This window comes from Anoplophora glabripennis, unplaced genomic scaffold, assembly GCF_000390285.2.
Source record: "Anoplophora glabripennis isolate ALB-LARVAE unplaced genomic scaffold, Agla_2.0 scaffold243, whole genome shotgun sequence".
In the NCBI taxonomy this organism is placed as follows: domain Eukaryota; kingdom Metazoa; phylum Arthropoda; class Insecta; order Coleoptera; family Cerambycidae; genus Anoplophora; species Anoplophora glabripennis.
Window position 1 is genome coordinate 364,031 of NW_019416329.1, and position 72,089 is coordinate 436,119.

The 72,089-nt window shown below is 32.4% G+C and overlaps 2 protein-coding genes across 2 annotated transcripts in view; both read left to right on the forward strand.

Annotated features, from left to right (window-relative positions):
• Positions 1 to 3,635, forward strand: part of LOC108908002 (elongation of very long chain fatty acids protein AAEL008004-like) — a 65,093-nt gene extending 61,458 nt beyond the window's left edge. Inside the window, exons 7-8 of the mRNA XM_018711891.1 lie at positions 2,708 to 2,844; positions 3,133 to 3,635. Coding sequence (XP_018567407.1) covers positions 2,708 to 2,844; positions 3,133 to 3,378 — 383 coding nt within the window. The 3' untranslated portion in view covers positions 3,379 to 3,635. The remainder of the gene's footprint in view (positions 1 to 2,707; positions 2,845 to 3,132) is intronic.
• Positions 3,636 to 32,846: 29,211 nt separating this feature from the next.
• On the forward strand, positions 32,847 to 45,182 carry LOC108908003 (elongation of very long chain fatty acids protein 7-like). The gene is made up of 5 exons (XM_018711892.1): positions 32,847 to 33,096; positions 35,986 to 36,182; positions 38,041 to 38,175; positions 41,930 to 42,172; positions 44,378 to 45,182. The coding sequence occupies exons 1-5, from the start codon at positions 33,036 to 33,038 to the stop codon at positions 44,579 to 44,581; spliced, it is 840 nt and encodes a 279-aa protein (XP_018567408.1). The 5' UTR covers positions 32,847 to 33,035; the 3' UTR covers positions 44,582 to 45,182.
• The last annotated feature ends 26,907 nt before the right edge of the window (positions 45,183 to 72,089 follow it).

Consider the following 72,089-nt stretch of genomic DNA (forward strand, 5'->3'; position numbering starts at 1 on the left):
TTAGTTAAAAAATGAATCACTTTTTGCTTCTCCTTTCAATAAAGTGAAGCTGAGTTTTGAAATAACCTTCATAATAACGATCCTATTTTAATTTGGTTACAGCATTTTCCTTAGAATAAATGCTAATTGCCCAAATCCTATGTTTTGCTTCTAATAAACTTGCAGTGTAGGCTGTAAAGGGAACAAAATAAGCATCTCTCCTAGAAGGGGTGGATTGCTTTGACGGTTTTTATGAAATTTTTGTCGGAGAAATAATAATCTTGTAAAATGAAAACTAGAAAGTGCATGGTCAGAGTCATTAATCAGGTTATATTACAAGCCACCGTTTTACATTGACACACAACCTTTGGTTAAAGAGCTAGTTTTTTTTCCAAAGTAAGAATTAAACTTCCTGATGATTAAAATATAAATTTAAATTGATAAATTTAAAGAAGTATAAATATTTAGGTACTATACAAAGTGGTCACTTATAAGGTGTACACCGTTACTATCTCCTATTACTAGAAGATATACAGGGTTAGTTAAATTATAAGAAAAGAGCATACTTTTATGCCATATCAGGTTATGGATAGAAATTTGAGATAAGTTGCACCGTTTGTGAAATAAGATGAAAAAATTTAAAACTTGGCTTTTCTTATTTCTCCCATATATTTTTTATTATTGTAAGTACAGCAATAAAAATTGGTACGTATACGTAAAGCGATTGATAGATAGATTTTATTATGTTTTGAGACATTTACAAACTGTATAACAATAGTCACTTATGCGTATAGTAGATATTTAGAAAGCAAAAAACTCACACAAGGAATAAAAACATTTGGTCACTAAATATAATTTTAACTTTACTTTAAATTGATAAAAAAATACTTTATCTCATCTTAATTCAATAGGTAATCTATTAAAAATTTTAAGCCCCAAATAATTTGGTGACTTATTGGTAATTGACAATTTAGAAAAAGGTAACCGAATATTATTTTTATGCTTTCTATTTACATCATATACAGGGTCGGAAAGTACCGATGGTCCATCTGCCGTTACGTGAGAGCGAAAAAGTTAGTCATAGAAATCCGTGCGATAGAGAAAGATGGCTATAATGAAGGCGTCTAATAGTCACCGCCCATTTCGCCCTTCCACAAATAAGAAGTGGATCTTATTTGTGGAAGAGCGAAACGGGCGGTGACTATGAGACGCCTTCATTATAGCCATCCTTCTCTATCGCATGTATTTATATGTCTAACTTTATCGCTCTCACGTAACGGCAGATGGACCATCGGTACTTTCCGAACCTGTATGTCCCTACTTAAATAAAATTTTTGCCTATTTTTAAAAACATAAATACACATATCAAATATATATAACGAACTTAATGTTAAAATTTTGTACTATTTAAAAATATGTCTACAGATATGTTACTGGATACACTAGCAATTTGCGCAAAATACGCTTTTGTGAAATAAAAACAGAATGTGAGAGGGTGGAGTCGCCCCAGAAACAGACACCATATCGAAGACGCGATTCTACTTGAGCATAATATAAATTAACTGATTTTTGACTAAAATTGTTTTCATGTTTTTAAATAAAAAATTTACTGAACTCAAGGTGGAAACGAGAGGTTACAATGCAATCCAATTAAAGGTTTCGTCGAAATAAATTCCCAGAAATTTAACACTGCCTAAAGCGTCATTCTCAATGATATAGTTATTAATTTTTATTATTAGGTCGCCACATTTTCTTTGTCTGTTATGAAATCTTATCATTTGCGTTTTATTTACAATTAAATATAAATAGTTCTGATTAAACCATGCACATATATTTTCAATCATCTTATTAATATCGATGATAAGATTTTTTTATTCGAGTTACTTGAAATAATCAAAGATAAATCGTCGGCATACATGGTAAAACATTCGTTACCTATTATATTTTCTATTGAATTGACATATAAAATGAAAAACACAGGTCCCAGAACAGAGCCCTGCGATACTCCTATTTCAATTAAGATATAGTCAGAATTGACTCATTATTCAAAGTATCCGATTTAATATGTTGTATAGAAAGATATTGTTTCCGAAATTTTGAAAAAATACAGTAACCAGTTCAACGGAACATCTCTTATGCCATAATCATAAAGTTTGGTAAGTAAATTATCGTGATTAACGCATATACTTTATCTGTTGAAAGATTAGGACACCTTCTAGGCTTCCTAGATCCTTATGTTGTCATAACAAACTTTAGATTTTCTTATGGAAGCCATAGTGGATTTTTGCACCATTAGATGAAATATCAAATTTTGAATTCAAGGATTTGTAACACTTAGGTGAAGAGATTTTATTAAATGCCAAAAAACGTCAATGTTATGATTTATTCAACTTTATCGTAGTAGCCATGAAAAAAACAAATGAAAATTTTGACATTTCATTTATAGTTTGCAAACTCCATTCGATAAATCCGGAAATAAGTTATTCTATTTGGGAAAAAAGGAGTTGCGTCTGAGACAAATAAGGTGAGAAAATGGTGATAATCTCGAGATCGCTTAAGACTAGGCAACCATCACTGCAGTCGTGTTGTATAAACAGTAGCATTATACGAATTTTAGGGAGTAGTAATTGTTTTATCCATACTTTCACAATTGCTACTATTTTATCATATTTATCTTGAAACGCAACTAGTGCATGTAATCTTCAATAATCACCTTTGTTGTTTTCAGGAGGACATGGAACCTTATTGGGACTAATAAATTCCTTTATTCACGTCATAATGTATGCTTACTATTTCGTAGCAGCTCTCGGACCAGAATATCAGAAATATCTTTGGTGGAAGAAACATTTAACCGCTTTGCAAATGGTAAGTATTCAGAATATATAGGCATATGGCAGTGTAACTTAAAATCCATCTATTATAATACTATTTGAAAGAAATTTTTATAAAAGTTGTCAAAGAGAGAAGATTTAAAAAAGTATTATCCCTTTTGAAAGGCTTCTGGAAATTTCTGACATTAAAAAACAAATGAATTTCCAAATAGTTTAAAAATTACCATTCATTTCATTTGAATATATTTTATTAAAAATTTTACCTTAATCTAACCGTTCTTTGGTGTTAGACAACATATATTTGTAAATATCAAAATTTTAGGTCCAATTTTGCATGGTATTTGTCCACAACTTCCAAGTGATCTTCCGTGATTGCGATTATCCAAAGTTTCTCAACGTACTTTTGTCCATTCAAGCAGGATATTTCTTCTATTTGTTCGGAGCCTTTTATAACGCACAATACGTGAAAAGCCAAAGAAAGAAAAAGCACGAGGAGAATGGAATGATATCAAATGGTGTTGAAAATAGAACAAACAATGCAATGAATGAGAAAATAAAAGGCTACTAGCACCGTAACAGTGCGAAGTTTTTTTAAATTTATTACTGTTATAGAAACTGTTAAGGAATGATAATTTCTGTGATCTATAGGAAAATGTTTCTCTCCTGTTTGGAAATACATAATACTAATTCCGAAAATTTTCCGTAAATTCGACGCAAATTCTTTTAATGTTTTGGTCATAATAGTTGTGGATATATTTATATATTTATAATTTATAAAATGTTTATAAATGGGAATTTTTAATTTATTTATATATAAATCATCAAAATATACATAACAGAAAAAAAAAGAATATTGTAATAATTGCACATTTTGTTAAATTAGCATAACATTAAATTTAATACATAAGAATTGTATACATTGTCAAGGATTAGAATAAAACATTTGTTATTTATTTTTTAAAGGTTACTAAGAGATTTTATAGTGATTTAGGTAGATAGTTATAATATTTATCTAGAATAATATTCTAGATATTTTAATTTAAACATTAACAAAATAGATCAACTAATAATTAATAATTGAAATTTTGTTAATCTGTAACAATGTCAGTTAATACAATTGGAAATATTGGGAGATAGAAGTATTTGATACAATGTTTGTACGATATTTTGATATCGAATTCATAGATAATAACGTTCTTATAATATACAGCGTGGTAAAAAAGTTCTGTATAAAATTCATATTTTCGTTAAACAATTTTTTTTTGAAAAGCGGTGAGACCCGTCGATTTTTATTTGATCCAGGGCACCTTGTTATGTGGAAAAATTTGTTTTTCGATAATCCACTTACAGCAGCGATGACATATTTTTTTTTAAATGACAACGCATATTTTTTTCGTTCGAAATTGATGACAGTGATAATTATCTAAACAACGGTGTGAAAATTTCGATGTCTTACATAACAATTTTTTTTAGAAAAATGCACCTTAAGTTCTTATAAGTGATAATTGTCTACTTACACTATTAATGGCTCCGAAAAGGACAAAGTTGACAAAATTACATTTCAAACGAGTAAAATTACACTAATGTTTGTGTAAGTCTAGCGAAATTGTTCGAATTGCCCACCCTGTACCATTTGGCATTGTCCTAAGCGTGTGTAAACGCCGTCTACACTTCGTTCAAGCATTCCCGGGTCGATTTGATTTATTTCAAAACGAATACGGTTTTTAAGTTCTTCCAAATCACCTGGTCTGTTTGTGTACACACGCGATTTCAAATAGCCCCACAAAAAAAAGTCTAGAGGTGTTAAATCAGGCGAACGCGGAGGCCACTCGATTGTTCCGCGTCGCCCGATCCACCGGCCAGTAAACGTGTTATTCAAGTACTCCCGTACTTGCACTCCATAATGGGGCGGTGCACCATCCTGCTGAAACCAAATTCTTTCCTCAGGAATATCAGGATCCTCGTTGTTCGGGAATAACTCTGCTAAGCTTGGGACCAAATCGAACCGCAGGAAATCCAAATAGCGAGCAGCAGTTAAATTTTCCTCGAAAAAATACGGGCCTAAAATACGACGCCCTATTATTCCCGCCCAAACGTTCACCTTTCGGGGGTGCTGATGATCTACTTCTTGCACCCAGTGCGGGTTTTCCTGAGACCAATACCGGCAGTTATGTCGATGCACCGATCCATTAAGATAAAAAGTAGCCTCGTCAGAAAAAATTATGTTCTTGAGGAAGTCGGGGTCTCCGTTACATCGATGCATTAAATCTTCACAAAAGTGGAGACGGCGGTCTGGGTCGTCCTCAGTCAATGCATGTATCAAGTGACCCTTATAGGGGTGAAATTTCTCTTTTTTGAGAAAGTTCACCACAGTTACATGTGAAATATCATTGTTCAATGCAATCGACCTTGTACTAGAATGAGGGTTGTCCTGGAGCTCCACCAGGATATTCAATCTAGTTTCATCATCTACTCTAGGACGACCCGCACGAGGAGCATCTTTCACACTACCAGTTTCCTCAAACCTTGCCAGTACCCTACTAACCGTAGATTGCGTAATTGGTGGTCTGTCAGGGTACGTTGCATTAAATAATTGGCAAGCTTCTTGATGGGTTCGTAACTTATCGCCGAAACCAATCATCCTCAAAATATCAATTCTTTCGCGTTCACTAAGTTTTGCCATTTCGAATTAAACGATTTCACCAAAGAATGTTAAATCGGTACTGATTTTTAGTCTTCAATATTTCAGGTAATCTACTCCTTTCAAGTAAACATTTCTTTGGATCTTTTTTTTTTAGGAATTTATCGGCAAACTCGAAGACAAAAAGTCGACCTTAATTTGCTACATACTATTTGGATTTTGTGCGGTTGAACTTGGTTCTAAATTTTGCAGTTTAATCAGGATCCTGACAATATCTGATGAATAATTCCGCAAATATTACATAACACCAGTTGCAACTTAAGTTATCTGAAATGCTTTCTGCCGAATAAATTTTTTTCTAAGGCATTTGATCCGTAAACAGCAAATTATTGCATTCAAGAACTTAAGGTGCATTTTTCTAAAAAAAATTGTTATGTAAGACATCGAAATTTTCACACCGTTGTTTAGATAATTATCACTGTCATCAATTTCGAACGAAAAAAATATGCGTTGTCATTTAAAAAAAAATTATGTCATCGCTGCCGTAAGTGGATTATCGAAAAAAAAATTTTTCCACATAACAAGGTGCCCTGGATCAAATAAAAATCGACGGGTCTCACCGTTTTTCGAAAAAAAAATTGTTTAACGAAAATATGAATTTTATGCAGAACTTTTTTACCACGCTGTATAATATTTGTAATTAGAAAAGAAATGTCGCGTCATATTCCTATTTACGGAGGAACATCAATTTTATTAAGTAAAATTATCGAAACAATATAAACTAAAATATATTTAAAGATGCTAAATAATCAGTGTTACTGCACATGCCAGTATATTTTCGAATTTAACACACCGCACAGAATCGAATATCAAGTAATTTTATTAACTGTTTCTGATAGTCATACACATTCTCGTAAATGATGTATAATATAAATTTACAGCGATTTTATCACAGCAAGCTACACTAAATCACTAAAGTGATCAACTATTCCTCATCTTTCCAATAACTCTTTTTGTTTCCACTTTTAACTTTATAAAATAAACTAAAACATTATTCAAATCCAGTACAACTTTTAAGCCGGCTGCAGACGATACATTCACTTGCCGAATATTCGCCAAGCTTTTACAAAAAAACCACCTTTTGGACTATTTAACAAGTATGTTATTCTGTATGTGATAGTGGTGACGCTAAATAGATACATATAAAAGAAAATGAATCTGCCCAAATGTACAGACACCACTGTCAACCCCAAGCAAATTCCACTTTATATTGTTCTCTATATTTGTATAAAAAGTGACAAGTGTACACAATTGGTAAGTATATACATTACATATATGTGGAACCTATTGGTATATTTGTCATGTGCTCCTGTTAGATGTGTATGATATTGCTTGGCACTATAGGTTTTGGCCAAATGCAAATATTTGACACATTTCTGCTTGATGAACGTTTGGCAAGTGACCGTATCATCTGCAGCCGGTTTTATATGTTAATACACATATTTTATATCGTATAACTAACTTTTCAAAAAATTTTTGAGCATTTGTTTGAAAGTACTTAATGCAAGTTTTGCATATATCATCAATATTTGATTTTTTTATGTTGGTATATAATATACTTCATTTATTTATTTACATTCTTCTTCTTAAGCTGATATTAATGATTATATGTACTTTATTGTATAAGCACAAAAAGAACCAATCCTAATTTTAATAAAATCATTTATAAATTAAAAAAATAATAATATCCGTTGTACCACATTGACAAAACAGTTTCTAATAATTGTACCACTAATTATTTTAGTTGAGTTTTGGGAGGTACTTGGAGAAAATAAAAATTTAGAATATGTAAAATCTGTTAATAGTCAACTTGTAGTTATAATGGCATATTTTGAAAAGGTAAATGTATAGCAATAATTTTATATCGTAATGTAATATATTCATTTTATGACAGAATTGTTTACTTATTTCTTTCACCAAAACAAATTATGAAAAGCTGGCGGTGAAAGCAAGTTGCACCTAATTATCCTTTAATATCCTTTCTATAGTTGTTTCCAAATTCTGCCCGAAAGACAAATAATACTAATAATAAATCGGCTTTATTGTAACTACAAATATACAAAGAGAAATAGATATAAAAAAGAATAAGAAAAAAGAACAAAGGTAAACATATTGCGAAAAGCAATGGCACCTCATTCAGGCGAAGTCTAGCTAAGAGCTACTCATACTCAACAAAAATGAGGCACACTACATTTCAAAATAAAAGTATACAAACAGCTGTCTAACTATTACTATATAAAAAAAATAAAAAAGTAAGCAAAGTATAAGCTAATTAAAATTAAAAACAAAAATTATCACATTAAAAATGTCTAAAAGTGAGACGGGCAAGTGCGGATAATGTATAGGAAACTATAACCCTACTGTTTGCTAAATATATATTTTTTATATTTATTTATATTTAAATTTGTTAATATTAAAAACTTTAAATTGGTTAGGTATTGATTTGTAAATGGTAACTGCACTATATATAAAACTTCTCCTAAACATAGCATAGCAGTACGATGATGTGGAAGGGTAAAAGTACTTTTAAATCTAATATCTCTTTGGTGGATATTGGAACGTTTTATAAATTTGTTTTTGAGTAAAACTGATGAATTGGGGAATATCAGTATTTTATGAGCAAATGTAGTAAGATGATGAACTCTCCGATTATTCATGTTAAGCCAGTTACATTCCTTACATTTCCTGTGACAAATATGATCAGACTTTCTTAATCCAAAAATGGAACGACAACATGAATTCTGAACTTTTTGAATACGATTTTTATCAAATTCGTCAAGACAGTAGCCATATACAGGGTGTCTCATAATTAGCTGCCAACCCTGAACAGGCCGATTCTATGATCAAAACTAAGTAAAAATGTTCATATGAACATGGGTCCGGAAATGCTTCCTAAGGGCACAGGGACCCATTGAAGAGGGAGAAATGGAAATCATTTGTTTGCAATATCTCTCAATTGCGTTGTGATAAATGAATGAAATTTGGTATACACAGCTAAATTTTGATGAGCAATTTGATGGACTAATCCATTTATTTCCACAAGGTCCATTGGGGTGGGTACGGGGGGCCCTTGGTTCTTTGCGTGTGTAACTTTTTCATCTTTGACTTTTTTAACAAATGGGACAGCAAATTCCGTTTTCCCGAACTGTTTTACGTTAAAAAGGTACTCTTGTTTCAAATCGTTATCTTTAACGGTTTCTGAGAAAATCGCTCTTGAATTAATCCCACTTTGGTCAATTTCATAGTAATTTAAACAAAAAATAATAATAATAATTGTCCTTTCCTCTCTTTTCCATTTAAAGGATTAATTTTTATTTAATTTAATTTTTTATTATTATTTTTTTATTAAAATTAGATTAAATTTAAACAAAAAAATTTTTTTTGTTTAAATTACTATGAAATTGACCAAAGTGGGATTAATTCAAGAGCGATTTTCTCAGAAACCGTTAAAGATAACGATTTGAAACAAGAGTACCTTTTTAACGTAAAACAGTTCGGGAAAACGGAATTTGCTGTCCAATTTGTTAAAAAGTCAAAGATGAAAAAGTTACACACGCAAAGTACCAAGGGCCCCCCCGTACCCACCCCAATGGACCTTGTGGAAATAAATGGATTAGTCCATCAAATTGCTCATCAAAATTTAGCTGTGTATACCAAATTTCATTCATTTATCACAACGCGATTGAGAGATATTGCAAAAAAATGATTTCCATTCCTCCCTCTTCAATGGGTCCCTGTGCCATTAGGAAGCATTTCCGGACCCATGTTCATATGATCTTTTTTACTTAGTTTTGATCATAGAATCGGCCTGTTCAGGGTTGGCAGCTAATTATGAGACACCTTGTATAAAGTCACAGTAATTAAAATGACACAAAACAAGCGACTCGCACAAAATTTTACGTAAATTAAAGTTTAAAATATGACGACGCGAAAAAATTAGCTTTAAACTAGAATATGCCTTCTGCATATAAGTTTTTTTTACGTGTCCCTTAAATCTAAGATCAGAGTAAAAAATTATCCCAAGTCTCTTCGCCTCATCTACCATAGGCAAAATGACGCCATTCAAATTTTTACTTAAACTAGATTTCACAATATTAATCTTATTTTTACTACCAAACAACATTAACTTCGATTTATTAGGATTCAGCATCAAGTTATGCTCTGTTGACAATTGCATGATATTATTAAGTACAGAATTCATAAGGTCACCAGTCCTTGCTATATCTTCAACAAAAAAGTGTGAATAAAGAACCGTGTCATCTGCATAGGCCTGCACTTTACAATCAGAAACAGAATTTAAAATATCAGCGGTGTAAATTATAAAAAGTAATGGACCCAAAATTGATCCCTGTGGTACACCTGACTTTATATTTAAGTTTGAGGAAGAAGAATTGTTTACAACAATTTTTTGAGATCGATCACTTAAATAAGATGAGATAAGCTCTACAGCAGAATAATCAAAACCATAGTATTTCATTTTGGCACAAATTAATCCATTGTTTATACTGATGTAAATAATACCAAACTTTTAGAAAGGGGAATACGAAATAACTTCAACCCAGACGAGAGCTTAGAGTTACCTGAAATTTGGAAACGACAATCACAGAACAGTGACGTCAAACCTTACACCAAGTATGCCAGTGCAAACAGCAAATATAAAAATACCGGTCAGAGGACTTAATTTTCAGTTTCACAGCTTCTTTTGAAGAAAAATAAATTACAGAGACAACAAATAGAAGAGTTGTTTTGTACATTACAAACATAATTCTCAAAAAAAAAACTCATAATATGATGAGACACTGCTTTCGATTTATTACTTTAGTTCATCATACACATGATTTTTGAATAATAGGAAAATATATTTCTGGCAAATTTTAGAAAAGATATAAAAAGAGAATACCTACTGAGAAAATCTAAACATTTGGCACCCGGTCAAATTGAAAAATTTCTTAAAGAAGCTTCAAACAGTATATGTCACTATTATCGCAATTTTGAAGCTCATCGGAGAGAAGGACTATGCCAACCAACATTAAGTAAACGAAGATATGGAAAATACATTGACAGTGTAAGTATTGGACGCGTAAACCAATCCACTATACATTTTTACAATTGTTTGTCTCAAATTTGCAAACAATAAGATTAAGTATGTTTGTCATTTTTGCACAATTCCAGAATTTTAATTATTTGGACATTGTTATATCGATCATCAACTACAGACAGATTGACAGACGCTGGTACTAACGCCTTTAAGACGTGGTGGTTAAATATCTTCACAAATGGTAGAATATACAGGGTGCCCCAGAGCTATCTTGACAGGCATTATCTCGGAAACTATTCGAGATAGAAAGAAATGTTATATAGAAAAGTTTTTCTGCTTAAAACGATGCGTTTAATCATTTCATTTTCAAATAAACAAGTTCCCCAAAAAGATAGTATATTGCGGAACTTCAGTTTTTTAAATGGATCACCCTGTATATTTTTAAGTTTTTGGGTTCTCCTTTAAATATATGCCTATCATTAACCGTTTACGATATATGAACAGTTTAATCTTGATTCAGACCTTTTCCATACTCTTAAATAAATAAAGTAGATGTTGACTACACGTCAAAAATTCTTCAACGTAGCTTTGTGACAGTTTCATTGACTACTTAAATTTCATTTCTCTCCATTTAATTTTCAAATAAGTATTAGACAGATATGCCATTAATTTTGACTCCAAATGAATATGTTGATATGTTACTTATTTATGGCAAGTGTCAAAAGAATTCCAGAGCCGCGGAACAATTGTATGGGGCAAGATTTCCTAATAAACATGTGCCATCTAGACAAACATTTTCTAATGTAGAGCGAAAATTGCATACAGGTACATTTCCAATCACAAGAGGAGTTCAGCAAGATACGAAGAAAATACTATCCATATTCTTGCGATTACAGCAGTCAATCCACATGCGTCTGTTCGTAATATTGCGGAAGAGATTGATATAAGCAAATCTTCGGTTCACCGAATTCTAGCAAATAATGGACACCATCCTTACAAATTATCTTTGGTTAAAAATTTAAGACCTGATGATTACAGACTAACAGATAGATTAACAGACGTCTGGAGTAGATTGCCTACGTTATGGTTCAGTTACATGACGACCCTCAGATCCTCCATAAAATTATGTGGACCGATGAAGCACGTTTTCATAATAATGGTATGGTTAATCGGCATAATAGTCATTACTGGTCTGTCGAAAATCCTCACTGGGTCAGAGAAACCCATTTTCAATCCATTTGGGGAAGTAATGTGTAGTGCGGCTTATTTAATGGACTATTAATTGGACCATACTTTTGTCAAGGTACTCTGACTGGTGATAGATATTTGTCCTTTTTAAGAAATGTTGTTCCGGATCTTATTGAAGAAATTCCATTAAATGAGCGCCTCACTATTTGGTGGCAGCAAGACGAAGCACCACCTCATAACTCGCTTGCTGTAACGCATTTTTTGACTGAAAGATTTGGGTGGAACTGGACTGGTAATCAGGGACCTGTTAGGTGGTCTGCACGGTTACCTAATCTGAGTCCTCTCGATTTTTATCTGTGGGAACATTTAAAGCAAGTTGTGTACCAAATAACGTTGAAGATATACAGAATAAAATCACTCGTGCTTGCCGTCAAATATCTCCAGAAGTTATACTGCCTTCTTGTACACAAACACTTTTAAGTAGGTATGAATTGTGGCAAAATTAAAATGGCCGACAATTTGAGTACATTTTATAATAGCTATAATGTTTTTTATTTTGTATTATTCCTGAAAGTACTTATTAAAAAATGTTACTCCAAAAATGTTTTCTACGTTACCTCAAGAACGGTTAATGATAGGTATGGTTAAACAATTATGTTGAGAAATAAAAGGAGAACCCAAAAACTTAAAAATTTACAGGGTGTTCCATTTAAAAATTGAAGTTCTGCAATATACCATCTTTTTGGCGCACCCTGTTTATTTGTAAATAAAATGATTAAACGCATTTTATAAGCAGAAAACCTTTTCTATATAACATTTCTTTCTATGTCGACTGGTTTCCGAGATAATGTCTGTCCAGATAGCTATGTGACACCCTGTATAGAAACATTGCACACAGTCCCTGCAAATTCCATCAATGGCTTCTCCTACTGAGATGAAAACACTCCGAAATGGAACTTTTCAAAATATCATTTCATTTTTAATTGTTCAAAGTGTAAAATATACATTCAAATCAATTAAAAATAAACGGCGAAATATGTCCTTTAATTATAAATCAATAGTTACTAATGAAAACGTAACTATTCCCAAGTGAAGTGAAAGAAAAAGATCAGATCAATTTATCTGTCTAAATCTAAATTGATTAAACCACATATCATTTATTAATCAAGGATTATTTTACAGTTAGAGTTAGATCTGTGTTAGTTTTAACACTAAAATTTTAATTTCCTTGATTCTTGCATATTAATTTTGGATTAAATGGAATTTATTTATTTTTTTCTTGAAAAAAGAAATGGAGAATGCCAGGTAAAAGTGGAACGAGCAGATACCTTATATAAATTCTCACATTTTTTATTAATTGGAGCATAATCAGATACACCATTTCTAATCTATCATTGCCCTCTTTCAGTTTTTCTGAAATAGCATTTATTTATTCTGATTGTCCAATTATGCCTAAATTTATGTCTAATATAATAGTTAAAATAATTTATTTCAAACATGCACAGGTACCTAAATAGGTTATGAAGTCATAAACACAGAAATTGATTATATTCAAAGTTCAGCGGTGACGTCCTGGAATAAGTATAATAGTACATTGTGTAACGAGTGGGGAAAAGTTGCCAATAGCGCCACGTGGACGCAGTTGACGCACGAGCGAGCCCAAGTGGCGCTATGGCAACTTTTCAGAACGAGTTGCACATACTATTTTCTACCACAAGTGCGAGTCGTTATGGTACCTATAGCATAGGGGATTAGGTGCACGGAAAGTGCTAGATAGTACAACAGCGTGATATTATTTTCATAGCGCAACACTCCAGCATTGCGCTATGAAAATAACATCACGCTGTTGTACTATCTAGCACTTTCCGTGCACCTAACCCCCTACACTATAGGTCCCATAGCGAGCACGCGTGATAGAAAACATGGTCGTATAACAGCTAAATGCTGCGATATTTCTACCAGTCCATTTTGCATTATTCATATAATATACAAAATATTTCCGAAACACCACTGTCAAACAAATAATTTCTAATATGTTTAATAAGTACCTACATTATTTACATCTATTTCTTTTTATTTAAGGTGCATTAAGGACGGGATTTTGTACAAAAAATATCGCCCAGCGTGAGTCACGAAACGGGACCCGGCAGGTGCTGTTCTAGCGGCCAACGCTTCAAGTCTAATAATTTAAACTGCAGCCACATTCGCCCGATTTTTCAGGAACGGCTCCAATTTGTGTGCATACAATCTTATAAGGAAAGAGAGTAAATATTTTATTAATCAGTAATAGATTATCGAGGACAATAATATTTTTTTATTGAGTAGGCAATAATTTTTAGTTAATAAGCTTAAACAATCTTATAATTACTATTCCTTCATTATAAAAACAGAAATACGGTTTTTAAAATTACATGTAGTTTCTTCTTCAAAAGTGACGTTAAAACACGTATAACATGGAATAGTCAACAGTCTAATGTTTATATTTTCACATTAACAATCCGATAATGTAAATTAACTGCTATTTTCAGTAAAAAAAATATATACCTAACCTGAAATATTTTTTTACTTTGACGAGTCGTTTTAACTTAAAAACACTGCTTAATTACTAAAATATATAGAATCTTGCTACTAATTGCGTTTGGAGAATAATATGTATAGGCATAAAATATATAGATAATATTACTGTATGTATTTAGTCCATTGAAATGAAGGCTGAACCTCCATTTTTTCCTCTGTCGATCAAACCTGGGCGCAAATATGTTTTCGACCCTCAGGAATCCGAATCCGCAAACATTTTTGACCTAGGTGATCAGGCAAGGGGTCAAAAGGTCAAAAAACCCGTAAAAAATAAGGTTTTTCGCAAATATCTCGTAAACTACGGCAAGTAGCAAAAAAATAATTGCACCATCGTGTTCCCAGGGAAATTACGATTATAAACAATTAAAAAATTTATTTAAGAAAAATTTTTGTTTTTAAAAAACAGATTACCAAGACAATAAAATGGCAAAAAAAATGTTTCAAAAATATTAAACTTGTCCATTTGTTTATAACAAATTTATAAACAAATAACGTTAAAAAGTTTTTAGCTAAGCTAATAAACGCAATATATTAATAGAAAAACAACTAAAATCAAACATTTGGTAAAAAAAAAATTTATAACATTTCCCGGATTTTTCATTTTTTGTTAATTTTAAAAAATCATTATAAACAAATGAAAAAACTTTTATAAACTTTTACAACGGAATCTTGTTTATTATGTATATAAAAAGACCTCCCAGAAAGAAAAAAAATTTTAGATACATTATTTAAAGTTTTACAACAAGTTTTATGAAAGATTAGGACCACGAAAAATTAGTTCATTAACAATTGAATAACTTTAACATAAGTCAAGTTAAAAATTATTTTCCAACTGGGCTGTGTTCCTTCAAGTGTCTAGATGACACTATAATTTATTTAGATTTTTAAATTAATATTGAATACTATAAAAAAATTATTTTGTGTTGCACACTTTGCTTGGCGGCGACGCGACGACGCGGAAACCGCCGCCGCCGCGCGGAGCTATATTTTCAACGTCAAATTAAAATTATAAATAATGGAGCTACAATTCCTGACTTATTTTGCTGAAATTTTCTCCTCTTTCAGGATCTTTTTTGAAATTTCAGCTATCTTCAATATTTTTTTAGTTATAGTTAAAAAACGGAGACTCCCTTTTTTCTCTTCGTTTTTTGTTTATAACAATTGCTATTTTTAATTGCGGATAAATTTAAAAATACTTCTTTCTCTGAATTTAATTCCGAATCCAATGTACTAACAACCATATTTTTAGGATTACAATAACTATTTTTCGCAAAAAAAACTCACTTCTCGACTAGACTAGTGGTTTCCTTCTTATCGGTAAGTAGCTACTGATTTGTAGATTGAAACAGAAATCTACCTGAGCCAGACCAATTTTTAAGCTGTAAATTTATTTTGAAACTACCAAGGCTACAACATAAATAACGATTTTATGTGGGACACCCTGTACGTAAAATTTAATCTTTATTCTTAATAAAGAAAAATTAGTACATATTATTGGTTTTTTATGCGTTATATTTTCGTACTACTTAAGCTTTACAAAATCTTATTACTTAGGTACCTACCTACTTTTAAAATATTACCCATATTTATATATCAAAGATAATATCAGACCATTATGGGTCCCATATTCTGTAAATAGTGTTTTCCGCAAAGACAAATAATTTCAAACATTTAATAACTGAATAATCTAAAGCTTATCAAATAATAGGAATGTTATGTCATGCCACCTGAGTATTTTCAAAGACGCCGGCCGCAGTAAAACGAATAAACAGGTGCAAAAAACGATCAAACCATTAAGGTTTTAGGTACTGAAATCTACGAAAATACTATCTTTTTTATATATAATTCCACATGTAAATATTCTTATAACATTTACTTGCTTAGTCCTACATATAAAATTGTTTACTTTTTATAAGTACGTGAAAATAATTGTTAAAATGTGGGGTTAGGATAATAGCAAACGCATGTTTTGCAAACGCTTTTTTTTAGTTATTATTTTATTTGGGTAAATTTAAACGGTAACCATGAATAAACAAAACATCAAGGATTTTATTTTTGTGCTTACCCCTACTTTTGTTCTACACGTTTTACTTTTAAAGATTTCAGTACCTAAAAACGCCAGAAATTTCACTATTTCTCGGCCAATACAATTTACAATAAACCAACTCTGTGTTTTCGCTTTCATTTTCAAGGGTAGCGACACCTGTGACAGAGTACACAAACTAATTTTATTTAGAAATTCTTGTAGAAGATAGAAACCGCTAAAATTCTGGTTTAAATATATAATATAATATAATATAACATGGAGTCGTGTGTAAAATGTTGTCATCTTACTTGAGGACACAAATTATAGAATTGTTAATAAATATTAATCTGAAAATTAAATACAAATGATCCTAAGTGTCCGTTCTAGTGAGTGAAGTAGTTTGGTTATTGTGCCTGACCTAGTTCCGTCGTAAATCCAATATATTGGCAGACTAACAGTATGGTTAAAATTGAGGTACTTTGGCATTTATTTAAATTATTCTTCTGTTCTCATGAGCATTGAAATTTATTTCACTCACTAGCGGGAACTATTGCGAATACATTGATATATAATAATATTCAATTATGTTAGTTTCTTCGATGATTTGTGTCCTCATCTGAAGCTCTGTTACATGGTAAAAATATACATACTAAATCGCCCCCTTAATTGAATTACAAGACAAAAGATGTTATATCATGTAGGTAATCACATAGATTACATGATAGGAACTTTCATGGTTTAATAGGAATTACAAGTGATATTTGTCATATAGATAAAATACTTTTTTGTTTTAAAGGATACTCAATTAAATGAAATTAAATCACGATGGGGAAACATTGTCTTTACTTTAAGCTTTGAACACATCGCGAATCTAGGATACACAGTATTTTATGTAGAAGACGAACATCTACAATGAAACTTGATTTTATTCTTCATCCTGTAAACGTAAATGTTTGTTGCTATATTTAATCAAACTAGAATTAAAGTACGAGCATTCCACTTTCATAACCTTTTTAATGCGCTTTATTGTTTAGTTTGACCCTATTAGTATTTGACCTGGTAAATAACTAATTCGCCTTTGTGAATTCAATTTCGAAATTTTACTCATGTTCTAAAACTGATTACAGATATTAAGAAAGAATTTTTAAACAGCTACATTGGTAAGTATTTATTTTTAACATAATAGTTTAGCCTGGACATAAGATTTTTGAACAACATAAACATCTATTACTTTACTTTAAGGCTTACGAGAGAGATATAGTTTTCGATCAACAACTCCTCAACGGAATATGATATAGATATGTAATTATAATAGACCACAAATATTATTTCACTTTTTGTTGCTATTTTTTGAAATTTCGTAAAAGTGCAAAATTAAATTTTTAAATAACTTCTAAATAAATTATGAAAAACAACTTATATTCTACGAACTCCATCGATGGATATCTGGAAACCGCTGTAAGGATTTTTTTGAAATTGTGGTGGTGTGATGAAGGCCGTGGGTCCTACCAAGTTAAAATATTTTCAAGGTCATCGTACTTCCACTTATACGGGAAGTCAACTTTCTACTCGACTCGTTTTAAATGGAACCGCCTATACAGGGTGATTCAGTCATAATGTCATTAATTTTAACCACGTATTCGGAAGGCTCAATAAAGACAGAAAATCGGAAAAAAAAATTTTTACTCGACTTTTAAAAATGAAGGAAATCAACCCATAACTCCCGCTACGAGGGCGGCCCTGGCAGATGCCCGGATGCTCGGAAAATTTAGTAACGTAATGTCACGAACAGTTGTCGGCTAAAGCCAACAGCGTTGCCAAGTTCACATCATAATGTGTGGTTCACATTTACTGTTAAACGTATGTAAGTAAATAAAGGAGCACGTTGCATTTTATTATAAATAATTTTAACAATTGTATTAACTTAGTGCAGAATGTTTTAACAAGCCTGACTTCTCGAAGTCAACTTTCGTTAAAACAAAATAAATAAAGTGGAAGTAGTTACCTGTTTGTAGGCACACCGTATTTTATCAAATAAAAAAGTCGGCACACTACTAAATACCCGAATATGCAAAATGCACTACACACGGTTACAAAACCATTAACAATTTAAAGCGTTTATTCAAATCTACCACCGTCCATATCTCCCACATTTTTCCAACTGCATGTATCATACCCATACACCAACCACCATACGGCGCAGCGAACGTGCAGGACATCGACAAAATGACTTAAATGTGATAGAGGCTGTTTTAAATTTAGTCGAGGAGCAGCCACTATTTCTACACGAACAATTTCAAGGCGCCTGGAGATCAGCGCAATATCCGCAAACTTTGGTTTGAGAATTCACTGAACCCGTAAAAAGTTCAAGCTTTAGAACCAGCTGATTTCCCCAATCGTCTTGAATTTTGCAGTTGCAGCTAAATCGAAGTGCAGCAGACGCTAACTTTATTTTTATTTTTAAAACAAAGTACGCTGGACGGATGAACGCTATTTTACTCGTGCTGACATTTTAAACAGGTAAAAAACATATTACTTTCTCAAAAACAATAAGTACCTACCACCTAGGTTACACCAAAGTTTATATTTACATTAAAGTTTACATTTATTATGTAAACTTCGGTTATACGTAACTGCATCTTGAATAATAAATTGAAATACTAAAACTGTGTATTATTTAACATAATAAATTTTAAAACGTTAATAATATTAAAAATGATAAATTGCAATAACCGTACATTAGAAAACAATCATCCCAATTCATTACATTTTCCTTTGATAAAAGACCGACAACTTTTTGCTCTATGGAATGCGATCCTACTACAGTTCATATTAAACTAGCAGCCAGATAGGGTTCCGTTTACTAGCTATAAAAATAAAAACTTTTTACAGCCATTGAAACATTTAATTTGTTGATAACAATTAAACTCACCACTTTCAGGCTTTACGACTAAGTTTTTTGGATTCAGGAGTTCAAAATACTACGAATAACTTGTTTGCAGCCGTGGCACTCTGTTGGCCACGGCACTCTATCTGGCTGCTAGACTATGCACACGTACACGTGCAAATTAAAAGTGGGTCAAATAAAAGGGTTATTGACCCTAGATACAGGTTACCCTAGGTCGGAAACACGTACCGAGTTGTTTATTTGTCTCCGTCCGATTGTTTTTTATTTTCTATTACTTACAGTCAATATTTAAATACTACATACATTTCATCCTCTCTTTATAAGTTATCTAGTGAGTGTTGGTTTTTATGTCATTATTTCTGTAATGAAATTGAATTTTCTACCTGAACATCTGAATGGGCCGCGTTACTTTCAATTTTAGTAGAATTGTTTGAAAACCTCCCCCTTCAGATGTTATTGGATATGTGGTATATGCACGACGGAGATCCGGCCCATTTTGCTCGCGATGTCCGTGGATTTTTAAACGATCAATGTCCCAATCGGTGGATAGGGAGATGAGGGCCCATAATCCTATGGACTTTTGTATATGGGGTTATATGAAATCTGTCATGTATCACACCGAGGTAGAGAATGTAGAGCAGTTGCGGAATTGTATCGAGGATGCCGCTGAAGAAATACGTAACAAACCTGGTTTATTCCATCGCATCCGCCGCTCATCTATCCAACGTGTACACTTGTGCATAGACGGTAACGGTAAGCGTAATTTATTTGAACATTTGCCCGAAGGCTTACAGCAAATTAAAAAATTAACATTATGTTAATAAAAACTGATTTTTGGCAAGGCATGCTCAGACCTCCTCGAGGTTCTTGCTGGGCAACAATAACAATTTAATGTGTTCATTGCATAATTATAAAAAATAATTTATAGCATTTTAAATTATTATTGGCCGACGTGAGCAAACCGTTTATTTATTGTCTTTATATGTGCGGAAATATATAAATATGGCAACGTTACATCTAGGGCGCGTTGTTCATATCGTAGCCGTGCGCAAATTCTGAACAAGCGACTGACGTCAGCCGGTCAGTAACAGCCCGAAAAGGGGGTTAAATAATGATTTGAAAATAAATCACGCCATCGTATTATATTCATTTTTCTCTATCTGCTCTTAAAATGAATGACATTATGACTGAATCACCCTGTATATTATTGCATTTTTGGAAAAAGCATTTATTTTTAAGTTGAAAACATAACACACTCCATACCTAGGATTGACCGTTTCCGAGATATTTTGATTTTTAGGCAAAAATTGAGAGATGCAGACTGTCAGCAAAATTTAGTTTTCCCGGAAACGCAAGTTTATTTTTTGTGCGAATTGGATATTTTATAGAGGAAAACCTAATTTATCGAATTTGACATGAAAATTTTCCAGCTTTTATACAAAGTGGCCATAAAAAAAATGATCTAATAAGTCTAAGTTCACAAAATGTGGAAAACCCGAAATTTTTAAATGGAAACCCCCAATTTTTTTAACGTATTAGCATTCTGCACTAAAATTAAATGTAACTTTGTTAAAGTTTCCCTATACCTAAACCCAGTCGTTTTCATTTTATTTACGAATAAACATTTCCCTTTTCCTAAAATGGTGTTTCCATTTGTTTAGCACATTTTAGGTTGGCCGTGACAGATAAGTAACAATCAACATGACATGACACCGGATTCTATTAGAGCAGCAATCCACAAGGAACTAATCCGACCACCACAATTTAAAAAAATCCTTCTTGTGGTTTCCTAGATATCTATCGATGGAGTTCGTGGTGAGATACTCTATTAAAAAGCGAGGTGCTGTCAAGCGCATTACTTTTTACAAACACAATCTGTCACATTATATGCGAATTTTCTCAAACTGAGGAAAATGGTTACGAGTTCTTGCAGTTTCAGTAATCATTGCAGATTCCCCCTTCCCCCCGATCATTCTGTTTGTTTGGACACCTGCGAATTTCAAATAATACGCTACGTCGAGACCGCGGCGTTGCCGCTATCACGCATATGGAGGATAAGTTAGTCAACGGCAGCAGTTTGAAGGAGAATTATTATAAATTATGTAACTTACAAGTACCTAATCGATTTCTACAAGCTGTCATACGATTCCTTAGATATCGGTTTCCTATTTATACAAGTTGCTGTGGAAACTGTTCGTCAATTGTTGCGCATTCTAAATGAAAAGACCAAAAAAATCTTCATTCTCATAAGACTCTGTACTAAATCGTGAAGAATTATTTTATTAATATCTCGTCTCTTAGGTATCCAAACTAGTCATAATTATTTTAAGGATTTTCTTCATATTAATAAGCTTATATTAATTTTGTTATGAATATTTGTTCGTCAATTCCAAATCAGATAAACCTCCTTAATATGTGGGTTGTTTAATGAATAATGCTGCCAGATTCGAAAACTTGTAACGCCGCATCTGGTAGAAATTGCTGCATTGGGTTCGCAAAACAAAACTTTGTGAATATTCTAACTGCATAGAAATTCTGCGCGTACTTGTAGAAGGACTAAATCTACATCAATTACAGCTTCCTCATAATCTGCAACATTTTATTTCCGTGATGCCCCAGCTCCTTGAACTTTCAAAATACCAAGCTCACTAGTTTTTGGAAAGTTGAAGCAAATATCTGATGATTTGGGGTTATACTATTCAGGAATGTAGTACTCTCTTAGGACCTGCTAGTGCATTTCCAACATTTCCATCACACAAGTCATAAACGTAAAATGTCAGCTACTTCGGTAAAATCAACTATTTCGAAAATGCACGCACGTAGACGAATTTTCAAAAAATAGGTCAAAAATAGCAAAGCATGTTAACATTCAAAGATCCATACATTCAAAAGTCCATCTATTCCTGTTTTAAAAAAGCCATCCATCTGAAGATACATACAAAATCAACCATATTGGATCCTAGTCCGCCATACTGGATCCACCATGTTGAATTTGCAATTCTGAGTTCGTATTCGTGATCAGCAACGCCCAAAACCCAACAGCATTCAATTCGGAATTAATCTGTTGATTTTTCGAAAATCTCGTCCGCCATACTGGATCCGCTATTGTAAATGTTGCAATTCTGAATTCAAATTCATGATTAGCGAACCTATTTTTGACCTATTTTGTGAGGTTAGAAAAAATGTGACGTGTTAGCGCAATTCTAATAGTGGATTCGGATTCAGCGCGTCAAAATAATATAGGATATATGGTCAAAACCAAATAACACTTTTTTTGTGTGGCTGTAATGCTAATAACAGCAAGTGCCTTTATTCGGCCACTTCATTTTTAGATTTGTGATCCATTCATACCTTTTGGGTAACACAGTATAAAGTTTTTTTGTTTATTTTTACCTGAGAAATGTCACTTTAAAATTGCCCTGCCTCATGGGACAACCCGTATAAAAGATGTATCCATAATATAATGGTTCCGTAAAATGCAAATATAAAAATTCATTTCACTATCGTTCCGGTTTAGTGACCTACATCGACACCACTACGGAGATGATCGCAAAGAAACTTGCTTCACAGCATGTTTTGTCTCTCTTATTAACATCCAATTTTAAACACACGTTACCTTGACTTCTGCATACCGGGTCAGATTACTATTAAAACGTTAGGTATAATATAATTCAAAGAAAGTTTAACCATACAGGTTCAGTAAAAGTGATATGAACACTAATTTTGAAGAGAAAGGATATTTTAATTTGGAATTCATATGTTAAGTAAATATATTTTTCTAACTATGACAGATTTATTATTTAATGTACTGATAAGTAAGACAAAGTTTTACAAAATAAAATTTTAAATATTTACCTATGATGCATCAATGTATGTCACGTCACAACTTCAGAAGTTTTTTACTTGTGTCAGTTTTAAGCAAAAAATTTGAATAAACTTATAGCCTAAAGGCACCAGTTTTCAAAATACACCAACATGTTTAAATAAATAAGTTACATCTATCCAGGATAACCAGCGTTTTCTGCAACTAAAAGTAATATAAAAAGTCCTTTGAATGAAAGAACAAATGAGTAGCTGAGTTTGAATAAAATTCGGCTCAGGAAAGTGACGGGACATTGTAACTTTAGGAAACATCTATACCAGCTAAAGCTGTAGACAATCCGGTTTGCTCAGCATACGAACCCCTCTCTACACATCCTGGGTGAGTGCCCAGGATATGCACGTAATAGAATTCCGCTCGTGGGAAAACCCTATCTGGAAACCAAGAAGTTGAGATAAATGTTGACAAGGAAGATTTTTGGACTTTGGAAAAAGGACAAAAATATTTGATGAATAGGACTGAGTAGTGGCATGTACAATAAGCTTGATAAGGCCGCAGTGCTATGAGACTTGATTAGAACTAATCACTAGAAGAAACTAATCATAAGAAGAAGAAGAAATAGAAAAAGTTCATTTGAATATAGGCGGCGAAATACGTTCTACCGGGGTTACAGCCTATTGAAGGTGAGAATCCCAAAGTTGCTTCCCGTAAATATCTCTGAAATGGATCGAGATAAAAAAGATAAAATTTGAATTTGTTACTATTATGTTTTTAATTCGTAGCAAAAAAAAAAATATTTCTGCAGTTTAGACAAAGCCGTCCCAAATTGAAGATGTTACGGCTAAATCTCTCTCTTTTATATATCAAATATATTTACTTTTTTATATATTTTTTTATATATTCACTGTACTACTGTTTAATGAAAAAACTTGAAATTTTTAATACTTTTACAGTAGAAAGTTGCACTTGTATGCTTACAGAAATAATGTTAAGAAAAATCAAAAACGAAAGAATCGGTTTCTAATTGCAATTAAATATTTTTCGCCTAATTATTTCCCTAAAAACCCATTATTTACAAATTATTGTATTTTAATAACGATTTTGGAAATATATATGGACTGTGTGTTCACAAATTTCGTTTCACAAATCTTCAAAACAAAAACTTAATTTCTAAGTAAATTTTACCTCAAGGCAGTGGTACATACAACCTGTACTGGAATGATACAAGATACCTTTTTACCTTGTCCAAAATGTCTAATTTAATAAATAATAACAGGTCTGCATACTAAAAATGTGTTTCAGTAATATTTCTGTTAATTTTTATTCTAGACTACTTTTGGAACACTGTATTTTTTAGAATTAGACTGATTTAATGGTAATTTCAAGAGATCCAGTGATAGTAAATCTACAAGAACTGAATATAGTCCAAGCGAAAATGGTTTCTCTGAACTTTCTGAACTGTAATCATACTAACAAGATCAAACCAACATTAACGAATAAAATTCAAATGATTGCCAAGATAATTCTGATAGTTAGAAAGTATAAAGGCCAATTTATACTTATTCCGTTGCCGTTCTCATTCCCGTAACCTAGGAAATGTACCTGAACTCCATTTATTGTGCACAATTAAGACCTTCGAGCATACCTATACTACTGGAGGTAGCATGCCATTGCGAAAAGTGTGGCTGAGTGTGCGAGAGAGACAGACAGTATCTCAGTACATGCTGTCTCATTCTTCGGTTCAACGACGAGAGCTCTGCGGGAGCCAATGAGAGCTAGCATTCATTTCCAATCAATCGCATGCGTGCGAGAGTGAGACAGCATGTACTGAGATACTGTCTGTCTCCCTCACACATTCAGGCACACTTTTCGTAATGGCATGCTACCTCCAGTAGTATATGCTCGAAGGTTAAGACACAGTAACGATTTTTGATAGATGATTGTGAGGTAGGTACATTTTCTAGACAAAGGCAACGGAAAATTTATTGTTTTGTTAAAAAAAACATGAAATTAACTAAATTTATATGAACCTTTTTATTTACAATAAATCTAAATTTAATTTTAAGATATAACTAAATATAAACATACTTATAAAAACTCAAATTTGACTTAACAAATGTCATGTATGTGACAGCGGCCATATTGTACACAATGTAACACCTTGTAACACAACAAAAAGTATATAATTTGTTGGATTATAGCTTTGTTTGAACTAAATGAAACACAAAATCATAAATGAATAGAAGAAATTGCATTTTCAACTCGAGATGAAATTACTTGCTTGGACGTCTTCATCTTTTGTTACTAAAAAAATACCTATAGTCCATTGAAATGTTACATTTTTTTGGGCTTAGCGTGCAAAAGTCAGAGCACGCAATTTTATTTTTTGGATGTCAAGAGGGGGTTAGTGTAAAGTGAAATCCATGTTTGTGGGGTCGCAACCCTTGAGCGTCGGCCGCCATCTTGTAAAAAGGACTGCGAATGGTTTTTATACTACTACTTACTATATCGGCCAAACTATTCCTCGCAGAGAAAATTTGTAAAGACATTTCTTGTTGCAAATTAAATTCTCTACAAATTTAGTCCCGTAACTTTTAGTCGTAGAACCAAAAATAGCAAAGTTATTAACGAAAACAGATAATTTGGGAAGAAATTTTCTTTTGGTCGTTATAACTTTTTTTCTGGTCATTTTACAAAAAAATTACGTCAGAGCATTTTGATAGAGGGGTTTTTAAGGAATAATTTCTATTACAAACATTTTTCAAATTTTATTTATTAATTAGGGTTTTACAGCGATGCTAAACTTACACTATTCTCCAGTACTAGTAAGTATACATTAATGTGAATGATTAGGCATAGTCTTATCTCATTTTTCTATTATTTTTATAAGAAACATTTTAATGATTTATATTGCAATGTTGTTAATTAGTTATTGACTCTTTTCCCCACCACCTACGGGGTAGAGTCTGGTGGCGCGTTTTTTTACGTCGTATCCCTAGTATGTATTTCCCAATCTACTGTGTCCTCAGTCTCTTTGATGTGCCAGGCTGCTACTCAGGATCTGGTGGAGCTTCCGATATTGAATTGTCGAGGAAGGATGGAGAATGAAGTGGAGTCATTGTTGGCAGTTCATCTTCAAAATCATTTCCCTCGATCAATTTTGATATCTCCATTATGTTGCTGTATGTCTCCCCAGAACAAATTTAGGCATACTGCAGAACATTTGAGGCCTGCCTTCCGACATCCACACATTGCTCCACAGTTTCCTTTGCATCGGCAGAATATCAACTTTAGAAGCTCAGGGGGTACTGGAGGTTTTGAACTTTGAATAGGCATCAATATTTGTCCATACTTTTTCCAGCCCCAGTCTTGAGGGTCGTTGTAATTCCCGAGCCACGACTGGACCTGACAATAGACTCGGAGGCTGTGCAAGCGGGCTGTGTCTTGTGTTGGAGGAAGTGAAGACAAATTAAATGTATTCTTTGTCACTGACTTGGCGAATCGTTTATATCTAAGACTGTCCAGAGAATCATCATCTTTATTGCCACCATATAAAGAGATGAAAAAACGTTCACCAACGGCAGTGAGCAAAGTAGGGTCGACTCTCTCATTGAGGAATAACGCTGTTCCACTAGCTAACTCAGGACGTGTCTCCAGGGTTGCGAGAAATTTCATTTTACCGATGTTGTAAGCTGCTGAAGTTGTGTCACATCCTGAGAAGGCATGGAGAAACAACAGATTATCCGCAATGACTTCTCCGTACATAAAACTTGACGGACATTATAATTGTTCGGCTGTACGTCCTTTCGATGGTTTAAAAAAATATATATTTGAATGTGTTCTTCCAAATGCCGCGAGCAAGACAAGAATGTCGATATCTACGGCGACAATAGTGACTGAGTCGAACGATTGGGATGCAGCAAGAGCGGAGCGAACGATGAGGGTATCTGCATCTGATTCTGCTTGGTCGACACTGAAACCCACCTCCGACAATGAAGTTTTGAGAAGTTCAATGAACTTAGCCTTGTTCTTCTCATTATCAAGAAAACTTTGAAGGACGCCTCCTATGCCTAATCATTCATATTAATGTATACTTACTAGTACTGGAGAATAGTGTAAGTTTCGCATCACTGTAAAATCCTAATAAATAAATAAAATTTGAAAAAAGTTTGTAATGGAAATTATTCCTTGAAAACCCCTCTATCAAAATGCTCTGATGTAATTTTTTTGTAAAATGACCAGAAAAAAAGTTATAACGACCAAAAGAAAATTTCTTCCCAAATTTTTATCTATTTTCGTTAATAACTTTGTTATTTTTGGTTCTACGACTAAAAGTTACGGAACCAAATTTGTAGAGAATTTAATTTGCAACAAGAAATGTATTTACAAATTTTCTGTGCGAGGAATAGTTTGCCCGATATAGTAAGTAGTAGTATAAAAACCATTCGCAGCCCTTTTTACAAGATGGCGGCCGACGCTCAAGGGTTGCGACCCCACAAACATGGATTTAACTTTACACTAACCCCCTCTTGACATCCAAAAAATAAAATTGCGTGCTCTGACTTTTGCAACCTCAAATATAACTTTTCAATGGACTACTATAAATGAATGAATACTGACCCTGAAAGCAATGCAATTTCTTTATTAGTGAAAATATATTATTTTATAGTAAAAAGGAACAAGGCTCTTCTAGATTTATTTGATATGTTTTGTTGTATTTTTATAAATTGTAAACATATATGAGATATGGATAGAAATTCAATTGTTTATACAAATCATTTAACTAAAAATTTTGTGTAACTTTCATTGAAGAAAATTTCATTTTGTCTAAAATTAACCCTTTTTCAAATTTATGATGATGACAAATTCATGATTAAATTCTTATTAGAATAGTGTATTTACGGAAAAATTGGAAAAATAGAAAAATTTTTTTTTCCTTTGGAAGCAAAAAATTGAAGAAATTATAAAATGAAGAAGCTAGAACATACGGGGAGGTCCAATTAAAACAGTCCACTTAAAATATTTTCATTGCAACAGGGTTTTCCGGAAAACCTCGAAACAGGTCGATTTTGCTTTCAAGGGGGACATCTTTAGACCATAAATTCATAAATGTAGGGTCATCTCCCTCAGCGGGGTGGCAACCCCTTCAAAAATCTTAAATTCTTGAAGGGGTTGCCACCCCGTTTAGGGGGATGACCCTGCTTTCATGAATTTATGATCAAAAGATGTCCCCCTTGAAAGCAAAATCGACCTGTTCCGGAGTTTTCCAGAAAAACCTGTTGCATTGAAAATATTTCAGGTGGACTGTTTTAATTGAGCCACCCTGTAGAAACATTTGTAAATATACGTTTAGAATATGTTTTCAGGTATATTATGCTGGAATAAGTTTATCATAATAAATTTAAAAAAAAGTCAATGATGACTTTTAAATTGTTATATTTTGCTTTCATAAAATTAACTTTAGAATATGTTTTCATTATTACAAAGCTATTGATATCCTTGTATGGGAATAGATTCAACATCGTTTTCTTAAATTCGTTGCTTATAAAGCAGATGATGTTTATTCTACTGTTGGTTTACTTCAGGTCAACCATTCAGCTTTTGTCTCGCTTTTTAGTAAATTATTCAGAAGATCGTCGCAAAAAGTCATATTTGATGTTTTTTTACACACAGATTTGTATCACGTCAATCGACTTTATTTTATCTTTAGAACTAATATTATAATGTTTCACTAATTAACTAACCCTTTCAGAACATGTGTAATATATTTCATAGTTTTAGCTGTAGCACTGCATCATTAAAAAAATTAATCTGGTATATTTTTTTATTATGATCTATTTATTTCACATATACACACGTTTTTATGTTTTAAATAGATCTTACATTTAATATTGTCTTGCTATATTTTTGTAAATTGTATTTTTAATACAATGTACTTTTTTAATACAATTTAATTTTAGTTATGTGTTGTTTTATTTGTAGTTATTATTCCTATTCTGCAATTGGATTTCACCTGTAGAATAGTGTATTAAATAAAAAATACCTACATGTATAAATTTGGGACTGGATGCTCTGGTATCTCAAAATAATCAAGCACATATTAATACAAGATAAATATAACATTTTGTACTTAGATATAATATAGCGAAATAGAACAAAATATTATTTTTTCATAAGTAAACAATGATAAGAAGCAATAGTTTTTTTCAATATAAAAACGCAAGAAAAAATGGGCTCAGGGATAACTATTACGCAAAATCACTGAAAGAAAAATCTTCAGTCCATATCTGAATCCAGGTTTTCTTAGTATCCACATATGCATCTCATTCTTCCAAATTCCGGGTAACATGCTCTTGGTCTTTATCAGTATCTTTTAATACACAAAAATGGCCTTTTTTAATTTTTTTCCAGTGCCCAATTTTTCTGAAAGTTTTGGACCTCTGATTCTAACTTAAACGTTAAGTTGGAATACACATCAATAAAATCATACTTTATAGGGACAGGACCCATTTACTGATATTTAACCAAAGCGAAGCCAAAGAGAAAATTAAATGACTAAGAAACAACAGAAAGATTGGGTTGAAGTAGGTACTATTTTTTTGCGAAACAAAATGTGCTATGATCGTAATCCGTAAAATCCAGTAGGTCTTGAAAATTTCGGAATATTTTTCTTACAGTAGACTGCCCTTTCTGTATAGGATACGTAACATAATTTTTTTGTCTCGTACGAAATACAAGGCGATGATTATTAATAAACTGAAAATTGAAAATAACTGAACTGAGCTTAAAAATGTTTCTGGTCTATAACTAAAACATAATCAAATTCACATAATTACAAATTGTGTATTGATTTGAAATTTAGTATTAGAAACTATTAAGTTGATGTTACCATTTATAAACAATGGCAGTGAAAATAATAGGAAACGCAAAAAAATCATAATGAACAAAATTAAGTATGTATTAGACACGAGGGCAATTAGAACTTTATGAATAATGATAAAGCACCACACACACCTCGGTTTACTTTTTTGGCGGTAATTAACTGCTTCTCTTACACATTTATTTGAGGAGATACAAAACAATACTTTATTAAGATAAATAACAACATTATTTTTTTATCATCATATTGGATTTTGAATTGAAATCTCAAAATATATAGTATAGATATACAGGGTGGTCCGAATTTTATGCAGGAAACTTCGAGGACAGATAGATCTCTTTAAAATAATAGGAGTTTGCCTTATAAACATAGGTCTGGAACGGCCTCGTTTTAGAGATACAGGGTGTTGAAGTTGTTAAAAAAAATATATTTTTTGTTTATATCTCAGAAATGTATTAACCGATCTCAATAAAATTTGGTACAAATAATGTACGATAGTAGGCCTTGCATTCCCTAAAATATGAACTCTAAAGGTACAACCAGTGGTGTACAACTGGACAGGGGTCACCCCCTTTTTATAAAAAAAACCTACGCCACTGTATTTTTTACAAGTTATTGTAACGGATTTATATTCTAGTGCACTACATAAGTAAAAAATGTGACCTGAATTTTTTCCCTAAGGTTCACCATTTTCAAGTTATTCATACAAATACAATCCTCTTGTGGCAGACACTTCAATCATAATATTACAAAAATATTTATGTTTATGCTTAAAAGTAAGTGCAATTTGTAACCACATCAACAAAATTCTTTCCACATCACTTGTGAGGTAGTGTTCCTGGTGTGTTTTAGTTTTCCCTGGAGGCATTATCTTTAAAAGTAAGAACAATTTAAATCAAAATAATAATAAAAATACATGTATTTTACCAAGCAACAACAACTAAACAAGAAACAAAATTAACGTTAAGTTTTTACATCAATTGTTTAAAATTCGAACCACCCACATCGATACATTTCTGACATTTTCTATTAATGGAACTAATTGAAGCTCATATCAGGTGGTGGTTTTCTTTTAATTCATTATACCTGTCTTCTATTCGCTGCATTAGTTGTGGTCTAGTATCTTTTGGAGTAGAGTAAACTTTTCAAGTAGGTCACCCCAAACATAGAAGTCCAGGGAGTTTAGATCTGGCGATCTGGCTGGCCAAGACACTGGACCCTCGGCACCATTATGGTTGACATTGGCATTTGGTCTTCTACCTATCCATCATCTGATATAATTTTCATTAAGCCATTCTTATATTATTCTCCCAAAATACGCAGGAGCACCATCCATCTGTATCCAGCTATTTTGTCGTAGATTTAATGGAACATCCTCTAATAATTCAAATAGATGGTTTTCTAGAAAGTTTAGAAATGACTCATTTCAAACATTCAAACAACAATTCAATTCAATTCAATTCAAACAACTACTGATACAAATTCAGGCGTCTCTTTGCATCTCCTGGAAGTAAATTTTGCACAGGTTGTAAATGGTACGGATTTCTGCCATCCTTACGTAGAACTTTTCAAATTTTCAATTTACTCACCCCAAGTTGCCGAGACGTTCTTCGTGTACTTAGCCGAGGATCGTCGTCAAATGCTTTTAAAATTTCATTTCTGTGCCTTTCATCCCTTTGTCGTGATTTTCCAAATATTGTTTTAATCCAAAAAGATGAAAGCGATGAGTGTAAAGAATTTTGTTGATGAGCTTACAAATTGCACTTACTTTTAAGCATAAACATAAATATTTTTGTAATATTATGGTTAGAAGTGTCTGCCGCAAGGGGATTGTATTGGTATGAATAACTTGAGAACGGTGAACTTTAGGGAAAAAATTCAAGTTACCTTTTTTACGTATTTTATGCATTAGAATATAAATTCGGTACAACAGCTTGTAAAAAATACAGTGGCGTAGGTTTTTTTATAAAAAAGCGGTGACCCTGTCCAGTTGAACACCACTGGTTGGACCTTTAGAGCTCATATTTTAGGGAATACAAGGCCTACTATCACACATTATCTGTACTAAATTATATTGAAATCGGTTGATGGATTCCGGAGATATAAACAAATAATCAATTTTTTTTAACAACTTCAACACCCTGTATCTCTAAAACGAGGCCATTCCGGACCTATGTTTATAAGGCAAACACCTACTATTTTAAAGAGATTTATCTACCATCGAAGTTTTCTGCATAAAATTCGGACCACCCTGTGTAACGTTTAAAGTAAATCATAATTCTAATCCTCCAGAATTGCTAAAAAATCTCCACTATTCTTATATGGTATCGAAAACACATTTACCTATGACAGAACCCTATATAGCTTCTTTCCTGGGAAAAAAAAATTAAAAATAAGTAATTAAACAAACGCTTACGCCAAAAGGTTCAGCTGAAGATTTTTGTAAAATTATTTTTATCTAACCAATCTCGTATATCCAAACAAATAAAAAAACACATCAGGCATTTCATTTAGTTGTAGTGATGTTTATCTTTTATTTGTCTCACTTTATAATTAAAAATTTTTGGTTAGGCAAAAATTGTTTCGCAAAATTAAAAACTTTTTGTTTTCAATTTCAACTTAAACGAAAAACTAAAACTATACCATTAATAACTTTAGACAAGTGTCTCACATTAGCTGCCCACACATTTACAGTCAATCAACCTTTTTTGATTGCACGGACCTGCTACGATAATACTGGTAGTCTATGGACTATAGCTAATATTATACCACGGTAGTTACTTTATTAACAAGCTGATAAAGTGACCATTAACTGATAAACAAAAATTGCAGCTGAAAGATAATGGTTGTAATTTACTGTTAAGGTTCTTGAATATTTGCAATACAGTTTATTTTTTAGTACATACTATATTTCCTTCTAGAGGTTACTAAACAAAATGTAAATGAATACCTTCATATCCATAAATATTCGATGTTTAATTAAATTCCTCATTGTTAACAAAATATACACTGAACTGATATCACTGCTAATCGTGATCATTGAATGGAGGTAAAGGTGTTGGTTACAAGTATTTTTATTAAGTAGACATGGCTTTGGTTTTGAAGACGTTGTATAAAGGTTACAATTGGATGTTTGAAGAATTGGCAGGTAAGTCAGAAATTGATAATGAATTTTAGAAACATTAAATGCTAAAACGTAATAATGGAATTACAATTAAACTATAAAATTAATACTTTACAGTTCACAAAGGTTAAGCTTTTAATTTGAGGACAAATATTTTAAGAACATTTGCACTTGAAGACCTTGAATGTAATTATTATACAGGGTGGTCCGAATTTTATGCAGGAAACCTCGAGGGCAGATAGATCTCTTTAAAATAATATGTGTTTGCCTTATAAACATTGGTCTGGAACAGTCCTGTTTTAGAGTGTTGAAGTTGTTAAAAAAAAATGTTTTTTTGTTTATATCTCCGGAATCTATTAACCGATCTCAATAAAATTTGGTATAGATAATGTATGATAGTAGGCCTTACATTCCCTAAAATATGAGCTTTAAAGGTTCAACGAGTGGTGTACAACTGGACAGGGGTCACCCCTATTTTTACAAAAAAAAAACTACGCCACTGCAATTTTTACAAGTCATTGTAACTGATTTACATTTTAATGCACAAAATACGTAAAAAAGGTAACTTTAATTTTTTCCCTAAGATTCGCCGTTCTCAAGTTATTCATACCAATACAATCCTCGTTGTCTTCTAACCATAATATTACAAGATTATTTATATTTATGCTTAAAAGTAAGTGCAATTTATAAGCACATCAACAAAATTATTTACACCTTTCTACACCACCTGTGAGGTAGTGTCCCTGGCGTGTTTTAGTTTTCCCTGGAGACCTAATACTCTTTACAAATAAGAACAATTTAAATTAAAATAATAAAAATGTTTACCAAGCAACAGCAACTGAACAAGAAACATAATTAACGCTACGTATTTACAACAATTGTTCAAAATGCGAACCACCCACATCGATACATATCTGACGTCTTCTATTAATGGATTTAATTGAAGCTAATATCAGGTGGTGGTTTTCTTTTAATTCATTACACCCGTCTTCCATTCGTTGCAGTAGTTGTGGTCTTGTATCTGTTGGAGTAGAATAAACTTTACTTTTCAGATAACCCCAAACATAGAAGTCCAGGGGGTTTAGATATGACAATCTGGCTGACCAAGACACTGGACTTTCTGTACCATTGTGGTTGACATTGGCATTTGGTTTTCTACCTATCCATCGCCCCATATAATTTTCACTAAGCCATTCTTATATTATTCTCCTAAAATGCGCAGAAGCACCATCCATTGTATCCAGCTATTTTGCGTTTAATGGAACATCCTCTAATAATTCAAATAAATGGTTTTCTAGAAAGTTTAGAAATGATTGGGAAATTAGACGGGGTGGCAAGAAGAAAGGTCCACAAATTTTATTGCGAATTATTCCGAGCCAAACGTTCACAGAAAATTCGTGTTGAAAAGATCTGGTCCGAATTTCATGAAGATTTTCTTGTGACCAAATATGCTATATGATTGTGTGAAAATTCACTATCCTCGCCTTCGGTAAATGTGCATTTATTATTATTTTGATTTAAGTTGCTCTTATTTGCAGAGATAGTGGGTTAGGCTTCCAGGGGAAACTAAAACGCGTAAGGAACTCTACCTCACAGGTAGTGTGGAAACGAGTGTAAAGAATTTTGTTGATGTGCTTACAAATTCTACTTACTTTTAAGCATAAACGCAAATATTCTTGTAATATTATGGTTAGAAATGTCTGCACAAGGCGATTGTATTGGTATGAATAACTTGAAAACGGAGAATCTTAGGGAAAAAATTAAAGTTTACGTATTTTGTGCATTAGAATATAAATCCATTACAATAACTTGTAAAAAATGCAGTGGCGTAGGTTTTTTTATAAAAAAAGAGAAGGCCCCTGCCCAGTTGTACACCACTGGTTGTATCTTTAGAGCTCATATTTTAGGGAATGTAAGGCCTACTATCACACATTATCTATACTAAATTTTATTGAGATCGGTTCCTGAGATATAAACAAAAAATCAATTTCTTTTAACAACTTCACACCCTGTATATCTAAAACGGGGCTGTTCCAGACCAATGTTTATAAGGCAAACACATATTATTTTAAAGAGATCTACCTGCCCTCGAAGTTTCCTGCATAAAGTCGGACCACCCTGTAGATATATTATATGTTAATTTTATTCTTTTTTATAGGCTGCGACTGATAGAAATTCTGTATTATTCCACAATTCAAACTTCAAAGCTTTAACTTCAACTTACAAAAACAATATTCTAAAATTTATTACAATTCTTAAAATAATAATTTACATTATACTGTACAATTAAATAAAGGTAAAAATTATGATTTCTAATTAACAGAATCCACGGTTTGACCTATAACCACTAAATAGAACTGTTTCGAAGCAATGCTGTAAAATATTCTGCTAAATTTTATACCACTTAATTTTGATATGATCCAAATTGCTAACAACTCTCCGTCAATTCTATTACATTTAACAAACCAGCCATTGCATAAAAATAGTTCCCGATACTAACATTTTATCTCTGTAGATAATTACAACTACTAACACTAATTGTAAGTTGTTATGCACTATGGAAGATTCTAATGTAAATAAATATTTATATCCTTTTCATATTATTATATCCATCATACTTTACCTTGTTTTACCATATTTACATTTATCTATAATAAAGTCGTTTGATGTCTTATCCAGTCTTGTTAATTAAACTCATTTAAAGGACTTTCTAAACATATCTTGCAAATTCTCAAAATTCAGAGATTACTATTTTTGCAGCGATACTCAATAAATATAAATGGTAATTGGTAATTGTAAATGGTACATTTTAGGTTAAAGTCAACAATCTGATATTAACTCAAATTTTAAGAAGAAAAATGTGGAAAATGTAATTTACAATGTAAAAATTAACATGTCTATTTTTAATTGTAGATCCCAGAGTTACACATCTTAATTTATTATGGATGTCTTCACCCCTTAAACCAACAATAATCATAACTATTTACTTATACTTTACATATAACTTAGGACCAAGATTAATGGCAAATAGGAAACCATTTGAACTTAAATATGTGATGATAATGTACAATGCAATTCAGGTTTTATTAAATTCATATATCGTGTACGAGGTAAGAATTTTTTATAAATTAGTACATTCTGGCCAAAGTGTAAAGCATATGGTAATTTACATTCTTATCTAGTATACAGGGTATTTCAATTAAAACTTCCCAACTGGAAAATATCGGAATTTAAAAAAACCTGGGATAGGTCGATTTTCTTTTCAAGGGGACACATGATGGAGTAAGTTACCCCTTACGCAGGAGCGTACAATACCCTTAAACTTTAAATGGCATCCTATGTTGAGTGACACCTCATTTTAAAAATAAGACTTTTTAAATTTCGGTTTGAGTATAACCAATAAAATCATCACTTAAAGAAAAACATTCTTCAACAATTCGCCGACGAAGCTCCTCGCGTGAGTTCGGTCGTGTTGCATAAATTTTCGATTATAAGTGTCCCCATAGAAAAAAGTCTAAGGGCGTTAGATCTGATGATCTGAGAGACCACTCAATTGAATATCTGCGTTCTATTCAGTGATTTGGAAAGTTCTGATTAAGAAAATCGCGCACATCAGGTAGATATTCGTTTCCAGTAGATTCAGATACATGTTTCCATCCAGATTTCCTGGTAGGAAGGCCCTATGGAGTGGTCTCCCAGTATGCCCGCCCAAACATTCAATTTCCTCGGATGTTGCCTTTATCAAGAAATTGTTGAAGAATGTCATCAGATAACATCCGAAATGTTTCGAAATATTCGTTTGGAAGTGGAACAAAGATTTTATTATTGTATGGAAGGGAGGGAAATCAATTTGAAAAATTTATTAAAATAACATTCTTTCGTTCACTGATATGTTGTCTTATACCTACTCTAAGTTGTAAGTATTGTCATATTCAAACCAAAATTTAAAAAGTCGTAAGTCGTCGTGAGCAGAATTGAAGAAGCTTTAAAATGAGGTGTCACTCAACATAGGGTGCCGTTTAAAGTTTAAGGGTATTTTACGCTTCTGCCTAAGGGGTAGCTTCCAGGATACCAACACTTACGCCATAATGTGTCCCCCTTAAAAAGAACTTCGACGTGTCGCAGGTTTTTTGTTTTTTTTTTTAATTCCGATATTTTGCGGGTGGGAAGTTTAATTGGAATACCCTGTATAGCAACACAAGAAAATCTATGATCTAGACTAGTTAAATAAGGCTCAGTACAGAAAAAGGAAATGCGTTATTCCATCTCCAATTTTCTTGTTACTCAAGTCACCGTATAGAAAATAGTAAATTAACTCCCCATCTTTTGTGGACCACAACTCCACTGCTCTAAAAATCCAGTAAAGGGACGCGTGGTCTATGCGCAATAGCAAGCCCAGTCCACCAACAAACCCAGCTTAGCTTTCAGCTTTTGAGGTTCCCCTGAGGTTGCGCGTGGTCTCTGCGGAGTTACTTAAAGCGACATAAAAAATTAAACTAGGATCCATTTTTTATAAATAGTTTAGATAGGCAGTGAATTTACTGTTTTCTATACTGTGCTCAAGTAGTGACTAACAATTATCTGGATTAAAATACGTTCATAAGTATTCTTAATTTCCTTAACTTTATATATAATATTCGTTATAACTTTCAACATATTAGGATATTTCTAATTTGGAAGCATTGGACGTACGCCTCCGTAAAAAAAATTGGAGGGTTGCAATTCAGGAAAGCATAGCATCGCCAAATTAATTTACTAATTAACCTCTTTTATTGTTTTTCAGCAAAAATGATATCTATGCGCGACTCTATATTAGTTTAACATATTATTATCCTTTTATGCGAACATATAATTTTGTCATTTAAATGAAAAACGTAAAAAACTTGTAGCTGGAAACATATCCACATAGATTTTTCAACAAATCACGTTTATAGTGAGTTAGTTAGTGATTAGTTATGTCATTTTTAGGCAGGACAAGAGGTATTTTTCAATATTAGTTGGGATTGTGCACCGGTAGATTATTCCTTTGCCCCCAGATCACTGTATGTGCTTAAATTGTATCACATCTTCTTCCTTATTAAAGCAGCAGACTTATTGGATACGGTGAGTTATTTTCTAAATATATGGACTATATACTTTTATTACACCATATTCACAAATCATACTACAACCTGTACTTCTGCTCAAAAATTAATTGAATGACCTTTTGAAATATATGGAAATTTTGAGCCATGACAACATTTTCTTAGAAAGATAATCTACTGTCAAAATCTAATTTCATTTATCAAAAATATTAAGGAAGTAAAATTTCAACTTACCTCAAAACATGCTATCATTAATTTTTATATTTTAAAGCACTATTAATTCTTGATTGGTCTTTTCAATTTATTAAACCTAAACGAGATCCAATTTTTATTGTCAATCACGGGCGCCCACAGAAAATTTCTGACAGCAGGAGGGCAAATGCTCAAATGTAAATACTGGTCATAAAAAGAAATAAAAATTGTAAATGTTTTTATTATTTTACTAATTATCAAATATTACGTTAGGTAAAGATATAACATATCAGATTGGATTAAAGTTAGATTAGGTTATGATTATATAAATTCGGGTTTACTCCTATCACGACAAGAAATACCTAAATCCTTTTTTTCTTTTAATTATAAACATAAATCTAAATTAATAGATAAATTTTGTGATATTTTGAACAATGGTATTGAACAACCATAAAACTGTTTAAGATTCGTGTTCAGAATGTCAAATTTTGGACAGAAAATATTATCGAGTGTAGAACTTATCATAATTAATTATTTAATTTCATATTTCTTCTATACTGAAAAGAAAAAAATTTAAATAAATAACCCTGTGCGGATCAGTTAAAGTGTTTATTTTGTAAATTTATGTTTACCTCAAGAAATATCTTGCAACAAGAAAGTAGATAGTTCTTCAAAACTAAACAATAATAACGTATAATAATAATTATTATTATTATATGTATTCTGATGTATCTTTATGGAAGGTAGATAACCAAAAAAAAACTATCACATTTGACTGTGTCAGTTTGAATTTTGGAAAACCTATTTCTCATATAGAGGGTGTCCCGATACTTGATACAAAAAAGTCGAGTACAAATATATAAGGTCAAAATAATATAAGTTCTTTTTATAATTTTTTTCATACGGGCTTTAGTTAACAAGGCCCTCAAAAGTGAAAATAAAAAAGTTATTTATATTTACAGTCTCTAAACTATTAACATCCAGCATTATGCAAATTCGGTGATCGATAACACATGGACAGCTTGTTTTTGATGTTGTAAGTGAAACTTCATTATGCCCAGAACGCCAGGGACGGACCTTGCCCAATGGTTAACAACCCAGAACGTTTGCATATAGATGACGATCGCAATTTGCTGTATCAAAAATAAGTTTCTCGAAGATTTTACCAAATGTAATACCTTCTTGGTTCAACTCGGTAAAATTAACAGTTTAGGAAATATTTGTAATTTTATGTCACAGTGGACATCGAGCGACGCATCCACCATTTTTTGTTTTTAATTTTTAATTGTTCTTAATTAATTACTATGTTGGAAATGTATGTTAAATGAAAACATAAAATAAACTAAATATAAAAATATTATTTATACAACTGTTAATGTTTGCAAATTACTAAATAATATTTTGTTAAAATCTTACATATATTTAGATACAGAAATATCGTTTAAGCGAATATAATCATATATAAAAGCATATATAAATCCGTAAATTCAATCACGAAACATTAAAAATGACTACCTAACAACTTAATATAAAAATGTCAAAAATTTCCATGCTGGTTGCCACGTCATCTTGTTAGACTTCCTTACGTTTCGAGGGATATATCACTCTATTCGTCAGAAGTACTACTGAAATTGGCCAGTATTTACAGGAAAATTGTGGGAATTCTCTGGAATTTGAGTTGTCGTGCAAAAATGATATATCGAATTTTTTTCTTTAGGCTCATGTTGTGGCGTTATGAAGTTTTTAAAGAGTGTTGAAAATCGCTTTTTCGTTATAACTTTGTAGTTTCTCATTAAAATTGGATATGTTTTATAGAAAGCTGTTATTTGAAGTTATTTCTATTGTCCTGTTTAATTTATAGATAGCTGTGAATGCCTGATTCCAAAAAAATGGATGAATCTACATTGTTAATTTTCGTCGTCATTCTAAAATTTTATTACATCTTTTAAGTGAAAAGGATATGCTATAGATGAAATGAACCGTTTTCGAAATAATCGTGTTAAGTGATGAAGATTCCTTTTTATTTATGTCATGTCTCAGTAGTAAATAAACAAAAGAAACAATTTGTTGCAAAATAAATGCATAACGTCAATTGACATTTCATATTAGCATATGTTTTGCTTCATAAACAATTAAATATTATTTTCAAATATTTATTTCTATCAAGATGTGACATAAATACGATTAATTTTATCGATAACATTATGAAACTCCTAAAATTCCCCATCAAAATTTAAAAACATATTAATTACATTATTAGAAATAGGTTCAAATATCATAGCTTTTACCTACACATTATTCAAATTTAATAAAAAAAAAAGACATATAGTAAATTTTCAATTTTTAACTTCACGAACTACACGGTGAACCAGAAAAAAACATTTACATAAATTTATGACGTTATTTTTACAGAACATATCCAAATCCGAGATTGTTCACCATTTCGTAGTCAACCTGTATATTTGCAGAATGCCCTAGTCCAAAGCGTCCCGGTCCTGGCTTAGTACGGATAAAAATTTTCCAAATTTCAAATTAACTATAAGAACACATCTTGGTTGATCTCTCTATTTTCCTGAATATTTATTGCTTCTCTGTAGAATCTTGAACAAAATTTCTCTTTCTCAATAGAATTACTATGTACTCTGCAACTGCTAATTTCTCTACGATGTTATTTTTTAAGTGATAGGTACATGTTCCCTTAACCTTTGCCGCATATACATTGGTTGCTGTAGGCACCGAAGTCTTGGAGTTTATCGTTCTTGAAGATCTTCCTTGAACCTCTCTTGGCGGTACTAATATAGTGTGTTCTTTACAAGCGATCTATCTGACCTATATATAGATCAGTCCTTAGGTATCCTGATGGTTCAATATTTTCCTTAATTGTATAATTAGATGAGTATTCGAAACACTCATGAAGATTATCTTATTTTTGGGCTGAATGGTGATGAGACTAAATGTTCAGATACTTCGTATGTGTATCAACAAAGTCATTTTTATAAACGTTGTTCCTTTAATGGTTGAAAAATTTCTTACGGTTCCTAGAGAGACATCGTTCGATTCTTCAGAAAATATTCTAAAACTCTAGTACTTTGTGTGTGCCCTGGTCCATGGAGTTCCATTGTACGGCTTCCAAATACCGGATAGTTCTAACCCCTCGCCTCGATTGAAATTATATCGATTCTTCTAGATTTCTATTGCCCCCTCTATGTTGTTATAATAAAAGCCAAAGCCAAATAATACATTTATCGTCCACATATATGAACCAATATTTTAGCTTTAAAGTTGCTTATTCCAACGCTTGATAAGAGTATCATATATTACATATACATGATATTCTTATCAAGCATCTCTTTGTTGTTATATCCGTTGGAACTAAAGGATAAATTTATCGTCAGCATATCTGAACCAACAATTTTTCTAAAGCTTTTCTGGTTCCAGAATTTCCTTCCCAAATGAATCTATGTAGATATTTGAAAATGTAGCATCAACCCGGAAATTGTCCAACTTTTGACAATTTCAATGAAAGTCCGCAAATTAAAGAAAATAAAAATGTTCTTATATCAAACATGAAATTGTTTCAGATATTTTTCGTCTTGCGCAAGAAAAACAGACAAATATCTTTTTTACATGTTTATCATCATTTTGGAATGTTTATCATGCTGTGGGTGGCAGTCAAGTTTTTCGGAGGAGGATCTGGTGTCTTCGTAGGATTGATAAATGGAGCAGTACATGCCATTATGTACACGTACTATCTATTGACTGCTATTGATGAAAAATGGAAACAGAGCGTAACATTTAAAAGGACCTTAACTCAAATACAAATCGTAAGAATATTTTTTCATTTTTACTTTACGCATATTGTAAGTAGTTGTGTTACATTATTATCATTCGGGAAAAGTATAATGAGTTTCCGATAAAACGTTTCCATCAATAGAAAAAAATTAACGAATGTAGGTACTTTTGTTTCTCTTTAGGTGTCACTATTCAAGTATTTTGACGTAAACAAAACTGCAAATATGTGGAATTTATTCGTAAATATGGAATAGACGTTTATGAATTATGTATAAACATTGCCATTTCCGTATAAATAATTTAACTTTGTAGCAAGTCATAAATAACTGGAATTTTTTGACGTCAGCAAAATTAAATTCAATTTTAATTTAATATGAATACATTTGCGAGTGCGGTCAATGGTTTAACACCTTTTTGACATTTCTAACCTAGTCATAAATATACCTATTTCTAATTTTAAGACTACCACTAAAATATGAATAACATATAGGGTGTCCCAGTAATGGTTGGCAAAGATGGGATGGTGAAACCCTTGTTCAATTTTGAAGAAGAAAATTTCCTTGAACTTATATTCTAAATAAATACTCGTAGTTTAGTTTTTGAGATATACAGGGTGTCGATACAAATACAAATGTCAATTTTAGAGTCTGAAATAACATCCCTGCAAAGTAAAAATTTCAACCCCAAATTCAACCCCTTCAAGTAGCAGTTGCAACACCTAAATTTTTAAATGGGAAATAGAGGCTTGTGATACCTCATTTGAAAGGTCGTTTCATTCACTTTTCAGAAATGCTATTGTTTTCATTTTTATTTAAAAAATAATCGGTCTGCTTGACAAAATTCGTTACAACAAACAAAAACATGAAAACTTACAACGTTTTGCAACTATAAAATCATGCAAAGTTTTTCATAGCTCATTATTAAAAACGCTATAGCTACTTGGTATTTAATTCACACCAATAAATATTTGTTTTGCTAACTGCAATTTCTAAACATGGTTTATTTAACAGAAATGCATACGGAGATAGAATGTCATCACAGGACGAAGTTGCTCGTCTATTTCAAGAAAAATTCCCTGATTTGCCGCCTAGGTACAATTAGCACATTTGAAAAGCAGTTTCGCAAAAATGGACATGGAATGGTATGGCAGATAAAAAAAAGAAGTTTCCAATGTAATAAGTAATGGTACCAAAATAGATGTACACATAGTTTAAATTAACAAGCAGCTTCAGCATTGAATGTTTCGCATTCCTCGATTATTCGCATATAACTCAGAACTTAATGAGGACGATTTTTATAGAAGGTCGTATTTTTGTGAACAAATGATGCAAAGGTAGAAAATACCTTTACGGCCATGTTAATTGTGAAAACTGTCGCTACTGAGCTAATGAAAATTATTACTGGATGAAAGACGCAAAATCTTATAAAGGTTAATGGTTGAGCGGGGATAATTGGAAACCATGTCATTGGTCCCTCTTCCATTGATGGCAATATGAATGACGGTAATTATTTACTTCCGCTCCAAAATGATGTGCCAACTTTGGCGAAGATATATATACTACTCAAACAAAGCCACAAATTCCAGCCGATGTGATATGGTTACAGTAGGATGGAGCATCACCACATTACCGAATCAATATCCGTCAATACTTCGACTTAACATTTTCAAATCGGTGGATAGTTAAGCTAGGATAGCTACAGTGGCCAGTACGTTCTCCTGATCTTACAACATTAGATTTCTTTCTATGGGGATGTGTGAAAGTATATTATACAAAACTAAGCTACGTGGTATACTTAACTTGAGAAGAAAAAGAACGTTTCATTTTAGCCGAAAGAAAACACAAACATTTGTCGTTGTACGAATAAAATGCAACAGATATTTATTCAAATAAAGTCGCCGGTTCAAGTTTGATTATTTTACGTTGAACATCTTTAGAGATATTTGTGTTTCTGTGATGTTTTTCAAAAATTCCTCATCTCGCATCTCGAAAAGTAGAAGATATACTCGTAGGAATGTTTTCCTCAAAATTGATCAAAAATTCCATGACTTCATTTTTGCGGAGTATTTCCGAGACACTGCATACTAAACACCAAAACAAATTTATTAGACTCATTCGTAGATAACAATTAATTTAGTACTATTAATCATTGATTAATGTATTAAATTATCAATTTTGTGTAAAATATTTATCAATATTATGTCTAAGCTGAACTAAACATTTTTGCTTATGTTTTAGACTCAATTTTTTCTCTTCATTATTATATATGGAAGACTACTCTTCAAGGCTGACTGCACGTATCCCAAATTATGCAGCTATTTCTTCGTGCCTCAAAATTGTTTCATGCTGATCCTCTTTGGAGATTTCTACAGAAGAACGTATTTGTCAAAGAAAAAGGGACCAAAGGAAGTTACTCAGAACGGGAAAAATGTTTCATTATAAAATAATAGATGTATTTAGAAGACAGTTGAGGTATCCACAAGGGAGGCTCTGTTTTAAAAGCATTCTCTAGTATTAATTCATCACTGTATAAAAGATTTTCTGAGAACATTCTCAAATATTATATATTTCGTATTTGTAGTTATTACTTGTGTGTCTAGAATTGTACAGAATGAAGTCCTTTTTATCATTTACTCTTGTGCTATTAAAATGTTTTAAGAATGTACTGTCCGGTACCGAAAAACGTAAATTTAAATAATATAGTAAAAAAAACGAAGCTGGTATATCACGAACACATAATTTCTATAAAAATAAAAGTACACGTAAATCGAATAAGTAATATAAAACAATTGCAAAAGTTATTTGTATAAATATTTGTTTTTCAATTTTTGCAGCAAAAAATTTACAAACATAATTAATTTTTTGTCATCACTAATTCTTGATCTAAAAAATGAAAATGTCTCATCTTGACAGGAAATACAATTCTTTTAGTATAGTAGTAATATATTGTATAGTTTTTCCAACACCAAAATTGTTTAAAACGAATTATAAAGAAAAAAAGTTATAAAAAATTTCATTTATTATGTATGATTTCTATTTTAGTCCAGTTGGTAGAGGTTCGGCCTGTGTCAAACCTTGATAACCCGGAAATAACTACACAGACCTACTTTAAATGATGAGTACAATAACAGGCTAATTTGCTGACAAAGTATTTTATCAGGAAAAAAAGTTATTAACAATTAATTGTGAAAAAAAATTTTTTAGTAGTTTTCTTTAAATAACTCAGCGGGATTAGTTTGTACGAAAAAATGCTTAGGACATGATTTTATTCGTAATAAAAATAGCAACAATAGCATAGCGGTGGTCCGATTATGAAATTTGCAATAACAAAGCCGTGAGATTGAAAAAAACGAAAAAACGGTATAAAACGTCAATTAAAGTTGCTGTAAAAATGTAAATTATAAACAAAAAGTGATAACACTTTCGGAAATTATAGTTCAATATATATACAATAATGACGCTAAAGCCGAAAATCAGGAGAGTAAAACTTTTTGTTCTATAAGGTGTTATACATTCAACGGCATCTGAAACTCGAAGCTTTGCCAAATTTGTTCGATGCTTTGCTGACACTTGAAATTTGGTACACACATAGTGTAAATATGCAGAAACCAAAAGCAATTTGCGAAATTCAAGTATCTTCATTTTTGCAGTTTTGGTAAGATTTTATACGTCACCCTAGTTTTATACGTCACCGTTTTTTTTTAAATTTAAATTAACCTGGTATTGTACTCATCATTTAAAGTATTCCTGTGTAGTTATTTCCGAATTATCAAGGAAATGTCACCAACAGTAACTTTTCGGCCTGTGCCGACTGGACTATTTACTAATATAAGATTATAATGAATTATAATGAATATATTAAATACAAATTTTATTTTTTTTATATATTTTTTCCCAATACTTTTCGGCTGTCGCTTTTATGTACAACATTAATAATATCACGATCTTTAACATTTAAAAAAATCAATTACCTACTATTCTCATTGCTACTTGATAACGTAATAATTTTTACTAATTAACTGATCACCATATAAGCAAGGTAAAGCAGCCTAATTATGAGGCCCATTTTGAAAAAATATTGTGTACTAACAAAAATAGAAATTTTTCAAATATTAATAATCATCATATATTTTTGCAATTCAATTTAATTAAAAAACAATAGTAATATAATACAAATAGTAACTAAAAAGAAAACATCTCCTCACATGAAACCATACATATTGTTATGTTTTGGATAATTTAGAAATTTGAATGTTAATTTATGGGTACCGATACTAAGAAAAATATCGCATAAATACAACTTGAGATGAGATATACTGAAAAATAGTAAATAGAAGTATAGATACTACAATAAAAAACCTAAATAAGAGATGTATTTCGGTAAAATAAATAACAAAATTGGTAATTGATTGAAATTTCATGACAAAACGTCACAGCTGTCAAAATTATAACATAAGTAAAATTTGCACATTCGATAAATTATGTAAATGTACTCATGTTATACAATTAAGTCGCACAGAACATTAAAGAACCATCCTACAATGTTAATAATCAAATATAAGTTCTGGCATGAGGACATTTAATCGTAATTGTAAAATTTTGACAGAACGGTGACGGCAGAAAAAGGTATTTCAGATATATGTTCGAATCATGCAATAAAACTAGAAGATAAATGAAATTTAGTGTACCTGAATGTAGAATTTATATGTGGAATCAAACATATACGTCGTTGAAATCATTTATGTAACATATTATCATTGACAGTTATTGTTCCGTCAGAATCTTGAAAATTCTTTGTGTAAAAATGTTTCTGTACTACAAAATCATACGTATAGTATGTAAGAGATCCTCGTCATTCCATTTAATGTGTATAAAATCCAATCAAAGGTCAATTTGTTGTTTAGACTGCACAGATGTTTGTCGGAACGGGGTGTTAAAAACTTTTGCTCGTTTGTACCTAAAAAAATGCATAAGGACTGTGTAAAAGGTGTTGTATAGACAGTACTAAAGACATAGAAAAGACAGACATGCTGAAGTTTAGTCCATGCACTGAAATAATAGTGAATTTTGGTAAAACATGCAACATTTCAACATGACATTCAACTTAACCTAGAAAGGTGTATGTAGTGTCAAAAGACGCAGGAAAATGCATAGAATCTAAAAATTAACAGTTCATGTATCCCAAATTCAGTTAAAAGTTGGTATATGTAAAAATAAAATTACAAAATTACAATTTATTTGTTGTCATAGAAACAGGCAATTGTTTTACACTTCCTATATAACCATTATCCGGGATTTAGGAAGCCAATCTGACATTTTCACCTAAAGTTACCACATCGAAAGTTTTGCTCCTAAAAAAACAAGTGAAAATTGTTTATTTCAACAAAGTTAGTAATTGTTGATGTACTCACGTAGCCACCTGGGGGAAGAAACGTCAAAGTGGATCGGACTGTCAAAACAAAATGGTACATTTATCAAAACTACAATTGTCCGAAATTATTTAAAGCAGTCACAACAAATAACCGAAACAACCACATCAAACTGATCTTGGATATATTTGGAAAACTTTTAATCAAAATTGTGCGACAAGTGAAATTGAAAAATAAGTGCAGTGTGTTCCGCTGGGAAAAGTTTCTGTGTCGGTACGAGGGAGACTTCGGCAGTTCCCGCGACGAGACATAATTCAACGAGGGACGTCGCGACAACCTTCTATGGAATGCAGCGCAGTTACTACAAGTCGAAGGAGATAATTGTTATGTAAGTGTCGACACATACAAAGCAAATTTGCAACTTTTACAAACAAAAGCGCTATATAAATTTCAAAGATAAAAATTTTCATTTGAAAAATATCCAATAAAAGTATACGCATGCATTGTCGTAGAACAAAATTAATATAAGGGGGAATTTATCATTGTATGACTTAGGATAAGAAATTACAACAGTCACTGTTATATGTCAAACCAGAATCTGCAAATCATATGAAGAGATAGAAAATTGTTAAGACAATAGTTACATCTTTTATTTATTTAAGATATTTTAGGAAATATAATACTTCAATATAATTCAACATTCAAATATAAAGGCGCTCAACAAAACAACAACATAATAACAAAACATCTATTATATAAAAAATATATATATAGTCAATATAACATCTGAACCCACACCCAAAAAAATTAAAGAGTTTCATAAGTATAAACATTCAAAACATAACAAAACATAACAAAAATAAATAATTAATTAATATAATATAATAATATACAATGTGTTCCAAAATGATGGAACAAAATTCATATTTTTTCCAGTTCAGATTTTAAAAAAAATCACTGAAACAGGTCAATTAGTAAATAGAAATTGTCACTTTTTTGCAATATTTTCTATTTTTTTAGCCATGTTTGATTACCGACATTATTTTTTTTAATAGGACACTCTATATAGTATAAATAGATAGCTCTTCTAAAGACGAATTCAATGATGTATGGTTATACCTACTTTTTTGTCATAGTTGTCAAAAAAATATAAAAAAAACTGTCTATTATGTCGTATGACGACTATTTCAAACAGTCATAGTCTCTTCTGTACTTTAAAAAACGTACCTGTTCTTTATTAATCTTTTTCTACTTACTTTAAAGCTTTTTTTTCTCAATAAAATCAATCGATAAAGACATAAAATTCACTTTAGGTATAACGTAAATCGTTTTAGTTCCAATTCATTCGTTGTTAAATTATTTTGAAAAATGGTTGCCCGTTTAAGCGAAAAACAGAGAATTGAAATTTTAATTATGATTGATTGAATGATGGCATAAAATCCGTAGTCAACAGGAGGTATGTGCCATATTTCACCATAATTGTCCAGACCAGCGAATTAGTTGAGCTACAATAAGCAAAGTATCCAAAAAGTTTAAAGAAACCGGAAGTATAAAATATTTACCTGGATCAGGAAGGCGGAGAACGGTAAGCGAAAATGACCGTCAAAATGTGATGCTCACGGTTACTGAAATTCCTTACTCATCCAATGGAACTATTTCACCCAACTTCAACTTGTCGAAGTCCTCAGTTGAACTCAGAAATCTCAAAAGTGACATCCTTACAAAGTTGACGTCTTTGAAGAACTATGGGCAGATGACACAAACAGAAGATTACAGTTTTGCGAGGTAATTAGAAATTATTTGAAAGACAACCCAACTTAAAATATCACATAATTTTCACTGACGAAGCAACTTTTTGCTTAAACGGAACCGTGTACAGGCAAAATACTAGGTTTTAGAACCCAGAAAATCCGCAGTGGATGCAAGAAAAACATACACAACGGCCGGAGAAAGTGACTGCTTAAGTTGGAATAGTAGGAAATTGCATACTAGGACCTTATTTCTTGAGGGCAATTTGACAGGCGACATTTATTTGGATTTTTTAAATTTCCAGCTGATTCCAGCCCTGGAATTAATTTTTCCTAATCCTAATGAGCACGATATGCCTGCTGGTAATGTCTGGTTCCAACGATGGTGCTCCTCCACATTTTCGCCTCGATGTAAAAAATGACCTTAATCAGGTTTTCCCAAATCGATGGATAGACAGAAGAGGACCGCTTGAATCTACTCTACTATTTTTTTTGTGGGGTTATCTAAAAAGCAAAGTGTATGTGAACACACCAGACACTATCGAAGGATTGAAGAATCGTATCAGAGAAGTTCGAACCATAACACTAAATGTTATTCAAAATGTAATTGATAACTTTCAACACCGAATTGGGCATTGTGCAATGGTTAATGGTTGAGCATTTGCTATATTAAAATAAGAAGTAGTACTAAATTATTGTTTTCATTTAATTCCTACATTTTTTGACAACTATGACAAAAAAGTCGTTATATCTCTGAATTCGGCTTTAGAAGGGCCATCTATTTATAATGAGCGTTCAAATAAAAACGTGGTCAAGTTGGTTCTGAAAATTTGGACGTAGGGCGTAGCGTATAGCAAATGAACTTAAACGTCATCTGTCAAAGCGCTATATCGCCGTTATCAATTTGAATATTTTCGTTTTAAAAAGCGTTTAAAATGGTGTTTCCTCAAGAACAAAAAGTGTTTATCATAGAGTCCTACTTTAGAAATGGACGCAAGATTAATGGAATATTGAGGAATGTTTCATAGAATTTCAAAATCAATTTCCCGGCGTTGTTGAGTACAAAATTCTTCAAAGTGCAGTTCAGCGTTGTGTTAAAGTTTTTCGTGAAACGGGCAGTGTAACAAGAAAAGAAGGAAGCGGCCGACCTAAAAAGCGGACTGAAGAATTAAAAGAAAATGTCCAACAAATAATGGAAAATGCGCCAAGAACTTCTGTAAGTGTTTTATCACAAATGGTGAGAGTATCAGTCGGTACCTGCCACACAGTGTTAAAAAAAGATTTGCGTTTGTTCTCCTATCGTTTAACTTGTCAGCAAGAACTTCATGAAGTTGATTTTCCGCGACGGGCTGTATTTTGTGAATGGTTTTTAAACAACTACGGTGAACTTCATAATATCACCTTTTTTTCTGATGAAGCCTGGTTTCATTTAAGTGGTTACTTAAACTCACAGAATATGAGAATGAGTTTTGTGTGCTCTCAATCGAAGAAGGATTTATGGACCTATTTTTTTTAATGGTACTCTTACTGCGCAAAGGTATAGAGAAGAAATTATCGCTCCTTTTGTTAACCAGCTGGAAGAAAACGAAATTACAAACTTTTACTTTCAACAAGATGGCGCAAGGGCACATACGGCAGGCGAGACGATGAATATGTTGAGGGAAGTTTTCCAAAATCGACTAATAAGTCTCAATGCTGAACGTGAATTTCCACCGAGGTCATGTGATATTACGCCGTGTGATTTCTTTTTGTGGCCTTACCTTAAAAACACTATTTTTGAACAGCCTATTCCTGATTGAAACCATCTGCAGGCTCGACTTATAGACAATATTCGTGAAATTAACAATACCCCGAGCATCTTAGAAAATGTCTTTAATTCTTTGAGGAACAGGTGTGACAAGTGCTTGGAACAAGGAGGGGGACACTTTCAGCAGCTGCTTTAATTTATTGTTATAACAAGGAGGGGGACACTTTCCGCAGCTCCTTTAATTGTTTGTTATTGTTATCACGATTATTCTTTAAAATAAAGTTATATAGTCATTAACGTTATTGAAACTGACAGCTGCTATACAGCTCGTTGATAAATGAGGTTAAGTTGGTCGCTATAAGCTACTCCCTACGTCCAATATGTCAGAGCCAACTTCGACCACGTTTTTATTTGAACGCTCGTTACTATAAAATATAGAGCGTCCCATTAAAAAGAATGTCGGTAATGTAATAGATCTGTCAAACATAGCTAAAAAAATAGAAAATAGTACAGAAAACTGACAATTTCTATTTTCAAATTGACCTGTTTTTAAATTTTAACTGGAAAAAAAATATGAATTTTGTTCCGTCATTTTGGGACACTGTATATTTTAAATAACATTATTTCTATTAAATTAACGACTTAAAATGAAAGATTGTAAATTATTTCTTTCTTTGCACATTGTGCACACAAAAACCTCATCTTCTGCACCACAGTTCTCATAGGCCCACCGGTAGCAGACTGTGCACTTGACCAACTGTTCCTCTACCGAAAACAGGCCCGTGCAAAAGAGACACTGCATAGTTCTCTTCGCCATCACTATCATCAAAAACAACTTCCATACCACTCTTATCAGTAGAACTACCACTTAAATCAACTTGCAACTTTACTGTTTTCTGTGGAATTTTCTTTGTTACTTTTCTAGGGGGCGTTAGTTGCTCTCTCTGTCACTGTAAAGAATATCAAACTTTTTTGACCTTCGAAAATACAATTTTTCAACAAGAAATTACTTAATCGAATTCAATTCCAAATAAAAAAAAGTATATTTGGTAAAAGTCGCTAAACCCAACAGTTTTAGAATTACACAACATTAAAATTTTACGAATTAAAATTAAAAAATTACTTGAGAAAATGTATGTAAGTTAATGGTGGTGGTTTTTATTATTGTATTTGTATCCGGAGAGCTTTCATAATAATTCAGACCCTGCATCGGTACTAATAACTATTTAATTTAATTTTGGCCTATAAGTCGCAATCTTGTGTAATTCTAAAACTGTTGAGTTTAGTGACCTTCCTTGGTGGAAATTCAGATTTTAGAAGGGCAAAAGAATTAGGCAAATTTTTATACTAACAGAACAATGTAACTAGATACCCAAAAAAAAAAACTATAATATTTTTTTGGCTTTTACATTCTGTAGAAGGAAAAGTAGTATAAATCATTTAACAATTTAAACTAATACTTCAAAATTGCAAGTTACGAGTATCATCAAATGACATTTACCTACTCTATTTTTTTATTTATTTAAGCAACTCGAATCTTGGTATTCGTGGAGGTATAAAACCGTAACACTAATTTATGAAATTAAGAATATCTCCCCAACGGTTGGCTTTAACCATTTTCAGTAAGTATACTTTTTTTGTTAAAAAAAGTCGAATATTTCATATTTTGTTACTAAAAGCTGTATACGGGGGTTGGCAAAAAGTTACTGCACATTCAATGCATAACATTGCCTGCAGAGGGCGTCTCGTACTCGACACTCAAAAATCATTATTATATTATTTTTCCCATCATTAAAATACCTCTCTGTTGAAAATTTGAAACATTTCTGACTAAAATTATAGAAATTATTAAGGAAAAACCATTTTTTATTTTTCACTTTGACACCCTGTATCTTTTTTATTATGCAATTTGGGATATAGGTATGTTAGGTTAAATCGACTTATTTTCACCCAAGGAATCTCTGGTATCATTTGTGCCCCTCCATTTAAATACACCCTGTATATGAGCCAAGCCATACGCATAAAAATGTTGTGTTGTATACAGGGTTGCCACCTTTTACAGATGCCAGCCGTTGACATTCCCATTTGGTTTTGGCAGGACGTAGTGCAGTGTAAGTAGAATTTTTGAGAATGTAGTTCACGGTCATGGTGAGGTGACCCAAAATAAACTAATTATAAAAAAGTATCCATAAAAAAAGTATTATGCCACTTAAAATCTGCCTTTATTAAAAAAATAGAGCATTCCTTCCGTACCGAAATGTAAAAAACAAGAAAATGCATACATGTATTGACAACATAATTGTTTTTATAGTTAAATATGCCAATATACTTAAAACGGGAAATTTTGGAAATCGGTAGGGGAAAAGTAAGAAATTTTTTGGTAATTATTTAACTTTATAAGTATACTTTATTGCTTTATTGGTGTAATTAATAGATGAGATGTATCGATGCAAAGAAAGTACTGCGAACGCCCTATTCCGGGATAATTCTGGGTTCCAGCCAACAATTTTTTGTGCCGAGACACAGGATTTTATTCCTGGTAAATTCAGGGGAAACCAGAAAGGGTGGCAACCCTAGTTAAATTATCAACTTGTTTTCTCAAAATACGCCTCCTTATATTGCTCCATTTCATTCTACAGGACGTTAAAGTTCTACAGGAACAGCTAATAAAATTATTATTTAGTAAAACTTAATTTTCAAATTAATATGGAGAAGTTAACGTTCTTTGTTGTTTGATTTTTTAAACCCTCTTTTTAAACAAAATTCAAAATTAAATAAAGGTAACCTGTTTATTTTGGACACTATTAAATTATTTGTATAAATACTTTTGAAATAATAGTCAATATATTAATATTGGTTGAAATTTTAAATCAAAGAACCCCGCATAAAATCAATGGAAAATGGATTCCAGTCGATTTTGCTGATATTGCATTATGTTATAGTTTTTGACTTTCTGATCAAAAGTTGTCATGGGCGCAAAGTGATCATATGAATAGTTTCAGAGATGAAGTGGGGGGAAGTATGTGATTTTGGCTGTAGGCCTGAGTAAGTTTCACGAAGTTTCAAGTTGATGGAATCAAAAACTGAGGCATGTAATGAATTTTGACCAGTAGGTACGATGCTTCTGGGATCGCTGAACCCGAATTCAGGGATAGCTTAACTATAAGGTCACTTGGAAATCAAGTCAAGGTAATTTCATTTGACTTAATCTCAATTCAAGCCCTGCAGGTGACCTTATAGGGCTAAGCTATCCCCGAATTCAGATTCAGCGACCTCAAAAGCATACATCTCATCTTCATCTCATCTTCATCATCTAGTGGTTTGTCCTTTAAAAGTCCCATAGCACTGCGGCCTAAAGCATACATACTTACAGGTTAACATTCGTGAAAGGCCTTTTCTTTACTTTAACCTTGAAATGATCTTGACTTGACCTAAATGTGATCTTGTAGGGCTAAGTTATCCCCGAATTCAGTTCCCTCCCCAAAAATAAAATTATATACGCACTGCTTGAAATTCAATACAAGCATTTTCTTTAGTTTGATCTTGAAATAACCTTGAATTGACTTGAAGGTGACCTTTAGGGTTACGCTATCTCCAGATTCAGATTCTGCGAACCCAAAAACCTATACACTCACTGGTCAAAATTCAATAAGTATTTTCTTCAGTTTGACCTTGAAACGACCTTTACCTGATCTCCAGGTGACCTTAGATAGCTAAGCTATCCCCGAATTCAGGTTCAGCGATCCCAAAAGCATTGTACCTACTGGTCATAATTGATTACATGCCTCAGTTTTTGACTCCATCAACTTGAAACTTTGTGAATCTTACTCAGGCCTACAGTCAAAATCACAACTTTTGATCAGAAAGTTAAAAACTATAACATATTGCAATTTCAGCAAAATCCACTGGAACCCATTTTCCATTGATTTTGTGCAGGGTTCTTTAAAACTTTAATGTCCTTTATGTCCTAAATGTTAACTAACTGTCAAATCACAACAATATTTAGCAAGATCATGAGATGAATACATAATTATTAAGCTGAAAGACTTCATACTAAAGGAATTATGTACAGCGTACCGTAAAATATTTACAAGGTATCAGAAAACTTTGAATTACTTATATGTTGAACCATATTAATACTGAGAATTACTTCTGCATCTTTAACGATTTCATATTTTAGGTGATTACAAGTGCAGCGGAAAAATTAAAAAGAATTTTAAGCAATATCTCTGGGTTTTCTTGGTTAATATGCAAACTTAAAAGCGAACAAAATTAAGTGAAATAATGGGAAACAATTATTTTACATGTAATTACATATATTTTAGTTTATTAAGATATCTTGCAGAACTAGACAAAACTAAAGTAGGTACCTAGTACAAAATATATTTTATCAAATAATTCTCTATGATTGCTATTTGTATATTTTTAAAAGCATATGCCCAATATGACAAAAAATGGAATTAGAAAAATAATTTAAAACGAAATGTCATTCTCAGTTCTAATGAAAAGAGAGATTTTTCGAACTACCAACCCAATGGGCACGCGTACGTTTAAAAAACGTTGAAAAATTGTTGAAAACCAAAGGTTGATTCAACGACGAAATGTCGCGCAATATAACGTTATTTTCAACCAAAAATGCAAACGTTAATAAAACAACGTTTAAAAAACATAGAAATTAAACAATTAAGAAACGTTTTTTGAAAACGGTTTATTAAGAGCTATTTTCAACCAAAATGCAAACGTTCATAATAGAACGTTTAAATAACATAGTAATTAAACAACTAAGAAACGTTTTTGGAAAACGGTTTGTTAACGTCTCTGAAAGCACACGTGACGTTTTAATAACGTTTGATATTAAATAAAGTATAATAATTTTATATTTGTCGAAATCTCATTCTACTGTAGTAAATTATTTATTTTATTTATTTATTTATTTACCATTTGGGACACAAACAGGCGAAAAAACCCACTAAAGTATCCACTAATTTAACAGATATACATCAAACAACAGCACAAGAAGTTTTAGGAGAATAAATAGCATAAAAAATGTATATTTCTCCCCTGCCACTAGAAGAAAATGTTTTAAAATCTTTGCCAATGACGTCCGTACGAGGTTTGAACTAAAAATTTTTGAAGAAAAAAATGGTACGCCACTGCTTTTTCTAAAAACTAAAATTATTTTTAAAATATCCGTTTATTTTACAGCAAATTCGGTCCCTAGACTTACTCTCGTACGACGCACCATATGCACGTAAAAAAATGAAAACCAAAAAAAGTTTTTCCCCAAGTTCATTGAGACTGCTTTTAATATTTTGTTGCCATTTTGTAGACACCCACCATGCGTGGAAACACTTTTTGTGTTGTGTTCAAATGACGTTCACGTAGGCATAATATTAAATCTTTGGATAGAAAAAACGGTAAGCTCATTAAATGCCCCCTTAAAGCAAATGAAATAAAAATTAGTAGGCTGGGTAAAGTGTCATAATTTTTTACGCTTCTTTTCGCAATAAAGTTGACATTGATTTTTCATTATTAAAAAATTATTAGAGTAGGAGGTAAAATCTCATAAAATTTGGTGAAATAAAACAAATGGAAATTTTAAAAATAATTTTAGTTTTTAGAAAAAGCAGTGGCGTACCATTTTTTTCTTCAAAAATGTTTAGTTCAAACCTCGTACGGACGTCATTGGCAAAGATTTTAACATCAAACAATGCTCCTTAATGATTAATAGGTGTGTACAAAATTTCACAAAAATATCTGGAGTGATAAGAAAATTATAATAAAAATGTAAATTTTTTCTTAAAACTGTAACACCCTGTAGCTCAAAAATTAAGGGTTTAGGACATATGTTGATATTAAGTTTTCTTCCTAAAATGACCCAAGGATTCACACCCTTAAGTATCAGCATTCAATTAAGAAACACCCTGTATAGGAAAATTTCTACTTACGTATCTTAATGGAATATGCTTTTTTATAATATTCTGTAGGGTGTCGTAAAATATGTCAATGTTTTCGTCAATACTATTATTATGCGAAAACAAACTATGCCACGGAATATCAGATAATTGTCTATTAACTTCCAAATAATTCGCAATGTGATAATTAAAATACTTAGATTTCATTTGAGGCAGTTCTCTACAGTGACGAATTTTTAAAATAAATTCAATACAAAGATGATGAATGTCTTCGGCTACAAGTGGAGAACTACAATGACTTAATGATGATACGTTAAAATCGTTACAGAGTATTAAATCTAACAATTTATTACTATTATTTAAGATGAAATTAAATTGCATAAGCCCAGAGAATGAAAATACATCCATCAATGGTGCAGAGTTATTATCAATATTGTCAGGTACAAAATTTGAATCTTTACTTGCTGACCACTTAATAGAAGAACAGTTAAAATCACCACAAATAAGAAATATATTGTTATCCATTCTATGGCTTACCCAGTTCACTTTAGAAATAAAGCTTGCAAGAGCAACGTCATCTCCTGGTGGGATATATACACAACACAGATAAATGTTTACATATTCCTTCACTTTAAACACACACCCAAACATCTTCGGCATCGTTTTCAAATTCCGCAACTCTGGACACACTAATTCCATTTCGAATAGCTATGAATGCACCGCCACCCTCAATTTTCTGCGATACTGTGGTCTCACGATCCCTCCGAAAAACTTGATACTGAGTTATATCAAACGGTTTTATTTAACCAAGATTCAGTCACAAATGCAATATCACAATAAGTTGATAAAATATTAAGTTTAAAGTCTAGAAGTTTTGTCCGAAGGCCTCTCACGTTTTGATAAATGATGTCATCCATTGCAAATCAAAAAAATTAGTACAAAGAAAATAAAGAATTCAATCAGTTCAACTGGTTCAAAGATTCCGGGTTCACAACATGAATAATCTTGGAGCGATCATTCTTCCTCAAAACAATATTACCATTCTTGGGCCACACAAACATATAATTTTTTCTTTGGCAAATTTGCGGGTGTTGTAAAATAGATGTTTGTTATATGATGTTACATGTTCATTGATAAATATTTTTTCCGAGTTTTCGTTATGTTGAAATCCAGGACCAAAACTCTTACGCTTGAATTCAATCCGCGCCACCTTGAATGCTGCTAGGAAATCTTCCTTAATAGACCGTGAAATAAATTTCACTATAATATTCTTAGGGTTACCATGCGAATTACGCGCTGGCACCCTATGAATGAAGTCGACAGAGTTATCTAGAATTTGGTAGCCAATTAGAGAACCAATATTTTGCAGAATCTTAAACAAATTTTCGTTCTTCTTTTCTGGAACACCCTGTATCTCGACATTTTTTAAGCGAGAAAATTGTTCCAAATTATTAACTTTAGTGTTTGGAGACGTAACTCCAGTTTTAAGAGCTTCGTTTTCTTTTTTTAATGTGTTTATAGTGCTCACGTGTTCGTTGAATTTTGTTACTAACTGCTCGAAATCCGTGATCTTATCTAAGCAAAATGTCACAGACTGACGTAAAAGCTGTAATTATTTTTCGATACATGCCATTTTAGTAATAAATGTGGAATCAGGTGCACCTACGTCTACGTCCCTAGCGGTGAAGACTGGTGAGCACAGGTCATTGTTAGGTTGCGGACTGGAAGTTCTTAGATCTACGGCACTCAGCGCGTATCCAGTTAACACCAGGAAGGGATAAAAACGAATCGATGTGGTCTTTACTTAAATCGCTACATTTCAAGTTGGCATGGTAAAAACCACCACAAAAACCTTTACACTGAAGGCCAGGTGCTCTCTTGGTTAGGTTATTCATACAACTTTTACACAATTTTACCATATTGTAGACGGACTGATAACAACCACTACAAATCTTCACTTAGATCAACAAACACATAAACTATGTATTAATATAAATAAAATATTAATATAGTTGACTGTTCGATGTAAAAAGAGAACACGATAAACGATACTCGCATCACGACGTTCTCAGCTGAACTCTACTAGAGATACTGGAGATTATAAACTTTAAATGATTTATGAAGGGCTCTAAGAAATGTAACACTTAATCGTACATCTCTCGTATAAAAAACTTGTCACACGATTCCTGTATTTCAACTTCGTACAATTCGCCATCCACACTGATTGCTAACCCCCCCTACGTAGTATTCAATTAGTAGACACAAGAGTTTTGTTAAGATTAAATAATTAAGGCGTATTTCTTCGTAAATGTATCGTCCCGTGTAATTTCTACTGTACTGTAAAAGAAATAGAAACATATTTTAATACAAAAAATCTACTTTATATATTATTAGGTATATTTACCTGGTATAATTCTTAATATTCTGAAAATAACGCGTGGTAAATTGTTACAGCAATTCCGAACTTTATTAACTTATTCATTTCTATCTCAACAAATATTGAACTGTACTTTCCATCACTTCCATAGATTTCCAAACCTGGTGGATTTGATGAGCAATTGAGTGGAATGAGTATACTGTAAAAATGGTTCTACAGAGATTCCCGAAAGATATAAAATTAATTTAAAAATGTTTTATTAAAATTTTGATATAAGCCCAATTTTCACCGATGAATTTAAAAACGTGGCCTTTTAACAACATTGATATTGTCAGGCAGCAAAGTGGAACTTTATGCAATAGATACTTTACAATTTTGATGGTACTGATATAGTACTTAACTATGAAAAATGTGAAAATGATACCACAGTAATAAAATTATAGGTCTGGATGTTTATAACTTTTTATTAGCACCAACGTAAGTTGACAAACATGAAGCAAAAACTATACTGTGACGTACATAAGATCTAGCGGCTTTAAATAGGAATAAATTATATGCATCAGCATTTCTGGAATAAGATGATGCGACAGGAATGCTGATGTTACCTTATATGTTATATTAGATATGTTTTTATACTGAAAAATAAAAAATAGAGGTCATACAGGGACTTTATATTACACCTCCCTCCTTAAGTGGAATTTCTATAGCTGTAGAAGGAGCTGTGGAATTCCTTTGACAGTAATTTCGTTTTTTCTGATGGAAAAACCGACAGTATTACAGATTACAATTATGATAACAATAAACAGAACATAAGAAATAACATTTTTGGTTTTCATATTCTCAAAGTCATTAAGATGTACCGGTTTCAAACTTTTTGTTAAACGTTGTAATTGTTGGAATTCTTGGATTTCTATTTCTTGAAGATGGATTGTAGGTCCATTGGACGGTTCCAGGTGTATCGTCGGTAAGCTAATTTGAGTCTGTTGGATAAAGTCACTTTTAGGGGAAAAACGGCTGTCTTTAATGATCACATCACATGAGTCTATCGTCACAAGGGATGATTTATCGATTGTATAAGTTTGTTTGACGTGGCACTGTTCACGGATTAACTCCTTTTGTTGGGGAATGATTAGGATTAAATTATTCCTAAGTTGTTCCAGCAATGTTGTTTGTAGTTCAACTTTGGTCGATGAGCACTGGTGTGGTTTCTTTTGGATCAGGGGCAGGAAACACTGATCTTGTTGGAGTCGGAAAGTTCCTCTACATAAATTGTACTCCTCTATGGATGGGCATGTTGGGTGGTCCATATATGTTGTTGCGTATCCAGATTTATATATAGGTAAGGTTGAGTAGGAATAACGGTCTGACCATTAACCGGGATAGGAATCAAATGGTAAGTTTTATACGGTTTAGGAAAGAATTGTGGTACTGACAGTTTAATCATAATTTTGTATTCAAGGATGTCTACCGAGATTAAAAATAAGTTATAGTAAGAATGTAGGTTAGTGAGATCAGTTATCTCTTTTCGATCATACATAGCGTAGAGTTGGTTTAATATAGGTTTGACATTTTTTAAAGGTAGAAAGAAATTGTGGATAATGTTATGTTGAGCAAGATTTGTTGCTGTTTCTAAATTTGATAGGATATCATCTATTTGAGTAAACGTATCGTGCAAGTTGATTTGAATTTTGACACATTCAACATCGTTTTTCAGTTTTTCTATTGTATGTGAGATCACTTTGAAATTTTTGTCAATTTTAGAAAATGAATTATTTAATTTATTATTTAAGTCGATTAATATAGAACTCTGGAGATCCAACTGTATTTTTATTTTATTTTGGTTTTGTAGAAGAGTATTAAATTTTGAATTGATAGTTTCTAAATCGTCATTATCTAGGGTTCCGAAAAGGTATTTATGCAACGAGCCTACGATATTAATAAGTCCACGTTTTTGTCTAATTTTTGGGTTTTCAAAATTCTCAAGTTTTGTTTGAATGTAAACTAAGAACTGTTTGATCTGTGATAAGTTACAACATGAAGAGCTTAAGTCGGAAAGGAGTCGAGTCGTTTGGTCTTTGATTTTAGTTAAGTCAATGACTTGGATGAAATCATGTGAATGGGATATAATACGAGTTTCTTTACTTAGTTGATTTATCAGGAGGGGATTTTCTAGGTTGTGGATTTTTAAAGAGTTGACTAAGAGGAATGTTGTCGCTAGAAGAGTCAGAGTCTTCCCTTGGAGGTTCATTTCCTGGAACGGAAGGAGGATTATTAATCTTTTTCTTCTGTTTAGGTTTGCGTTTTATAAAGGCTTTGTGATATTTATCACCTTGATGTCCTGATCGTTTAAATATTTCAACTGTAGGACCTAAGTCTTTAGATGTCAGTTCTTTTTTATACCGGGGTGTCAGTTTGTTACGATTTGAATTTTTTATATATATGTCTTCGTCAGTTTCGAAAGTGTCGGGTTCTTTACGTGATTCGTTTAATTTAGTTATAGTTTTGTCCTTTTTTGTTTCAATATTTTGTTTTATTTGGTCGTGCATGGTCTTCATAATATGTCTGTGTTTTTCGATGTAGTCAGATGTTATAATCTGTTCGTTTATGTCGAAAGAGTCAGGTCTATTATCGCCGCGGGTAATATTAATAGGGGTTTCTTTGGTCGTCGTATGTACCGTATGATTATAGGATATTACTGCTAGGGATACTAAGTAGTCAAGGGGTGTGTTTGGTTGTTCAACTTTTATACAGCGTACTAGATCGAGTAAAGTAGAGTGGAATCTTTCGATGTTTCCGTTAGAAGTATGTCCTTGTATGGATGTGAATTGAAGAGAAATTTTGTGTAAATTACAGAAATCTTTAATCATTATGTTATTAAATTCTACGCCGGAATCTACTAAAATTCGATATGGGTAACCATGACTTTCTATAAATTTTAAAAGACTACGTTGGACATTAAGTCCGGTTACTGAATCAACGGGATAGGCATGTGCATATTTAGAGAAAACGTCAATAATGGTAATAAATTTTTGATTGTTGATTGATAGTGTGTCAATGTTCAGGAGTTCGAATGGAATGGAAGGAGTATATGTATGTTGGAATTTTGGGTTAGGTGGATGACGGTCAGTTTTCATAGTAATGCATGTTTGGCATTTGGAAATATATTCTCGAATGTGATCGAACATGTGGGGCCAATAATACTTTCGTAAAAGGGTCTGATGAGTCGCGGTGACTCCGCGGTGGTACGTTTTCGCTTCGTGGTTATACTTAATTTTTTGTTGTTGTTCTTGTTCGGTAAGAACATCTTCAACTCTTTTTTTGCATATGACAAATTTATACTTGGGGGAAAGGTTGCTTTGTAGGGTCCTAATGATTTTCCGTTCAATTTCAGTAGAATCAAAGAAAAGTGCGTGTACTGTGGAGTTGTTATTTTTTATAAAGGGTTGTAAGAATTTGAAAATTTCGTCGTCTGATTGTCTGTTAATAAATTTGAAAATATGTCTAGTTTTACCTGGGAATGTTTTTTCGCAATGATGTGTATTTAATTTATTTGATTCATTTTCCGAAATTAAAAATTGGTGATTAAAAAGATTCAAAACGTTGTCCGTATATTTGATTTCTAGGATAGGATTAGATTGAGAAGTATGGATAGTCTGAGAGTCGTCTTCGGCTATTTGCTCGAAGTCTTTTAATAGGGATTCGTATACTTCGCGATTAGTGTCATTCAGAATGTCTTCGAGAGGTATTTGTAGTAGATTGTCTAAGTCTGGGTCTGATTCGTCAATTTGGGCTATCATGGAATTCATATCGTCAGTCTCTATAGCATTCAGTCTTATACGAGAAAGGGGATCGGCTTGGTTTGTTTTACCTTTTTTATATTTAATAGTATAATCGTATTCCTCTAATTTAAGTCTCCAACGCACGAGTCTGGAGTTAGGATCTTTTAAATTAAACAACCACTGCAAGGGTTGGTGATCTGTTTCAATAGTAAATTTTGTGCCAAACAGGTATGGTCTAAAATATTTTACAGAATTGACGATTGATAAGAGTTCTTTTTCGATTGTCGAGTAGTTACACTCGGCGGGATTAAGAGTTCTGGAATAGTAAGAAATTGGATGTCCGTCTTGGCTTAATACGCTTCCAATGGCAAAGTTGGATGCATCGCAAGTAAGGGTAAATGTTTTATGAAAGTCGGGATAGGCTAGTACGGGTTCGTTACAAAGTAAATTTTTACAAAGTTCAAAGCAATCTAAATAATCTTGTGAAAAGTCGATTTTTGAATCCTTTTTTAATCTTAACGTTAATGGTTTTGTTACTTTTGCGAAATTAGGTATAAATTTTCTATAGAATCCTAAAAGTCCTAAGAAAGATTTTATTTCTTTAACGGTTTTTGGCAAGGGAAATTTTTTTATAGCTTCTATTTTCTTTGGGTTAGGTCTAATACCATCTGGGGTGATTACATGTCCTAAAAATTCTACTTGTTTGCAAAGAAACTCAGATTTATCTAGTTGTATTTTTAGATTTGCTTCAGCTAGCGTCTTAAACACAAGTTCTAAATTTTGAATGTGTTCCTGAAGGGAAGTACTAAATATAATGATATCGTCCATATAGACAAAACAAATTTTATGCTGAAGGTGTTTGAGGACGTTGTCCATTACTCGTTGAAATGTTGCCGGCGCATTTTTTAACCCGAAGGGCATTCGTACATACTCGTAATGCCCGTTTTCCGTATTGAATGCAGTTTTTTCTATAGAGTTTTCGTGCATCTCTATTTGGTGGAATCCGCTCGCTAAGTCAAGGGTGGTGAAATATTGGCATCTTCCAAGTTTGTCAAGAATGTCACTAATGTTGGGTAAAAGATATCTGTCAGTTTTAGTGTTGTCGTTATGTTTTCTATAGTCTACTGGTAGTCGCCATTTTTGTTTGTTTGTAGTGTCAATTTTTTTTGGGACAATCCAAATAGGAGAACTAAAAGGGGATTTGGACGGCCTAATAATGTTATTTTGTAACATTTCGTTAATTTGTCGTTGGACTTCTTCTTGGTGTATACGAGGGTACCGATAACTTTTTGTATGGATGGGTTTTTCGTCAAAAGTCTTAATTTCGTGTTTTACTTGATTGGTAAAAGTTAAAGTATCGTCAGGAAAGTAAAAACAATTTTCATATTTTTTACAAAGTTCAAACAGGTGGAATTTTTCTTCGGAATTTAAATGTTCTGTTCTAAGCAGTGTTGTCATGTCTCTTGAATTTTGATAGATGTGGTTTAATGGGATTTCGGTTTTATTTTTAATTTCTAATGTTTGAGTGAAATATTCATGTAATGGATCTGCGGGTAGAGTTTGGTCAGGAATGATAGACTGGTCTTCATTCGTGATATTATATACTTCAACTTTTGCTAGTCCGTTTTTTGCGTGAGTTACACAGTCGGGAATACGAAGATGTGTAGTGTATTGGGCTTGTATAAAAATATCTCCGGATAGGATGTCAACAGGGAATTCTACAATTTGGATAGAATGAGCGTCGATATTTACGGGTTTATTGTGTCTTTGTATTTGTAGAGGAATGATACAATTTTGGTTTGATAGAGTTAAATTTGTCGGGTCAATAATTAAACTTAGATGTTGGAGTGTTTCGAAACCTATAAGTCCGTCAAAATCTTTACTAAAATTAAATAAAATTATTTCCATGTTATAATCTGAATTGAATTCGTCAAAGATTGGAATATTTGCTGAGAAATAAGAATTTTGGGAACCAGTGCAGGTAGCGATAGTATTGGTTTTAGGATAAGTACAGCCTGGATAAAATTTTGAAATTATAGAAGGGTTCATAATATTTTTTCCACATCCTGTATCTAAAAGAAGTCGAATAGGTGGGTTTTGAATTTGGATGAAAGGGAGTTTATTATTTTCGACATTATTCAGGACTATATTGGATCCTGGGGGAAATGAGCTTTCTGAAAATTTGTTTCTTGGGAGTTTTCTTCCAAGTATTCTTGGTGACTGTCCGAAGGATAATAATTATTAGAATTTTCTTGTTCAGGGTATTCGTTTGAAGGATAATATGGCTCAGGTTCTGGTTCGTAATCTGAAGGATTACATTCGGTGTCGTTTTGTTCGTAAAATTCGGTATTATGTAATTCTTGTACTGGGTGTAAAGGATTTTTGTATTCAGGATAGTTTCTTCTTTGGTAATCTGATTTAAATGGTGCGCGCTGAGAATTAGTATGACTGATACCAGAAGTTTGAGGCTTGCTATAACTAATGCCAGACATAGGCACGGGTTTAGGGAATGTACGTTGTTGATGGGGTCTAAAAACATCTTGGGGTTTTCCAAAAACTTTTTGATTTGTCGGGAAGTTATGTGTTACAGGTCGCGATGGGGGCAAATTAATGGGTTGCGATGGAAATTGTCGAGGATTATTAGATTGATGTGATTGAAATTGTCGCGGGCTATTAGATGAATAATTTTGTTGAAATTGTGGTCTGGGATGAAGTGGTTTAATTTGTGTATTTTGTGGGGGTTTCCTAGTTTGTCTATTTTGGAATGTAAGTCGTTTGTAATTATCGTATTTAATTTCGTCTTCTATAAAGCTGACTGCTTGTTCTGCAAAATAAGCATTTCGCCGAATGCCGGATCTACTATATTCTTCAGTGTCTGTGGCAAATATCGACTTAACTTAATTGTTTGCCAAACATGGTTTGCGCCATTTTTACACGACGGGTTAAATTTAATCGTAAACCACATTGGCGCATATACTTTTAAAATAAACTCCGTAATAATAATCAAACCTTCACTAGGGTTTTTTGTTCCTATGTAGAGGCGTAAGATATGATTTGCCATAGTAAGCCATCTATAATGTGCCAATTTTCCAGGATGGCGGTTTGATAAGTCATTTGAACAATATCCACTAGATATTGCACGACAAATTTCAAAGAGATACTTTTGATCGATACTCAATTCATTAAAATCAACGTTTGGTAAATCACAACTGATTGGTTTAAATGTAATAAGTGGCAGATGTTCACAATGTTCTATTTGTTTTCCTAGGGAACCAGAATATCCACGAGGACCACTTGTGTCACCATCGATATATTCGAATAGATGCCTCAGGGGTAGTTCATTCATATGAAGCTGACATATGAATCTTTGTAAAGGTAGTTTTATCTGTAACTCAAGGTGAACTATCACCCCACCTTTGGATCCGGTATTGACAACCGTCCCATCACATCCTATAGCTACAAGGTTATTTAAGCTGTAATTGTTACTTTCCAAGAAGGTGAAAATAGATTCGAAAATGGGTTTTGCTGAGCCGGATATCGGTGTTGTGTGACCCATGAAATGGGAGCCGGGTTCCCGTATCAATGAAATATTATGCTCTTCTACTACCGTTCTTCTATGAGACTTGTTATTAATTTTCTCCATTACAAGAGTTTTATCTTTTCTGCCATCGAAGTACATGGCTTTTAATGGCTCGGAAGTTCTTTGTGATTGCAGGTTCTGTCTAGTTTTTGTCCTAGCCCTTCTTATCTTACTTCTGTCAATAACCTTGGTTGTACTATCTTCTGTGATAATTCCAATATCTTTTAAGACTGCAGTGGTAATTGCGGCTGCAGATCTGTCAGATAATCGAAATCTATCGCATAATTTAGCAACAGTTGGAAGCTTTACTCTATTCTGTAAAATCTCCACTGTCTTAATACTAACTTTAGAAGTACTTGGTACATCAGGATCTGTCTCTAGCTCTAGAAAATTTCCATCATTTTGTTCTCCATCGCCTAATTTTCCTTTTTTCGGTACAGTATTTTCCCGTTCCTGTCTTTTTCTATTATTTTCCTTTCTCTCTGCTCTTTTCAATAATTTCCTTGTTTCATGCAAATCCACGCTACCAATTATCATTTTTCGGGAACTCCTTTGATCAATAAGAAATGCTTGCTCTGCAACAGGCACCTTCCTATCTTTGCTACAAATACATTCAATAAATGTCTCACATTTGCAGGAGCTAATATCGAACAACTTTTCACTATTTCTCCGAAACTCATCCACCTTTGATTTATAGTTCTCATTTCGTTTTCCTTTCGGATATCTCAATAATTTGAGATATTTATCGTGATATACCCGAATTTGTTGGACCACTCGCTTGCGAGAAACTGTAGGAATAGATGCCTTCTTCCATAAAGATAAAATTTTATCGGCCAGATTCTCACAAATTTCAAAAACCGTTGGTTCTTTTCCAGAGTTCGGCAGTTTTAAATCATACCTAATCGATAAGAAACACCTTAATACGTCTTTAGAAGTCGGCAGCACACTATCACTGAAGTTCAAGGGACTACCAAATATAGGGCACTCGATAGATTTTCTGGTACACAATGTTTTTAATGAACTCATGTTGAATCCCGGAAAAAATCGAAAAATATCTCAAAGAAACAGAAAACACTTCACAAATCGCATAAAATAGCAATACGTGTGGTTTACTTGAAGTCAGCACTTGTACTGACTCACAAGTGAAAATCTAAACATAACCGGAAAATTCTAGTTAGCCGGCTCGGTAATATGACAGAACCGTAACGTAAAAAAGAATGTTATTTGAAAACAATGTAATTTTAATAATCTATTAAATTTGCTATACTCACTTTAAAACTGATATTTATTCAACACATAAGATACTTTGGTGTCTCTGTAATCTTATTATAACGTTATATTTGTATTATTAGCACAAAAAACTTTTTTCTTGTTGTTATAATTAACAAGTGTATTTCACACCTCCTTTGAGGGGCGGAAGTTATTGTAATATTTCAAAACATCATTTAGTTTTTCTCTTTGGGATAGCAATAGGCAACTTTTTGTTAATATTCCAAAATTAAATTTTGAAAATTTAAAAAAATATTATTTTATACTCTCTTTAATGCGTGGTAGAGGGCAGAAGATATTTTAATATTTCAAAACATCATTTAGATTTTCTCTTTGGGATACCAATAGGCAACTTTCTGCTACTATTCCAAAATGAAATTTTGAAAATTAAAAAAATATTTTTTCACACCTCTTTTAATGGGCGGTAGAGGGCAGAAGTTTTTTTAATATTTCAAAACATCATTTAGGATTTTTCTTTGGGATACTATTAGGCAACTTTCTGTAACTATTCCAAAATGAAATTTTTAAAATAAAAAAAATGCCTTTTTCACTCCACCCTAATATACATACCTCATCCATAAAAATATTAAAAAATATATAAACGCGCAGGCTATGACAATATAATTGCCTTAATGAAGAATAAGGTTTTTAGGAAAATTCAGGAACTGTGTCAAGATTGTAGAAAAACGCTCAGACCCGTCGATTTTAGATGGCATTGGGGGTTGAGTAATATTTCTTTTGAAAGCTCTTACAATTCTCTTTACAACAGACTAAATTTTATAATTCCGCCCGATACTTATTAAGAATTTTAATTTTAAAGTTGAAGCTTTTGTATAAACAATTAGTAACCGTAAAAAAAATGTCAGTAATTCGAGTTAAGTACGCCAATGGTATAAATTTAGTATTTCTTGCGTTACATTGGTTTTTGGCGATTTGTTATCACTTTCGTAAAAAAAACACAATAGTAAAAAAACAGAAATGAATGCTATACACACACAATGAACGTAAAATTAGTGGATTCCAAATTATTTTCTAGTATCTATTATTTAGAAGCGTTGGTTGGTAGTTCATTTAATTGTGTTTTTGAAAATTAAACACTATGGTTATTTCCATTGCGGAAAGGGTAGATATCATTTCGCTTTACTTTATGAACAATAAATATGCGAATAGAACAGCTCATCTATTTAATGAACAACATCAAGATCGACGTGTCAGGAGAAAGTAAGTGCTAGAGTTAGTAAAAAAATTTCAAGAGACACGGTACGTAGCCAATAAAAATCGAGAAACTGAAAAACCTATAGTTAATGAAGAAGCTAGTGAATACAAAAGTAACATAAATAAAATATTAACATATAATGTTCAAGACAAGGAATGTGAAAATTTGCATAGTAAAGCAAAAGTCATGGACGCACCAGTAACAATACAATTTAGATTTATTTAACAGTTATGTTCCTATACATTATTGATAAGAACATTCTTTCCGATAGGTGTCCAAATTGGCACTTTCCGGTGTTTTAGAAAATAACTAAGTTTTTTGCATAAAACCTTTTTATATAAACCTTTTTAAGTAGTAGGTAGGACGTCTAAATTTGATTTGATGTACCTATCTATTATCTCGAAATTGGTTTATTGTTAAGGCTACCTTCGTCCACTACAATAAGCTTTATCATTTTAATTTGTAATTAACTGTATAGCTAATATAACATACACAGCGCTATTGTAGCCTCGGCATATGCGTATCTTCAAAAATATTGGTATTGTGTCTACTTTCTTGCCAGGTATAGCTCATCTAATGCTCTATTAAAATAATAAAAATATTCTATCAGTAAAGTTCATTACATAATACAAAAAAGTTTCTTGAGGTAAAATATATACAGGGTGGCCAAATAAAAACGAAACAGGGCCATTTTCAGGAACTGCGTCAAGATTGTAGAAAAGCGCTGAGACCCGTCGATTTTAGATTAAAGGGGGGCATTCTTTGCTGGTATTTTTGACTCCGCCACTTTCACCCCCAAGCATGGATAAGCATCACCCCAAAATATTTAAATGGCATTGGGGGTTGAGTAATATTTCTTTTGAAAGCTCTTACAATTCTCTTTACAACAGACTAAATTTTATAATTCCGCACAATACTTATTAAGATTTTTTATTTTAAAGTTGAAACTTATGTACAAACAATTAGTAACGGTAAAAATGTTAGTCATTCGAGTTAAGTACGCCAATGGTATACATTTAGTATTTCTTGCGTTACATTGATTTTTGCCGATTTGTTATCACTTTCGAAAAAAAAACACAATTGCAAAAAACAGAAATGTATGCTATACACACACAATGAACGTAAAATTAGTGGATTCCAAATTATTTTCTAGTATTATTTGGAATCATTTAATTGTGTTTTTGAAAATTAAACACTGGTTTATTCCATTGCGGAAAGGGTAGATATCATTTCGCTTTACTTTATGAACAATAAATGTGCGAATAGAATAGCTCAGCTATTTAATGAACAACATCAAGATCGCCATGTCAGGAGGAAGTATGTTCTAGAGTTAGTAAAAAATTTTCAAGAGACACGGAACGTAGCCAATAACATGCGAGAAATTGAAAAACCTATAGTTAATGAAGCTAGTGAAGTTGCAGTTTTGGGACAAGTTCATCTTGATCCTACATTAAGTACGAGGCAGCTGGCATCTGTGTCTGGGATCAATCGAACTAACATACGAACCATTTTGAAGAAGAATAAATTCCATCCATACAGAATACATTTAGTCCAGGAACTTCATGAGGATGATTATGACCGCCGTTTGCAATTTTGCGAAATAATGAGTGAGCGAACAGGGAACGATCTAACATTTGTTTTTCTGATGAATGCAGTTTTTCCTTGAACGGGACGGTAAATCGTCACAATTGCCGCTATTGGTCCGATTCAAACCCAAGAGTTTTTCACGAGGTGCATACACAGCAACCGGAAAAATTAAATGTATGGGCTGGAATTTTCGGTGACCGGCGGGTGGGTCCTTTTTTTCTACCGGGTAATTTGGCTGGCCAAATGTATTTGCAATTACTGGAAGACGCTATTGACCCTGCCTTGACTGATATTAATGAAAATATTCCAGAGTATGATGAAGATCATTTGATTTTTCAACAGGACGGTGCTCCTTCGCATTATGCCTTAATTGTCCGTCAGTATTTGGACAAACGTTTTCTACGGAATTGGATTGGGAGAAGAGGCAACATTGAGTGGCCTCCACGATCACCAGATTTATCGCCCCTTGATTTTTTTTGTGGGGATACCTAAAAAGTTAAATCTATAAAACACAGCTAGCGTCGCTGGAAGATTTGCGTCAAAGAATCGTCGAAGAATGCTGTCGAATCACTCCGGAAATGCTTCGGAATGTGCGCGAACGTTTCGAACAAAATTTTTATTCTTGTATGGAAGCGGGCGGTCAACAGTTTGAACATTTAATCAACTAAGTAGTAAGTAAGCAACTAAACATAATTTAAATTTTCAAAAGTAAATTTTTTTCAAAGTATTGGGCGGAATTATAAAATTTAAGGTCTGTTGTAAAGAGAATTGTAAGAGCTTTCAAAAGAAATATTACTCAACCCCCAATGCCATTTAAATATTTTGGGGTGATGCTTATCCATGCTTGGGGGTGAAAGTTTCGGAGTTAAAAATACCAGCAAATAATGTCCCCCTTTAATCTAAAATCGATGGGTCTGAGCGTTTTTCTACAATCTTGACGCAGTTCCTGAAAATGGCTCTGTTTCGTTTTCATTTGGCCACCCTGTATAATATAACCGTGTAAAGTGGTAAATATCATCCAGTTAAATTAGCAGACCCGATAAAAAATACAAATAAACATGTTCACACAAAGCTAACTAAAGTAGGTACCTAACTAATAAAACAAACAATACATAATAACAAGGAGATTAGTCAGCAATGTGAGTAAAATACCACACCTCACAGATTATAAAAAATATATAAAATATATATCATGTTGCACTGAAGAAACAAGTGCCTACCAATGCAACAATATTAATGAAGAACGAGAAGAACTGAAAGAGCATGTGATAATAATGAAAGAAATTTAGTGAAGATGGCGAAAGAAAGGAGACCAGAATCGCGTTAAGCATTCTTTAGCGTCACTTCACGCAACGATTGGTTA

Bases quoted from the DNA above. Each gene is read 5' to 3' on its own strand.
- LOC108908003 (XM_018711892.1), top strand. From the start codon at position 33,036: ATGGCTTTGGTTTTGAAGACGTTGTATAAAGGTTACAATTGGATGTTT. The intron at 36,183-38,040 runs GTAAGAATTTTT...TGTCATTTTTAG, and splicing joins ATTCATATATCGTGTACGAG to GCAGGACAAGAGGTATTTTT. The intron at 38,176-41,929 runs GTGAGTTATTTT...AAATTGTTTCAG, and splicing joins CAGCAGACTTATTGGATACG to ATATTTTTCGTCTTGCGCAA.